The 55,990-nt window shown below is 35.4% G+C and overlaps 1 protein-coding gene across 6 annotated transcripts; it reads left to right on the top strand.

Annotated features, from left to right (window-relative positions):
* The first annotated feature begins 4,815 nt into the window (after positions 1 to 4,815).
* On the top strand, positions 4,816 to 48,160 carry LOC133179175 (teneurin-m-like). Of its 6 annotated transcripts, none has more exons than XM_061313963.1 (27): positions 4,816 to 5,029; positions 15,057 to 15,336; positions 18,882 to 19,208; positions 21,870 to 22,244; positions 22,480 to 22,633; positions 25,569 to 25,771; positions 27,428 to 27,490; positions 27,701 to 27,963; positions 28,310 to 28,436; positions 28,528 to 28,635; positions 29,932 to 30,126; positions 30,833 to 31,048; positions 32,721 to 32,906; positions 33,836 to 33,985; positions 34,289 to 34,496; positions 35,933 to 36,052; positions 36,446 to 36,725; positions 36,996 to 37,404; positions 37,570 to 37,822; positions 39,237 to 39,466; positions 39,708 to 39,865; positions 40,053 to 41,127; positions 41,302 to 41,316; positions 42,022 to 42,272; positions 43,285 to 43,590; positions 43,858 to 45,469; positions 45,701 to 48,160. In XM_061313963.1, exons 2-27 carry the CDS (start codon positions 15,123 to 15,125, stop codon positions 46,546 to 46,548), a joined length of 8,346 nt encoding a protein of 2,781 aa, XP_061169947.1. In that variant the 5' UTR covers positions 4,816 to 5,029; positions 15,057 to 15,122; the 3' UTR covers positions 46,549 to 48,160. The 6 variants fall into 6 exon arrangements, with proteins under 6 accessions (XP_061169947.1, XP_061169945.1, XP_061169950.1 ...); XM_061313961.1 differs by having other exon boundaries at positions 42,022 to 42,350; XM_061313966.1 differs by lacking the exon at positions 18,882 to 19,208 and having other exon boundaries at positions 42,022 to 42,350.
* Positions 48,161 to 55,990: the final 7,830 nt, after the last annotated feature.

Here is a 55,990-nt window from a genome sequence, read left to right as displayed (position 1 = left end):
ACCAGGAAAGAGTGGCAAAAAGAGAATATCGGTTTATTTCAGTCTATAAGTCGAATCAAAATATCTTTTCCTCAAGAGTCTTCTTTCTTTGAGTTCTTCCCAGTGATCGTGTGATTTATTTCATTTAATTTACGTTCTGTACTGGACTTGGAAAATGAGGACATCTTTAGGTTCCTGAGCTGGCCTTGAAGCCCGCAGAACAGATTTTCTGCTTTATGATAAATTCAAGTGATATGTAATACGGTATTAATTTTGTGTTGATTTTATTAATGTTAATTTCATCAAGAAATATGAAAAATTAATGTTTTAACTATACATAGTGAGGCATTTTTTGTGTGGAACGATTATTTTGGGGTTTTCACGATTTTTTCATATGGTACACATGATGTGTAAGTGCAATAAATATAATCTGTGGGGTCTGTCCACAAGTACCTGTTGTCAAGCCCGTAGAAAACAATTACAGTTTTTTTGGGAAGGGGGGGGGGGGCAAATAGAAATTTCCACAGGTACTTGTACTCGATTTTTTCCTATGGTACACATGATGAATAAGTGTAATAAATATAATTTGTGGAAAAAAATGTCCAACAAACATTGGGGTTGAATTTGGGGGGGGGGGGGGGATCCTGTCCACAAGTACCTGTGGAAATTTCTTGATACATAAACAGAATTTAAAAGCATGTATTAGACATCTTTTGAAGGGGAGAGGGCACGGCCGTAATTAAAAGTTATATAGAGACTAGGAAGGAATGAACTGTCATTAAATTTTGGTTAAGAACTATTACCTAAACTCTTCACTTTCACATTTTCAATTACAGATTCTTGTTTTTAAAAAGCTATACATGTACATTTAAATGTATCTATTAGATGCATAAATTATGTTATTAATCATTTTATCTTAAAGGAAAAGTAAAAATCTCAATCAAACTTGTTCCGCATATTATGCTCTCTGATTCATTACTCAACAGATGCTTCATATACATGTAAGAAGGGAAGACTGCAGACTGCAGGTGTGATAAATTCACAGCATGCAGCCCCAGCCTTAATTCCAACTTTGTTCCAAAATATTATTATTCAACGCGAAAAATTAGAATTAGCCGATAGAATATTTTGAATCACTTCGGAAATGCTGCCGTAACACCAGACTGAGTTCACAATATCGAGTGATTTTGATTGACAGGTGTAGCGCCGTTGTGCATGGATTTCGTGTAACTATACATGTACTGCAGATTGTGGTTGAAAATAATAAACAAACAGATCTAAAGAAAAGATATTGTATACTATACATATATTTGTTAAGAACCAGTTCATTCATGAAACGAATTTAGTCGTATTATGTGGGCCCATGTTAGATTTGACAGGTTGATTTACTAGTAGAAATTCAATGGACCACCGTCATTTAGGGTATTCCGAATCACCCCGCACATCGCGACTCTCGGTAATTTACCTTACCGCTGTACCTCGCACGACACATGCACAGGTGTGACAACCAAACAGTCATTATTAGTAAGGTCTATACTTATTGCATACAACAAATAAAGAGGTAAACATAATGCGTTAACTAAAAGAATCAATTATTTTAATTCATTAACTTCCTATCCTTTTCGAAGAAAATGCCCGTGTAGAAACGTATTTCTCATCGATGTCGTGGCGTTGTTGGTGGATGAAACATGGCATATAAGGTATCGATAGAACGGCAATTTTATAAGCTTTTGTTTTTTATAACACCTCAAAAATATACTAGTTATGGCCGCATTTGTAGCCCCCTACAGTTTCGAACCACGTGTGTACATGCCCCTAGCCAAATAAATTGCACACGCTACATGTATACTTGTTATATGTCAGATTATTATTTTTTTTATAACATTGTTTTTCTTAAATGCAAGGGGTATGAAAGTAATGATTTGACAAAGCAAGAGCTATAATAAGACTATCCCGGGTCCCGGTATACACTTGATCAGTGTTGATCAATGTTCATATGTACGAGTACACGTATGCAAATAATTCGATAGCTTTTGAAGATTTCAACATACATTTTTGTAACACGCATATTTGTAATAACCACTTTATATACAAAACAAAATTTCATTCTCTTATATGGTAATATGGACGTCGTAATAGATCTGACTGAATGCTTGACATGCCTGTTTCAAAAACGTTTCCTAAGTTATCTTAAGATATGCCTAAGTTATAACTTTAGAAGTTCCTAAGATTTATCACAGCTGTATCACGAAACAATCTTATCTAAAAAAAAATTTATAAGTCATTTCTTAAGTTGTGCCTTTAAGGACTAATAAAATAACATTCCCGCTCTATATACAACTCTCAGTATGGTATATATTTTTAGATTCAAAAAGAAAGGGTGCGAGGATTAGGGATTGCCCCCACTTTTAAAGGATTTGGACACAAGTATGCTTAACTTTGCGAAGTGTTTTGCTAGATCTAAGCATTCACAGACACACCCTTTCAAGCCATCTTCCCTTCCGAGCACACGATATTTGTATTTTAATTTTTAAACATTGTTCTAGGCGTTATACATTTACTTTATTTTGTTCTTATAAGGTATCTACATGTAAATAAAATTTTAAAATGAATGCTTCGTAGCGAACACATGCGAGTTTATATTTTTCAAACAATCTTTGCCAATTACTACACTGCATGTACATGCTAGTTGTTTGTGTGGTGTAGAGCAACAATGTATTTCAACATCGAGGTGCCCGCGGCTCTCTGTGGCCACGTGTATGTAAACGAGGACTGGACTACAACACTTAAAGACACAAAGCGGCAGAGACGGATGAAACTGTTTGCTATATTACAAAGACTTGAATTATAGTACATGTATATTTGAAGGAATTTTTATTTATGTTAATGTTTATTTAATTCTATAAATAATAAATGGACATTCACAAGAGTGGTGGTAAAAATAATATGTGCGTAGCATGCGTAGTAATTACAATTATTTACCGAAGCCCCCATTCAATTACAATTGCAGATGAATTAAAATACAACAACACGGGATAGAGCAATACTTTTTTTAAATGTATTGTTGCGTGAACAGACAAAAACAGCGATTAAAATTCAAAATGATTTTTATGCACCAGTGTTTGGAATTAAGATTATAAAAGATCGGTAAAGTAATCTTACTGATTCGATATAATTAAAAACATAACTTTCCATTAATTAATAGCTCTTTGTACAAAATTGACATTATACGCGATCACAAATACTAGCTTTGTTTATGGTCACAGGTGGCTAGTACACTGGTGACCTCGATCAACAGCGTGGGATTCGCGCGTTGGGTTACATAACTAAACATCGAGCTGAACATGGAGACCGTAATATGCATACAGCTAATGATCGTGAATTATTCAATGCATACAGTTTAAAATCACTTACAAAGTTTGTTGTAATAATAAACGTAGAAAGATAGATTTAATATTCTCCGCTTTTGAACACTATTAACCTAATTTAAAAAAGAAGAAAAGAAAGACTAGTTGTAATAAATAATTTAATAGTGAACCATAAACCACGTTTTAAACCTTATTAAAAAGAAAATTAACATTAAATACCGCAGGGTATATTATTGATAGCAAGTCTGTTTAAGTTATACACATGAAGAGGTCTAATTTCCTTGCCGAATGAAAAACGTTACCTGTTTACCTGGCCTGCTTTCTAATACGTATTACGCAATACCCATGGTATACTCGAACAAAACAACATTTTCATTAGATCAAAAAGGTGTAAAAGAACAATTTTGTTCCCAAGATCCAGATCGAAATATTTACCGTTTTTGAGTTATAAAGCAAAAACTTTTAAGGGCCCAAGATCCCTAATCATAGGGGCCAGCCCCTTTTAAATAGTATAATATGAAAGCCCTTGCAATTATGCGCAACTTTTGTTCTACATGTCTTAACAAAATATTTCTAGTATTCAAGATATAAAGGAAAATATGTCAAATTTTTTGCTGTTTTCCGCGTTCTAACTTTTGACCCCTCTCTAGCGCCATTTTTAATGCAAAAATCAAAAAACAAAAACCGATGTGCACAACTTCAATGCTTCCTCTTTTCAATTTCAAAGGGTTTTGTGCTCCAATTATAACCATTTCTGAGCCTTTGTCTGGAAATGGGAGGCATGCAAAATTCAATCAAAGGGGAATAACTCGTGAACAGAAGGTAATTTCCGAATTGTATTACGGTATTCTGACAGTGTTTTGTAAAGTCTAAAAGCTCTGAAAATTTGAACAAAATCTGTTTAAAAATGAGGAAGATATGAAGCGTCAAAGTTGGCGTCTAGGAAAAAAAAAAAAAAAGAATAATCTTAATCATCACAATCAGTAGAAGGTCTTCCGTTGGAAACGGAAGACCTTAATAAGAGTGTGGTATAATTAATGTCTGGTTTGTCTTTGGGAGATTGTTCTTTATGGAGAAACTCAAATGAGGCACAAGAATAAAAGTGTCACCAAGTCCACTATTCCAAATAAGGAGGACATGAAAATGATGCAAGATCCTTTGATAAAGATTGAGACTTTAAAAATCTGGTAATTATGGCAATCAAAATTTAAAATCAGTGAAATTCAAGTTTTAAATACATGTTTTCTATAGAAAGGAAATGATTTAGACAATGATAGCATGTAGCTAAGCTTTGATGTGATATCAATGTTATGTTATCCATTGCTAAATCATTCTACAAGATAAATGCTCCCCATGTGGTACTCCTTTAAGACACACTCCCTCTGCAGGGGTCAAGGGTCATAAAAGTGTTGCCTTGATGTGATTGGTTGTTTTTGTTTATCACATCTTGAGGGACCTGCAGCTGAGAAATAATTGTTAATGGAGAAACATTCAGATAGTTGGTAACAGTGCTATAAGAGTATTATATAATTTGCACTGGGGAGAGTTTGTATTGATAGTGCATGGTTTGTTAAACATTGTACTTTCAACTAGAAAGAGTTTGCGAAAACATGAACTTGGAGTATGAATGAACAAGCTGATGTGTTGGAATAAATGTTTTGTGTATTGGGAAATATTGCAGGGTGAGTTCTTTAACCTGCATGTTTAATGGTTCTTGCTTTTAAATTTATCATGTCAGCAATACTGGGAAAATAAATTTAAAAACTATTTATTCTATCTTAAAATTAATTTTAGACTGCTGATGGGAAATATGATATTAAAGTTACTAATCTGGTTTTTTTTTTTTTTTTTTTTAAAAAGTTATTCAGTTGACACAATCATTTTGGCCCAAGACTTCATAAGCTTTATGAAAAGAAGTTTTGTTACTTGTGAATGTTTTTCAACATCATGTCGTCTGCATGTCAGCCAGGTTATCTGTTTTATGAAGTTCGGGAGGTTTAAAGTTAATCTGTAGAAGGCAAGAAAATCCAATTATTAAATCCAATAAAGTTCTCATGGTGTAACAATACAATATAGAGAGCCCTCTCTGCCAGAAAGGTCATCAACAGTCCGCCTTTATTTCCATGCATAGTAACTCTATTATTCCATGTCTTTCAGAGACAGTTTAAAAGATAATTGAATTCCTTTTCATGAAATGTCATATTTATTGCTCAGTCAATTGAGGAAAAACATTAACTTTGATGACTGTTGTAAGCCTGACCTGCTGCTTGGGAAAACATGGGGTCTCTCTTCCAGGATCTTTTTATTGGTACCCTGTTGGGTTGTAAAACTGGTACCCCATGAAGTGGTCAGTCAGTTAATCAGTCTGATCCCTGCTTTATGGTTCTGTGGAGGATTGTTCAGAAGAAGCTAATTGAATTCCAGGATTAAAATGCATATCAGAAAGGAGAACAGGTGGCCCAGTCATGGGGGAAGTGTCCAGACATAAAAATGTCATAAAGTAGATTGTCCAGAACCCTAAATCACTAAATTGGTCAGATACTGACCAAGCCAGAGTCTGCTGGAACCACTAAATCACTCCGATACTGACCAGACCAAGGTCTGCTAGAACCACTAAATCAATCTTAGTCTGGCTTTTATCATGGAACTTTAAACAGAATTTGCTCTGATAGGAGACTATTAAATAGTCATGAAATGAGTTAATGGCAACAGTTGATTTTGGGCTCTGGTAAAAAGTTCAGTGATGCAGATTCATATCCATCTCCAATTAATACCAATCACCAGTCAAAAAGAAAAAGTAATCTCTTTACACAAATTGGTGAATTTAGACAAATTAACCTGCATTGACACAGATGTGGATAAATGTGTTAACTTGCAGCATCAAAGAATACCAACCAAACACTCTCTTTTGATTGAAGGTGAGGTATGTCACACCTCTTGTTTGTAATAGTCAAAATACCCTAGAACCAACCTGTTATGTAAATAATCATCTAATTAAATACAGCCTCCCAATTACCTATGTCTGGGCAATATTTTTAGTATTGTTTTAACATATTGGATCAAGACTGAAGCATGTTCTTAGATAATGATTGGTCAATTCAGGAAAGAAAATTCATGAGTATTTTGAATGTTGAGGAAAGAGTGAAAGTGTGATAAAGACATCATAATGTAGGAATTTCCATGACTGGATAGTGATCACATTGTGATATTAATATTAAGCAGACAGTATTATAGTTGTGAACGTCAGAGAAAAGTACTAGGGTATTATTTTTTTTAATGAGGTTGATGAGTTGTAGTTATAGGTGTAGTGAATGCCATCAGCAGGGATGATAAATTGCTGATCTAACAAGCTCTATTTTATCTTTTCTCCCATCAATTCATGATAAAAATTCACTTAAAATGAAATAAAAAATCTTGCTCAGCACGTGCATACAATCTAGGAATGTATGTGTATCGCTTCTTATTTATACTTACATAATTAATCACTCTTACTGTTTATAGTTTGGTGCCAAAAAAAACGCATAGCAACTGTTTGTATATAAATTTTGTTTATTTTATTGGAACCAGAAATTCAGACAGAAGAAATTAAGAATGATCACTAGGATTGAGAAAGAATTCAAACTGACGCGGAATTTGAGAATCGTAAATTTTAGACAGGTGTGAAAATCTCCCTCTCTGATGCTCAATGCAGAGGCGAAGTTGCCAAGAATTTACATCCCTATGAACTTCTCTTTTAATAATTTGCATGGAAATTAATATCATATGCACTTCAAAATTTTTAGATTTATGAACTAGTTTATAATAGACCTCTTTAGCTTTATCAGTTCATCAACAAATTGCTCCACATGTGAAGAGATGTCTGTTGAACTTTGGTTTGTATCAAGACATCACCTGAAGAAATCAGAACAACTTGTTTTCTCTAGCTGTGGCATTTTGTGCCAGTTAGAATTTTTAGAGTTTGTAGGAGTTAAAGAATTGTGTGTAATAATCCAACTGCAAACTAAAAAATGCCAAGGAAACTTAAAAAGCCCAGACAAAACAATATACACATTGTGTGGTTGGAGAGAGAGAGCTCAAAAAAAAAGATTAGAGTTTTTGATCTTAGTTAATTTTATATAATTTTTATTTTTCCATGTATGACTTCTGTTACTAATTGAAATACAAAACGGAGATTAAATAGAACATTAAAAGGGTGTTCTCATTTAGTTACGTCTGCTTTGTATTCTTCCCACACAAAGCTCTGGTGGTCAATTTTCTTTGATGGAAATGAAACATATTGCTCTAACAGGATCATATTTTACAACTTCTATCAAACATTTTTCCAGATAAAATTACTCTCTTGGTAGGTGTATAGATGTATTAACTTTCCTTTTGATAAAATTTCTAAAATTTGAACTAAATGGAGATTTGATTTCAAAGAAAGAAATTGATGAAATACTAGATTAATGTTATGGAAGTAATTAGAAATTAGAATACAAGTGCTAAATCATTCAAATTGTGGAGAAACAGTATTTGATTTGTCAAGGATTTGTTGTTTTACTGCCTGACAACTAACTGCCTGACTAACCAAGAAATAACTGCTGACTAACCAAGAAATAACTGCCTATAAACTAACCATGTGTTCTATTGAGGGATAGATGAGGGTGTTTAATTATAGAGGTAGTATCCCAGTGGACATGGCTGTAGATATTGACAGATCAGAATCAATAACCAATGGTCAAACTTCACAAAATATCAGCCATAGCTCTAACCTTGATAACTTGTGGATTCTATGGACCAAAGGTCAGTCTCTGTCTGGGCTCTTAGGTGCTGCAGAAATGTAGACTTGTTGTCCATAGAAGTGTGGTCAAATGGAATGATACATACCATTTAGTTTCTGATCTAACACCCAATTTTTTTTACCGATAATTTCTATTTATTGATGTGTTTGATGAGTTGGCACCTTTTTTAAAGGGAGGGGGATGGGTGGTGGTAGAGGTGGCTATTAGGACTTAGATCTTTTTATGTTATAAAAATTAGCTCAGCATGCATATAAAAAAGTTAATCTTGATGACCTTTACCCTAAGCATCGTATCTTGGTTGTTAGGTATTAACCATTGTGTGTGCCATCATATTCCATTAATTAGTTATTTAAGATGTTAGGACCATGGAGTTTAATGACCTGCAGATGTCAGAGTTTCAAGTTTAAAAGTTTACTGATGAAATTGGATTATGATTTGATGAAAAGTTTGTTTATACCAGCAGTAAATATTTATTGGTGTGTGAAGATGATGAATTTGATGGGAAACATTTCGGTGACATTTGTGTAAACACAGTGCAAAATTGATCGTTAAATCTGTAGAATCTAGACCTTGAGTACCAATGGAAAATGATATTTAATGAAGAATTTATTGGTAAAAGAATCAAGTGACCAATATTTGATCCTATCTGAATCTCTGTGATGGTCCTATAAAGTGTGGATTCTTAATGGGAGCCAGACTCTCTCTGAGTAGAACTGGCTCCAGGATCTAGGACTGTGAGGCACCGTTCTCTAAAAGTGGACAGGGGACTGATGTGGTATGAAATCTTTATGGATATGGTATTTCTGGATGTGGTTTCTACAGTCTCCATTTATATTGTTTATGTGAGTTCAGCATGCTTTCTCCCCATGTCATCTGGCCAGCATCCAATTTGTCAGTAATAAAAAATAACTCATTTTTCTTTAACTCTGAAATGTGTACAACAATCTGGTTTCTGCTGACATATCTTACTCCATAACTCACAACAAATGTTGGTGTATAATTTTGAGTTTCTGTTTAAAGGGTCATAAATTGGAAACTTAAGAACTTTGAAGATTGAAAGGTAGATCTTGTTACATAAACCCCTTGATTAGACAATAGCTTTCTTGTTTAACAAGAGCAACAAGCATCCGACCTGAAAAACTCCTCTTTCAAGTGTTTTGTGAAATGTTTGCGAGAAGGAACTTAATATTTTTTCATACATCAGTACATGGTGTTGTTTTTCTAATTCTTGATGAAGAGTGGAACAAATTAAAGTATAACTTGGATCTTAAGTGATTCTATTTTGGAAACTTTTCTAAAGCAATGTGAATTTTAATCCCAAGGATTCCGGCAAGAAGAAGGTAATTTGTGTGAATTATAGTAATATCAGCTGTTTTCCCACACTCACATCTCAGGCTTGAGGTGCTTTTCTTTGTACATGTATTAATAAATAAATTTATTCTTTAATTCTTTTTTAAGTTCCAAATTTATCACATGAAGTTGGACAAAAAAACTTTGAAATTTTTCAAGTTTATAAATCTTATTCACTGTGTAGTATACATGTACCGGTACTAATTTAGATTGGTGATGAGAAAAATGAACTCTTCCCTGCAGGATGATATTAGTAGTATTTAAGCATTCTGAATCCACATTGATTTTATGGCATTATAGTAATCTTTGTGCATTGTGCTGCAAGTCAGAGGAAATTCTTACAATAGATCTACTTTTATCTGCCTGAATGTTCTACTCAGTGTACCTTGATACGGTATTAGATAGCTTAATTTAAAACTTGTGTGCTAATTTTCATGTGTCAATCTTTGACTTCCAGAGAAATGTTATCTTCCTTTAAATGCACAGTAGAGGTCTTGCATGAAAAGCTTTATCTAATGGTGAGAATATACAGTGATTTATCTAGTTGTCTAAAAAAAACTTTGATTGGAGATTCTTAAATCCATTCTCAAGTATTCCTATACAAGATCAAGTGAGAGTTTCCTTTGAGTGTTTCTCAGGAACTGGAAAGGAAATTTTAGCAGCTAGGAACCAGGAAATGATACACAATATCAGTGATTAGTGGAGTTAGATCAGCAGGGCTCCAGAGAAAATTGTAGATCTCCTCTATTTTAAACAGCTGGACCTCATGTCATCCTAGCTAAGATTGTCTGAAATCAGGCTAACTAATGACTAAATCACATGGTAAGTATATAGGCCAGGCCAAGTCTTTATTCACATGTAACAAGGCTCTGTTCACATATAACACTTCGGGCAGAGTGACTTTCAGTTTCTGGTTTTGTGGTGGGACAAATATTTCTTCCACATGATGCAGGGGAAATAATGGAAGAAGAGAACAAATAAATTTCCAGGATTTCCTGCAGCTTTATGTGTGTAATATTGACCTAAGATGTATTGATAACAGTTAATAGGCAAAAACATGGAAGAATTTCTAGACTATAAATCCTCAGAAATTGTCAGATCTAACAGGCTTAGGGTTTCTGATTAGAACAATGCTATGAAATATTGTTAGCTGTTCTAGCATGAAATCAGGTCTGATATATGAGACAGGGATTTTACAGGAAAAATTTTACTTTGCCAAAGTTCTGGAGGCATTTGACTTTTAGGCTTATACCTCTGTCATCAGTTGTAATATCCCTGCATTAGGAACTTGAAAATGCAGACCTGGAGGGGTTTGTTCGTGATGATGGAGGAATCACTTCCCATTATCACCCAAAGTCTCCAGAGTATGTTCACTTCAGAGCATGTCTGCTTCCTTACCAAGTATTCAAATGTACTTTAAATTTGCAGCAGAGACTTGAGTTCTTTACCAAATTAATGTCACCTATAAACAACATAAATACACAGCATTAATCTAATTTGCTGCTGGGTTTATTATCTTTTATTAAATATCCCTGGTAAATGCATTATTTCTGCATCACTTCCCCCCAGAAAAGCATTATAGTGAATTTACTTATCACTTTTCAAATATACATTAGTGTTCTCTTTGTAGTGAATTTACTGCTCATTTGCCGTATAGACTTAAAATGTCTTGAATGCAAAGTTCCCGTAAAGCTGAATAAAAGTTCCAAGGCTTATGGGAAATGCTGGTAAATGGAGCTTCTTCTATAACAAATGATTGCTCAATTTTCCAGCAGCTATAGTGTGGCACATTGATTTTAGAGCTCATTAAGCTGGGATATAGGTACTATATAGTAGCTTTATTGATAGGTGGTCTCCAAGCAGAAGGGAGAGAAAATCTCCATTCTGACGGCATTTGTAGACGCTTATACTCCAGAGGTCTGGAATCCATGGTCTTTTATGTTCTTTTTGTTGCAAGATGTGGTATCTTTAAGTTGTTAAAAATGCTTCATTATCTACGCAATACTTTGTGAAATTCTTTTATGATATTGACTTCAAGATTGCTATTGCAGTGTAGAATTTTCACATAGATGCAAGTTAAACTGTGTTTTAACTGACATTGTATAGTCAGACTCAATTATCTAGATGTTCATAAAGTTTAGGATTGATTATGAAATCCTTTCTTCTCCTTTGGAAAATAAAAAAAATGAAATTGTTGTAGCTATTCCTTTTCTCAGATAGGTAAAGTGATAATCATGGATAATGAGAAATTCAGGTTTCACATCAGTACTCGTTAACCATGAGCAGTTCATTAAAGTGAAGGCTATCTTTGATGGATATTTCTTAATTTTGCTTCTCTGTAAACATTTATCATAGATCCTGAGTGTGTGTTTAATACAAACCCCCCACATCTGTAACCAGTCACTGGTGTCCTTGTTCATGTCATATAAAATCTCTGTCACCTCAGAGGTCTGTCATGTTGTGATGACTATCGGGGAACAGACAGGGGGGATAACTCCTCCAGACAAGGCCCTTGTGTGTGTCGGGACAGATCTTTGTGATAATTCTGGCCATTGCACTGCTTTCTGCAGAAGGAGGGTTTGTATAACATGTGTTATATGTTTATTCAATCTCCCTGAGAAAAGTTCCCTCAATGGAAAAGGATACCCCAGAGAAAAACAGAAAATGTCCAGTGGGGTTAGATATGTAAAATATAATAAACAGATTTGTGGTCAGTTTAAGTTCAAGATCCACCTGATATTAATGTATCATTGAAAAATCTTTTTTCTAATAAACATAAAAATACAACTGTTCAACTGAAATAAAAAAAAATTCTATTATTTAGACGCTATTAACTTTGAAGACTGTAGAGATCTCTCTATATATACACAGATTACCTCAGTTTTGTAGAAGCTCATAGACGACATCAAACTTCTCTAGGAAAAAAAAAAAGTGCCAAATAATTATTTGTAGAACAATCCAAACCTTCCTTCAACTGGAAAGTCATTTTTCTAGGATAAAAGTCTTGCATTGACATGTTCTGAGAAGAGTTTGCTTCATTCACTGGAATTGAAATAAAGTGGAATACAGAAAGATAAGTAAATGGATTGCTCTCTCATTGATTTTTTTTCCTTTCCTTGGAGCAGTGAGATTACTTCTGAAGAAATGATGTACTTCATGATAGAAATGAGACAGAACTCTGACAAGCATAGCAGACAAAAACAGACAAAGTGATGGAGCAACAGAAAATGTAAATAATGTTTCTCTGTTACAGCCCCCAAACAGCATTTGCACATTTATCTGGCAAACCTCTAAGCCCAGTGATGGACAGTGATGAAAATGAAAGTTGATTGAATCCCAGAATTTTGCAGGGTATTGTTCTGGCATCTCTAAAATTATTATCCTCCAGAGGTAATTGGAACAGAACAGGAAAATGATTGACTGGTCCATGTCAAACACAAGGTCCTAGGGGACATCTGATGTTACCAAACCTGAATTCATTGTACACCATACAACGTCCACTTCCAATTGATGAGATGTCTCAGGGGTTTTGATTGGTCAATAATTTGTCACTTTGAGTTAGCAAGTAGCTTGTAAACCATGTAGCATAAATGAATCATAAACTACTGAAAAAAAAGTTTTCCCTTGCTCTAGTTGTAACTGAAACAGCAAATTTCTTATGTTTGAGAAAGTTATGACACATTGGGAGATAAATGGCTACAGAGCCTGTGTATTTATAAACATTTTCTTGTATGTTTTCATCATTAGATTATGTCTAGCCATTTATCACTCGGTTGTTGTCATAACATTTATAATTCTAATATTTCTCCAGTTTAACAGACTTTTAGCATCATTCATTGCCTCAGTTGGACAAATGACTCCAGGGCGATTTGATTTCGCCTGCTCATCCAAACAAACACAGTGTTTAAAGTCAGGTTCACTTAATGACCCAAGATAGAACCCATATGGAACCAGTGAAGATCATAGACTACTGAAACCATTGATGGATGAAGCTTCAGCTAAATTTATAAACAAGAAAGTATTTTCCTGTAAATACTAGGTATAATGCAGACCTGCATTAATTATAGACTGGCAGTTGGTCAGTGTAAGCATTGTGGGGTAAGACAGTACCACACACACACAGCATGGGCTGAAGTCGTTTGATGAGGGGAGTATGTCAGTATAATTAATTACAAGGTTGACATTAATTCAGGCCAGAGGTACAGTCCAATACTTTGTTAAAGATCATTCAGGATGTGAGCATGGTCTCTGACTGCAATCAAGGAAATTAGCAGTTTCTTTGTTTAATAGTAATGTCATATTGCTAGTCCAGGTTGGTTTATCTTTTCTTTTTTCCAGCTTAACTTTGAATTATCTGAAAATAATTGGATTTTTTTTTCTTCAAGATTTTGTATTTAATTAATTGTCAAACAAAAATCAAGTGTATACACTGTATAGATGAAGCATCTTCATGAAATACCGTGAAGAGAGAGATGACGAGGGCCTTGCTGCTCTTAAGTAGGTTAGGGTTGTAAACATGGTGAAATAAGAAATATTAGTTATAGAACATTGAAAAACAAAATTATTAGCATAATGCCAATTGGTCCAATTTAAATGTTTTTATTAACTGCATGATAAGAGTAAAATGAATTGGGGGAAAGGGGGGGGGGCTTTGTAGAAAAAAACAATATCATAGCTTAATCCAACTGCAGTATTTCTCTTTGTATCTTACTTTATGGAGTAACTGCTGACAAGAAGTCATATTTAATTTGATGGACTTGCATGGTCTTATATGTAGAAAACCTAAGTTTGCAGTTTGCAGAAGGCCACAGGGAATTTAGTAATTTTATCCTGAAAGGCAAAAGTGATTGTATTTCATGTAATCTTTGTAGATATTGATTTGGTCAGTCGTCGAGCTATGTAAATTGGTCTCCTTTTTTCAGTGAGTATTTTTTCTCTGATACAAAGATTCCAATGGAACATAGATGTCTAACCAGTGCTTGTTGTAATTGAATCGTACGTGGACAAAACTTGTGTGTAAGGCCCAATCTGCCTTTCTGTATTGTTGAACTTATTGACTAAAGACTGGTTAAACCAGTAGCTGATGGAAAAGCATTGATCAATTATAGTAATGAATTTGTACTTCAACTCAAAATCAAGGATCTGGTGAATCGGTCAGAGAAATAACGCTTGACTTGGCTTGATGTTTGCTGAGGATATAGGGCATTAGTTATCTGTTAATTCATTGCTGTTTGATTGGTATTTTAGTAACCTATGTTTTGTTAGATCACCATGCTTCAATCTTTATCAGAATACAGCTATCTGAAAATCTGCACTTTTCACCTTAGAAGTGTAATGTTTCTTATTAAATGTAAACCTGCAGTTAGTGGTGTTTTTGTTGGTGGTGTGTGGGCTCCCATCATCTGTATGTGAGCTGTAAACAACAGAAAACAATACTGTCATACTGACTGGCCATCATATCACAAAAATATTACTGCACATGCAGTTTAATTATTTTTTATTTTGTTTTATGAGGTTAAAAATCACATACAATAAATCATAAGACTCTTTGATTTTCATCATCTTTATCTACTTACAGATGGAGTAACACCCAGAATGACTTGATTGACTTGTGAGAGTTGAAGGAATACACAGCTCCTTATAAATGCAGGCACAAACAGGCCCTGTGATGGACAGTAATTATAATTATAGACCAAAAGGTCAAGGTCAGTCACAGAGAAAAAGATGTCTGAAGGACAATCGCATGAATAGTAGTCCAGGCAGTTGTTCATCAGATGAAGAATTCCATTCTGATGACAATTTACGTCCTTACGAGGAGGTGAAGGTCGCACACCAGGACAAAAAGCTCAATGGGTTAGGTAAGTGTTTCACAAGGAAGTCATTGTGTGTAGACATAACAAACATCTTAGACATGTGCCTATACAAAGTTAGGGTCACCTCTGTACATTTAGGTCATGCCGATCTGAATAGTAAGAACTTTAAGTGAGCATATTTCGTCATTGTCAAATTGCAGAGAAAGAAGGAAGTGTTTTAATGGATAGAGTCTGTGCTCTGTCGTGCCTGCCTTTCAATGATGTTTGACTTTTATGATTTCCAAGAGCTGCAGTTTCTATGATTGCTGGACCAGTAAAATCAGAAAAGCTTGTCTGTCAGCTGACCTGAGAGTGGCTGTTTAATGGTTGGAGTGTGTAAGTTAGTGAGAGATTCTGACAATTCAGAAGGTCTTTTGATGGTCAGTACTAGCTTTTTATTGACCATAGTCAATTTTCTGCCATCATAAAACTGGTTTGATTATGGAAGTTCAGGGATGCAGGAAATGTCATTTTCATGTCTTGAAAATGTTGCAATGAGTTCTGGCATCCACTTGTGTCAGTTTGGACAACTATAGCTGTAATTTCTGGCTCTTCTGTGGTGTTAAACCCCCTTTTATAATTGACTGTGGTACTTTACTTTTAGGTTGTTAATCTATTTCAAATAAGTTGATTATAACTTAGATACACATCATTCTGTGATGCTTTAAGTTCTTCACCTTGATTTAAAACCTGTGTTATTGATTGCTGGAGTAATTGGGCTCACAGAACCAGAACAAATGTGATTTTGAGATTATTGCCAGCAATCAAATGTCCCTATTTCTGATGAAATAGAAATGTCTTATGATTGAGATTTGAATTGGGAAATTTTAGATGTGTCAGCCATTCTAATGGTCTTACAGGCCCATAAACTACGGTGAAGCCTAATTTGATTGTGCTGCTATATTCTGGAATTGTTGTTCAATTGAATTAAAAATTTCTTTTATAATCTGTAAGTGAAACTTGCTATATTTATTATTCATGCCCATAGAAAAAAAACAACATGCCATTTTATTGGTATTTTATAAACACAAATAATATGAAATGAATTTGAAAATGAATCCATAGATTAGTATAAAGGTTAACTTCTTGTCTTCAGTGGATGGCATTTAGAGGTCTCCTGCAGTAACGTGAATTAACTTTTGTAGAAGTATGACTGGAATTTGCTTTGGTCAGTGTTTATGTTGCGCCCGCCAACCTCCCCCCTCCCTGTTTGTGGAGGGACATGATCAGGGGAAGATTAATGGCTGGAGGCTGCCAATATAACTACACCAAGATACCTGGCTTGTTTATACACCTGACCTGTATATCTTCTGTATACATGAAGCAGGGATTAGATGATAGGTTTTTTATGGCCCGTATCAGGTGTGCTCATAATCAGGGGATCCAGAAAATTTAGGGGTTATGGACACATCATCTTCGACATATACAACCATCATAGTCGATTCAGTAGATATTGGCAGGTACACCATCAAGTCTTCATATGAACTGTAAATCTACATTGACCTTATGCTTCCAGGTGGATTTCACCTTTTATTCATTACTTTAAAATATTGTACAAGATCTAAAATGATGAGTTATTGGAAGATAAGTAATTTTTATTTCTTTTACCGGTATTGGAAATCTTAAAAAAAATTCTTATGGAGTTAAACCTTTATGATAACTATGTATCCAATTTTGTGACATTTTTGTAAGCCATTCACCTTTTGACCTTGTGTCACTGAGTTTGAACTTTGTACCGGTATTAAAGAACTCCACAATAAAAGTTCTTTTTTTTTATCTTTTCTCTGCAGCGATAATTTACAACATTTCAGAATTTGATCAAGTTGTTTTTAGTGACACAGCCCTATTAGGATGATAACAGTTAAAGATCTTCCCTTCTTTTCCAAAGGATGCTCCAAGCAATTATCATGGGTGTTACAAAGATGAACTGAGGTGATAGCAAAGTTTGAAATTCTGATATGGCTATCACCATTTTCACGTAATTAGGACCGTTTTCTTTCTGAGTGATAAGCTCTATTGTTGGGAGCTGGTGAGCTTTGGTTAATGTCTGCAGACTTGTGTTATCAGTAATGACATTGGTATATCATTTATAAAGATTTACGCTCCAATGATGGTCACAATTAAAAACAATAAACCTTTCTGTATAAAATGGTAAACACGCACATTAAGAATTCATTGGGGCTGTATTGATTCTGCCTCTGATGTTGGAGTTGAGAGGAGAAAGCATTTAAGATGAATTTAGAAAGGAACATTTAGGAGTATACTGATAAAGCAGTAATAGACCGTGTTTTCAGGAACAACAAGCTGCTGGCAATTTCACTCTAATCTTTGTATCTATTGAAGCAATGTGACATTGATTTTGCATCAAGAAAACATATTTCGGGAAAGCCATGAAGAAAATTGGTTAATATTCATTCTAGGTTTTGGCATAAACTCACACAAATTATTTATAAAATGAGTAGATAATATCATACAATTTTTGTTTAGAGGGTTTATTAGTTAGTAGTGTAAGACATTTTATCTTCAACAGCTGATGAAACAAATTCAGTAGCGAGTCACTGAGTATAATACAGTTATAGCCTGTAGATACTGGGTAAAAGAAATTGTTTTTCAACCAATAAATATAATATTTTGAGATGATATTTCAACCAATAGATGTTTTTGCGATTTACATTGAAAACTTTCAAGGATTTTTGTTAAGTAGATTTTAATGGACTAGAGGATTCTGATAACATATGATGGATGTCCTGGGATACAATACAGAGGTGCATTGTGGGTATTGTCCTAGAGCAGATTTTTGAATGCCAGCAACATCAGATACTGTTGGCGACATCATCGGTGCTGAGATTGGATTGTCCAGAGAGATGGAATGATAACGTATTCCATATTCCCCACTCAGATAGCCATTGTTAGTTCTATTGTCTCTCTGTGTTGACACAGTCTGTGGGGAATGCTGCAATCTGAGAGAACTCTTCCAATCTCATTTCAGGGTCTCTATTTTCAATGGCAGCATAAGTCCATGTAATTAATTACTAGTAGCATAGCTCTAACTACTTAGTCACTAGTGTTTAATTACAAATTAGTAAATTATCTGCTGCAGCTTTGAGTACAAAGAATTGAGAATGGAAAACATGTTGTACAATTATGTCCCTGTTTTATTATAGCATTAGGTCATGATATTTAAGTTTTTAGAAGAAAAAAAAATAATGCTAAATGAATAAGTTTCTGCAATACAATCTCTCAAGACACGCAGAGAGATTTTGCTAAGACCAAAGAAAGACAACTCTATTTGTTTAACCTTTGTTTTGCTTGCATGTTTTTTTTTATGTGATCCATTTGTTCATTTTCAATCTTTTTTTTAACATCATCATTGTCATTTTCATCCTGCTCTTTTGACATTCAAAGATTAAAAGTAGAGACATCTTTTCATTTTATAATTGTTCATCTCTTTATCCCAACAGAACTAATACAGTTTGATGATAATGATGATGAATTTTTATTTTTGTTTTGTTTCCTTGCTGTTTTTTAGTTTGCTTTCTCTGTTTATAAAGGTCTAACCCCTGAAGAGCATGTTGAGCTAACAGCCATGGACCAAAAGGTTCACATGATGTGTTCCAAAAATAACAACAAAACCCCTCGCTTCTACACATACCGAGAGGGTTCCGAGGGGGAAGAATCGGAACAGAATCTCTCCGTGTCCACAAAACACGCCTCCCTTAGTGTCAATCATCAGGGGTCACAGTGCTCAATTTCATCCAATGAAATGGACAATATGCATTCTATGCGAAATGAAGTTGTATCCAGATCAGACTCTGACCCCGACAACCAAAATCACCATGTTCACTCACCGCATGGCCAAAATAAATTCCATCATGCAGGTAACAGATTTTTGGACAGCATGTAATCAGTGATTGGGAAGGCCATGAAGGTCAATGGGACTATGGCTTAAATGTCAAAATTTTTTAATGGGCCATTTTGAAAATGAATGTGCCACCAGAGCCATTTATAAGAAATAACAAAATGACAAACAAATATGGAGTACGAAAGAAAACGTTTTTTATTAACCAAATCTCATATGCAGTGCAGCACATTTAAAGGAACACGCACACAATATAATTTACCCGTATTTTTGGATCAATAACGCATTGAGGCTTCATATAATAGGAAGCAGATTTTAATGGGTTTTAACCAATGAGATTTGTTGTATTAAAATGACACATGACTGCATTTAAAACGAAAGTAAAACAAGTAAGAAAGTTATACGCAAAATATTTCAAACTAACATCGCTAAAAATTGAATGCCCACTTTGGTGCCGCCAATGGTTGATTTAATGTGCCAATTTTCACTTTGATGTGACTATGGCACATGGTGCAAGCCCTTCCCAATCACTGTGTAATATATAGACTAATGACATATGCTCTAAACTAAAAGGTTGATAAAACTTGATGAAATGCACGAAGTAAAACAAATATTATTTGTCACATGTTAAGGGAGAAGTTAACAAGTATCCTCTATTGTCAATATTTTAGGAATTGTTTTAATATTGCTATGAAATATGATCCTAACAGTCTTACTTTAGTATGGGTTTGATAGAGTTAGTGTCTGATAGACTCACTGCCGGCAAAGACTTTCCTTGAGAGCTCCCAAAAGGCTAGTCCAGAGTGGTAGAAAATTTGCATGACATTCCCTCATCATCAAGCCTTGTGCCTGTTTTAAAAACATGGAAAGGGAAATAGTAGTCCAAGCCACGCTCCCCAGTTATTAGTTTGAGTTGCCCATTTAGAGAAAACCCAACACTGACAGAATGACTTAAAACATGCAAACATTGCTACAAGGAGGTTAAAGAAAATGTAGTAGTCCCAGAAATAATGTACTACTCAGCCAGGAAAATATTGGTGCCAGGCTTATCCCAATTGTAGAAGTTCATACACCTCTGACATAATTAGGGTAATTTTGTTATGGTCCCAACCACTGTATAATTTCATTGATATATATCTGTTGATATGAAACCTTATTACAAGTATTGACAACTGGGTTGATTGATGAGGTGTGAAACTGATGATAAAGACCAGCAGCGAGACCCTAGTCGTCAAGCAAAGACCAGCAGCGAGACCCTAGTCGTCAAGCCTGGCAGAACAGGCTTGATGGATCTGTCTTATCAGAAGTGGCTGTCAAAACTTGGACAGTCCAGACTGTCTGACCAATCATAAACCAGGATTTGTTGTCTCCAATTTTGACAGCCAATCAGACAAAAGTATTGCTTTGTATCACATATGACAGCCGATCTTTGATAGGTATATGTATTCTGTTTAATATTACTCTTGATAGATGTATTACAATATCACAAATGTGACATTTCATCAGTCTAAAGTGAGATGCTGTTTTTGAACTTGGCATTAAGAAAGCAATAGAAGATACTTTAACAGTCATTTATTAAACCTTTGTTGAAGATTTTACTTTTTATATTTTAACTAATTTTACTGTCTAAACCAATTACTATAGTGTAAAATAAAGGGGAAAACAAAGAAATAAATTTTGATAGCAGTGAAGTTACTGACCTCTACCCACACACAGGGTCTTGGAAATTGGTGAAAGTGTGAGTAGGTTTTATTGATTTGGGAAACAGACATGTTGATTTCCATAAATAAGAAGAAAATGTCAGCTTTCCTTGAACAGCAGCCATTTCTAACAACTCATCTCTTTGTTTGCACTACAAGGCAAATTGGAAAAGTTATTTTTGTGTCCCTTAGGACTAAGTATGGTGGAGTATCCATCAAATATTGCAAATAAGGGAGTCATCTCCCTGGTCAAAAAGAAATATTTTATTGGCTGCAGTCAGTTGATGGAGCAGGGACTATACACTTGGTGTTGGCCAGACTGATCCATTGTATGACTGGTCAAGATTCACAGAAATTTACAAAAAGTATTCAAACAGTGTCTTGACTGGCTCATTTAAAGATGTGTGTCTATCAAGTCCGGTCCTTGCTTTAGTTAATTTTCTATCCTGGTTGGCTCCAGTGGCAAAAGCTTTTATATAGAGGTCCAGTGAAGAGTTGGTATTGAAAGATGTCAAGCAGTGGGATGATGGGATAGATTGTGTAGGGGACTTTTGATTGGTTATCGGGATTTACATGTTGATGGATTGATCTGGGATAGCTGAACTTGGGACCGTTTCTGTGATTGGTATTAGTTCTGGTTACAGAGTAAATATCATCAGATCCCAAAAAATGTTTTCTTCCACACACTTGCTGAACAGTGACAGTTTGGACAATTTGGACATGCTGTCCACAAAGTTCCTTGGTCAGTGGTTCCTGTTATTAGATTCGAAGACTCTGAACACCTTTGTTAATATTGCGCATATCAATGTTTTGTGAAATTAATATTTCATTGTTACTTTGATATTTTTTTTTTTCTTTGCTGGAAAATCTATATTTTATTTTTTTATGAGACAATGTTAATTTAATTATAAATATCAAGAGTCTCATAATATTTTTTTGTTATGCCAAATGGCTTTAAAACAACATTTGAATCTTTTCAGCTACAGCACCAGGGGGTCTACCACCCTGTTTCAACCCCCCTCCACCACCACCACCCATAGAAGACATTCCACATCAAACAACAGTGCCACAGAGGCTCAACAGATGTATGGGGCCGTCATATCGAGGAACCTACTCGGACGCTGACATGTGTCAATGTCGCGGACATTTTGTGGACTCAAACACTGCATTATTGCACAATCATCACAATGTAAGGGGACATTACTCAGACACTGAGAACCCCTATCATAGAGGACACTCGTGCTCAGATAGTGAACATTATCATCAGGTGCGACCTTGTGTTTATTCTGGGGAGGAGAGTGATTTTGAACCCCATTATTTGGAGCAGACTGCCTCAGGCAATGTCTTCATTCCAGGTATGTATACTAAGTATTGAATGAATAACAGGTAAAATTAAATTGCAGTACCAAACTATTATCCGCATTCTTGAATATAATTTACTTAAAAGAAAACTATTCAGTCAAAAGTGATTCTAAACAATAAATTTATTGGATATTCATATACAAAAAAGTGAAATGGTTCATACACACATATGTAGCTGATAATTTATTTTAAATGTTATAGATTCATTCTATGATTTGTTTATTGCAGATGGACAACCTCGGTTTCCACGCACAGTGCCAAGGTCAGGGTCAGTGCCAATGTCAAGGTCAGGAGAGCTAGTCAGTCCACAACCCATCAGACCACAGTGTTCCAACACAGTCCCCAGTCACTTCCTTAATGGGGAGCATCACAATTCAGAGAGGTAGGAATCCCCTCTATTACCCCCCCCCCCCCAGCACCCCCCCCCCTTACTTATGTACCGTATTGTTAAGAATTTTAGTTATATGTCTGAATTTGGTAGAATTTGTAGGGTTGGTTTAAATTTACAACATGTAAATTATTTTTTATTCAGATCAGTGAATGACACTTGCAAAATTGAAATTGCACTAACAGAAATGATCAAATTTTTAAAAAAATTTTTGAATTACCAACTGTACAACCAACATTTTTTACATTTTCAATTGGTTAGTTTACAAGTTTTCTTTATATTCATTTAATGTAAACTACAGTCTGCTATAACATTGGTACCGTTTTATAAGTGCTATAAGTGACAAACATCAGGATAGTTAATATGTACCGGTAGTGGCTGGAGAATGCATTTCTTACAGAGATGTTGTGTGACCCACTCACATTCTGTGATCGTTATCCTTATAAAGTATTCTCCTTTTCTGTAATGTTACAGAGTGAATCATAACGCAAATAAAAGGAGATTTTGAACTCTGATAAGAACCATTAGAGGTTACGGAGACAAGGAAGAGAGACATTATATGTGACAGCAGGCAGAACTTTGTTGTTACACAGACAAGATAATTCAATCTTCTAAGTGTTTTGTTTGATATTTTCATATTTATTAAGTTCTCCACTGTAAGATTTCGTGACCATACTGTATGTATTACAGGGGATGCTGGGAGATAATCGGATTATACCCTGACGCCTATAAAAATAATTTACTATTATGTGTCGAATGTCAGTTCACTGCCATCAGAGGAGACAAGATTCTACCCTAAAATAGATGTGCCTTAAATTTAGAGCATTTAGATGCCTCCATGTAAGGTTAAACCTGACAGCTTATATTGCCTACACAGAAGCTAGTCTCTGGTGCAGAATCTGTCATTTGCAAATAAGAGGTAGAGTTTCAGTAAATAGGAATTAATAAAATGTAGGCTAGAGTGATGTCCCTTTTAATTATTTAATTTTATTTGGTACAGAGTGTTTCTTTAGAGTAGGAGTATAGTGTTACCATAAAATGTTTACTAGAGTGATGTCCCCTTCAATTAGTTTGTTATACCGGGATTGGTTTGCCCTTTGGGATGTAGGAGCAGTATATGGTTTCTGGGTATAGAGCGGCAATAGCACTTGCCTGCAGGCTTTAGTCATTGGATGAGGAAAGTGCATCAGTCAATTACACAGCTCTTATGTATTCAGAGTGGAGCATTTGCTTCCCTATTAATCCGCCCTTATTTCCTTTCTTCTCTTATCATTCAGCAGTTATCATTTAAAATTTGATTCCAATCTCCCAGGGGTACTCAAATTCTGCAGTTTGTAAAACCTGTGAGAAGATATTCTATCCAATGAACTCTCAGATAATCCTCAGGCTTTTTATGAATTCATTTAACGGGGCCAAAATGTACAGGAGACCAGAGTTTGCTGATTTCATTGCATTTTGTGGTTGTTTCACAAAGATTGGACACTTTGATTGGTGCCACAATATTGCAGACTTTTTGTCTTCGTAATTGTAGAATCTGACAGTTCATTTTTCTTGTATTTAATTTCAGACCTAGATTTATTCATGGCTTTTTGGTCTCTGGTTGGAAGTATGAACAAAGAGTGTCCAATTAGACGGAATTAATGGTATCGTTTCTGTTATGTAAATAAGGGACAGAAAATCACCATCAGAAATCTCAGAGATTCCTTTTAATCCTAAACACATTCAATTCATTCTCTCCCCGATACATTTATTTTTTTGTTGGTATTTCTCTGTTGTAATGTTCTGTTGTTATTGATGTGGCACCAGAAATGGCTTTCACTGAGTGCTGTAAATGGTCAGATGTTCTCATTATTGTGATGCTGGTGCAGTTAAAACCTTACTGTTGTCAGGCTTTTATTGAAGTTTCATTGAAATGTTCAGGAAATCAATTAACATTGTTACATTAATGTCTCTGTATTTGCATGTTGTATCAAGACTCAATTTCTCTCTTTAGCATTGTAACAAAGATTCCGCAGTATTTTGTCATGATACACAGGCCGAGTTCCGTTACAGCGGAGCTGTTTTGCCCGTATATCGATAGTTTTGTCAATAAAATGCTTGTCTATGTAACTCTCAATTGATTAGTACTGCTGGAAATACACAAATTACAATTAAGTTCTGTTACTTTTGTTTTGTTTTGGTGGAATTTTGAAATTGATTACATCTCACTTAAACAGAGACAAAACTCCTCACATAGACAAAAGGTGGCAGCATTGTTTAGAGAAGACTACTTCCAGCAAATGGACAGCAAACTGTAATCACTTACTGAACAATTAACAATAGTGAAACTATTAAGTCAGACAATGCATACCTCAAATAGGATGCTTTAATGGGGGAATATAACTATGGACATTAGTTTTTCTGTTAAAGCGCAATCAAGCTTCTTCAGTAATTACTGCTTTCAAATGCTTTTTCACAGTCGAAACAATTGATGATGATGTCACTAATGCAGATGTCTGTAGAGCATGCACACGAACAAAATCCAATATTGCCAATTCTGACCACAAAACGAGAGCTGTGAAACGGCATTTTTATACTAATAACTCTGCTTTTAATAGCTCCTGAGGACATCATATTTTTTGTTTAGACGAAAAGGTGTTTTACTAATTTGCATAGAAAATGTTTTGATCCAAATTGTTCCCAAAACATTTGATGGAGGATTAAAAAGATGTGAAATTTCCAGTAGCGTATTAGACTTTGAGTGACAAGTTTTTTACCGTGGAGAATCAAAGGCTGATCAGCTGTCACAGTTTGGTCACCTCCGAGATTGAACAGTTTATTTCTGATGGTTGACACTTGACAGTAGAGTCTAGAGACTCTGATACAATACTCTCTGACTTGATTAATTGAGGACTGCGTGATTAAACTTTTCTGGACTTGTCCTTTACAGGCAGGCCTTTCTCCCGCATGGTCAGTGTGGATACCCCGCCAATATGACATCACCACCCCGTTCTCATGACTGCGGCTACACAAAGTTTGGCAATACTCCCCACTACATGAAAAAGAAGTTAAAGAGGTGGAGCTGGAAATGGGCTGCCTTAATTCTAGTCATTATTTGTGTGGGACTTCTGGCTGCCACGACATATTTTGCAGGTATGTTCAATTCAAAATACCGGGTAATTACTTTTTTATGTGGCCCTGGTAGAAATAGATAAGGAAAATTTTGCATTCCTTGAAACCACAGGGTACTATGTGCTTGAATTTATAATCACATATATTGTCCTTTTGTGTGTTTTGAAATTTTGAAACAAAAAAAAATAGTTATAATTTTATGTATTATTTTGCATTGAAACTCATTTCATTTAAAGCAAAAACAAACTTACTGTGTCAATTCAGAGAAGACTTGTACAAAATGTATTTGATAAATATGTAAAGTATGTAAAAAAGAAAAAATTATTCGAGTTCTCTATCAGTTTGAATGGTCTGCTGTTAAATATTATAAAGACTATATAAAAACGAACTAGCTTTTTGTAACATCTTTTTGGTTATTGTCACCAACTAGTTATTATGTAGAGATGTATCTTTAAAATAGGCATTAATGCAATATATTAACCAAGCCCCTATATGAAGTTTTATTTCACATCCATTTAGATGACATGCCACTGTAATATTGGCAAATTTACTTACTTTAAAATCTAGCAAAATTTAAAATTTCTCACATCTTGAGGATTTTAGTCTGCTCCTGGCAGATACTTTGTTCTCAAGTCATTAATGATATATCACTTTTGAATAAGTATGATCTTATGAAGTTACAAGTTCCTGAGTAAGAGGTCAGGTAAAACAGTTTAAAAAATGCAGGCAAATTAAACAGCAAAAATATCAATGAGAAGACATTTTAAAGATAAAAAGAAAGATCTTTTTTTGGCAGTATTAAGACCCATTTACTACATAAACTTTTCTTTCAAAAACATTTTGGTCAGATCAGAGTACATGTATTAAGATAGGTTTTACTTGACTAAAAACAACATGGGGCCTTTAATTCCACCATTGATTGAAGCTTTACTGTTCCTTCATCAACAAGTGTTTTTCAACTTCTTCCAATTATTTCTTCTCTTGGGAAGAAGCAACAAGATGATTTCCTCAGCTCGGTCCCGATGGTGCCGTTTGCCATCGGTGACCGATGAACACTGTCAGACAAGCCGAGAGAATCTATTGTTTACCAGGAATTGTGCCGCAATTGTCAGGAATCGTCAGTAGACGTAGGATCAGAGTGTCACATGACCCATCAAACAACATTCTCCACGGACCAATATTTATTGTACTACTGAATTATTTTGATTGAAAATGTAATTTGAATTGAAAATTTACGAGATAAATGGGAGTAAGACAGACCATAAATTGTAGAATGATATATTTAAAAGCATATTAATACAGGGCTTCTTGTTGGCTCTGTCCAAGGGTAACAAAATATTAAATTATCACGAGGTCTCGACAAACAGAAAATCGATCAATACATTAACTTAAAGTCTTGCATTTTTCTCTGAGCTTTGCTATGAGGATGCAGTGTTCTACATCAATATCCATGCAGTCTGTTTTTTACAAAGTAGCAATTCAATAAATTTGATGCACTCCCTGTTCAAACAGAGTGCAGAATTGTTGAAAGTGTGAATCTTGCATGACAGATATTAATAAGTCCTCTCTCGATTCCATGTCATAAAATCTTGTCATCTAGCAGTCTTGTCATAATTATTAATTTATAAAGACAAGCCTTCTACCTTTGCTATAGTTATGATTTTGATTTACTTCCAGCTCATTTGACATTTGAGAAAAAGGAGAAAAAAGAGGAAGTACCTGGTGCCTTAAACCACACAGGTATGTATATAGTTAATTAAAGTACTAAAAGTACTCAAAGGTAGAAAGCTATCAAAAGCATTTAATGATTCTCATAAAATTTTGTCACAAAAAACAAAGTTTTACAGCAATAACTTTGAAACATAGATTACTGTAATCCAGTTTTATGTAAACCTTTATATAACTAGAGACATTATGGCCTAATCTGTATTTTCCCACCTGTTCTTACAGTTTTAAAGTTCACCCAGACCCCCTTCTATCTAGACGGTAGTAGACCCACCTATACAACAATTCCTCCTTTAACCCTGTGGCAGACATACTTCAATCAAAAAGATTCCAAGTTTGTCAAGTTTGATTTCACCATTCCAAGCAGTGCTCGCCTGGCGATCTACGGCAGACGGAACTTCCCTCCGACCATTGCTCAGTTTGATTTTTACCAGGTGTATGATGGGAGTACCATTAAAGACCCTTCAGCTCAAACAATGAGAAACAGGGTGAGTATTTGAAGCCTATAAATTTTTTTAGTTGGAAAGTTAACTGCGATTAAATGTGCATTTAAAAATGATAAACTGTAGTTTTACAGCAGAGCCTTGTTAATCCGAATTCCAATAAATCAGATGCTTCACCATACGGATGAAATTTATCGGGAACAATTTATATTTATACATACCAAGTATGTTTCAGTTATCCAGATGCTTAATTAATCTGGACAATTTGCCCTGGAACACGAGCGTCCATATTTATGAGGCTGGACTGTATAAATACAGGGCTGTCAAAATTGTCTTCATGGCTGAAAATATGATAGTCACAAACTGAGTTTTGTACATGTAATTTTTCCAGTATAAACGATCATTACCTGACAAGCAGACAGCACTAGTACAGTTGATGGAGAAGGGCAAGTGGTACATTACAATATACAATGATCGGGATCAACCGCAGGAAATAGGTGTCTCTAGGACGACCATTGGTAAGACAAATTAGGATCTATCAAAATTGGGTTAAATCTACAAAAAAAAATACCCACATTGAGTATAAAAAGATATATTTTAATTTGACAGACTCTATGGGATCTAGTTGTGAGAGTGACTGTTTTGGACATGGACTCTGTGATAATCAGGGGAGGTGTCAATGTTTTAATGGATATCGAGGACCATACTGCTCAGAACGTAAGATGTCAAAATTTAAAATATTGAACTGACATTATTTTTTATAAGTATATTTATTTGAAATTTAATTCCCCAGATAACTTAAGTTCTCCAATAAGTTTTGTATTTTATACTTCATTGAACATATTCTGTAGCTATGCATGACAGAAAACATAGTTGTAAGAGCAAATGTTTTTGCGAAAACAAACCTGATTTTGAATAAAGAATATCTATATTAACATGTATATTGTATGTAGATTTACTATAGATAGTTTAATGAATTCAGTACTGCCAAATTTCAACCCCAGACAGGCCCAAAAATTCAGTAACATGCAGTCATTCAAACACCTTTTATTTTGAAAGGTAAAAAAACCAAAACTGGAATTTATCGATAAATTTTGCTAACATATAATGTAACACACTTGCTAAAATGAATTTTATGGTCGCATTTACCGAGCATTTCCACTTAATTTTGAACCCTGAATTTTAGCATGAATTAAGTCTGCACATAGCTGTGGAAGAAAATGCAACCAGAATTGATCACAGCATAGAAAATATTTTTTCAAAGAGAGAGAGAGAATTCCCTGATCCAATAATATGTATCACTTATCAATGTGCCAGATCACATGACCATCCTCGAGGGTCCTTCTCATCTCTGCATTTTCCCTTTTTTAGCCTCACAGTAATGATACTTGTTGAAGAAGATCAAAGATGTTCTACTCCATGTAGAGGGATACATAATGTGCAAATCAAGTTAATCTAATACCCTGTGATTCATAGGTGTTATAATGAATTACTGGGGTATTGGAGTATTATTGGGTTGTGATTGATGTGAATCATGCATGAGGGGTATCCCCAGAGAATTCTAAAATTAGCAGTGCTATGCCTGAAAATGAAATTAAAATATAATTTCATGTTAGGCTCTATATGGCATCTGTTGTTGAGGCAATTTCTGAAGCTGTCCCACGTACGATCTGCAATTCACAGATGATGTAATATTGAATATTTTGTAAAGAGAAAAACTATTTATATATGCACAGATGTCTTACATCGTATCTTTTTATGGGAGTACTGTAAAAATTTAAAAGTTACAACAAATTAATAAACCCTTCAGAAGTTAGACCAAATAAACTCATCGTATTGTGGTAAATAGAATTTTTATGGTTTGTAAATGCAGTTTTTTCCATTTCTTTTTATCTTTCAGTGTTTAAATTGAAAAAGTTGCCATAAAATCATTAGCATGTTCTTGTATAATTTCAAATATTATGCACATGTATGTAAGTTGACCAGGATGACATAAAACATTTGACTTTTCAGGTGAGTGTCCTCGTCTGTGTAATGGACAGGGAGAGTACAGACAGGGAGTATGTGTATGTCACGAAGGGTGGAAAGGTCCGGAGTGTGACACCCCAGCCAACAAATGTGAGAACCCCACATGTAACAACAGGGGGCGCTGTGTGGACGGTCAGTGTCAGTGTGACAAGGGATTCACTGGACCCCACTGTGGTATAGGTAGGTCTAGATTTTAAACCACGCCTAAACACATCCAACTAACACACGGAGAGAGTAGGGACTGGCACGCAAAAAAATTATGCTTCTAAGACCATTTTGGAAATCATACACTTGTATTATTTTGCACATACTAGACATCTTGTTGTATGCTTTTTTATGTAGATATATATGTTTTATTTTTAAATATTAGTCAAATTTTTATTGTTTTGCCATCATCTTGTGATTTTTTTTTCTTTGCTGTGTAGTATGGGATCATTATGCACTTTCATTTCACAGCCTTACTTTTTATTCTATATAATTCTCATTTAAGTTATATTTTTTGCTTTCACTAATTTTAAACTCTCATGAGATACTCTTGCACTGAATTCTGAAATAGTTCTGTAAGACCTGTCCCTGCATGCAAAGCTGAAGTTTTCTTTAGTTTGCAAATTTTAGAATCATTGCATGGAATTTTCATAATCAACATTAAGAAATAGTCTGAAAATGACTGAAGATACAAAAATTAAAATTGTTTACATTTTTCGCAAAATAAAAATCCATTCTAGATTTCATAAAAAATAATGTTAACAAGCTTTTAAAAAAATCTGCATTGCTTAGAAACAATAAGCTGTGCATGGTGACAATGTCTTACGTTGAACTTTTTATGAAATGACTGCGAGATTATCTCCCCTGTCTGGGTTATTAACACGTCTCTTTGTCACCACAGTGACCTGTATTGATCCTAGTTGCTCTGGTAATGGGCTTTGTCACCTGGGTAAATGTGTCTGCTATAAGGGGTTCAAGGGAGACAACTGTCAATTACCCGACAAACTTAACCTGACCCACCTCTGTGCCCGGGACTGCTCGGGGCATGGGCAGTTTGACTGGGACATGGGCCAGTGCATCTGTCATCGATTCTTCACGGGCCAGGACTGTGAGCAAGGTAAAGCCTCCTGCCTATTACTCAGGACTGACCCAGCGTTTTTGTTGCCTTGACAACTTTTGACCAGTTTGGACGCTGTAGATATCCACACATAACTCTAGAATTGACTTTCCTTACATGCACGGATTGCATTTTTGATATCGAGACCACAAATAAAATGACTAAATCTGAGAGCATGGTGGAATTTGAGGAAGATAACTCCAGATGCATGGTTTTGACTAGAATGGTTCAATTTGTTCTTACATTAGCATGGTGTCCCTTTTCCACTGAATCCCAATTTTAAAAAAAAATACATATTTGTTACTAAAATATAGCTAACACATAACAGCTTACCTTGTACAACAATATCCTTACAGTGTATACTAATCTTGCATCATACCAGTATGGCTTACAGAAATTTAACCATCATATAATTTTTATGTGAGGGGGGATTAATGAAGCTATTATTTTTATGACCTGTGATGATGAAATGTTGACTTGGAGGAAATAAGGTGTCAGAAATTTCACCATCATATGACAATGACTACAGAACATAACAGCCCTGTCTGAACAACTCATCAGCCATTATCTGATCGTATTTCAAATCGGCCTGACACCCTCATTTGGTCTATAGCATGAACGATCCCAGTATCATTGCTGGTTCTATGTTTTATCACCCATTTGCTTTCTATGTTTTAATTAAAATTCCACACTTGATAGGACTTCAGAAAAATCCAATTATGAAACTGAAATCAACTTGTCAGTTTTTTGGTACTTCATAAATATCGGTATGACTATTAATAAGCAAAAAGTAATTAAATGGTGTGAGTTTTCTCAAAAGCAACCAGCATGATGTTTATGCACTGCATGCATGCATAGAATTTTAATTTGTGAATTCCTTTTTTCTACATATTATTTTACTAGCTGTTACAGATGAGTTCTATAGAAAATTCTTCATAACAAACAAAAGATGGATAAAAAGTCACCACTTATATTGTTTAATTACAATACAATTTAATCAATAAATGATAAAAATTTATCCTTTTTGGTGAACATAAAAAAAAATCTCAAGAAATTTAGCCACAATTCTGTCCCTTATTGGCTGTACTTGATAAACAAGTTCATTCATTACAGGTCAGCCATCTTTCCATATTAGGAAGCACGCAGGTACTAACTTTATCTGCATGCCCCCTGTTTACATTTCTAAAAATAACCTGCATTTTGTTGTCATCTGTTTATTATTGTTTATTGATATTTTTTTATTTAATACATCTTTTTAAATAATGTCATCAATTTGAAGATTTCGACCCGACTTTCGTGTTGTTTTTCTACCTTACAATAACAAGAGTTTTCTAACTTAATAGCACAGAAGCATGTGAAGATACTGTGTTGTATATACATGTATATATATACTACAAGCTTTGTCAGATATAGATATGAAATACATCTCTATAAATTTTCTTTCTAATGTAAAGATTTCTTATTTTCTTTCTTTATTTTTTTTTGCTACGAAATGTTAACATACCATTATATACCAGACGAGTACTATTTCTTCACTTGGTATTTCCTTTTAAAACTTGGTCCATTGCTGTCTTAATATTACTGTACTCTGGATATTGACAATATTTCTTTCATTTTATTTTGCTTTTTAATCATGGTGAAGCTTGATATTTGGTGACCGGGTAAATTTTAGAAATGTGTCGACTACGATGTATAAATGGACGCTGCCACAATCAGAGGTGTGTGTGTGACAAGGGATGGGGAGGAGTTTTGTGTGACACACGTAACTGTGACCCACGCTGTGACGGTGTGAAAGGCCAGTGTGACAAAGGGACTTGTATCTGTCGAACAGGCTGGAACGGAAAACACTGCACCATAGGTAACATCCCCCCCACCCAGCCCCTGGGTCTATATATATATATATGCTTATAGACAAGGCACGTAAATGGCCATCTCGTATTTTACAACACTTTGAGCAAAGGTAATCTTTGTAATGTACATTATTGATGGACTTGTAGTGCATCTCTTTATTATTCTAGAGGTTTGAAAAATTTGCTGTGGGGAAAATCACTGTTAAAAAAATATTTATTTACTAAGGAGTGCATTCTTGTGGATCCTTTTTCTGGTTTTATAAATTATAACATAAGTGTAGAGGTGTTGATTTTTCTTTTTACTTTTTCTTACATTTTCTGCTAATCATTGAGAGCACTCATTAATGATTGCTTATAATTACTATCAGAAATAGAGGGACTCCTAGGAAGCTTTTTGACTTTCTCTATTGCACTATAAAGATTTATATAGATGGAAGACTTATGTGCTACATTGAACAAGATTATATTAAGTGACAAATTGCCATGTTTTGTAGACAAATAATCTATGTATATGTTGATTAACACTCAATGTTTGATCAGGAAAAGTATTTTATGACTTGAGCTTGATGGCAATTTATTAAAGCCCAATTTGTGTTGTAGAATAAAACAAATTTTTCTTGATTAAAATATTAATCTATCACAGATAGAAAAATCTTATCCTATTTATACTATGTATGTATTTAGCTTAAAACACAAGTTTTTTCCTGATATTAGTTACCGTATATACTTGCCTGTAAGTCGGTCCACCTATAAGTCGGTTGTATTTTTAAAGCTTACATTTAAGGGATTTAAGGGATTATTATACCAATATTTTCATAACTCGCCTATAAGTCGGACAGGGGTTTTTGGACCAAAGCTTAACTCCCAAAAAACTGACTTATAGGCGAGTATATACGGTATCAAGTTTGCTTTTATATGTACATCTTATTTGTTTTAGATGGGTGTCCAAATGGTTGCAGTAACCATGGAAACTGTCGTCGCTATGGTAACAGTGGATATAAATGTGACTGTCATGCTGGTTGGAAGGGGAGTGGATGTAACATAGCCATGGAGATGATGTGTTCCAACAATAAAGATGATGACAATGGTACTTAAGATTGAATTTTGTCCATTTTTCAATGCTGAGTGAGTGGGTGAAGGGGGGTTAGGAGGGTGCTAATTTTTTAGGTCATGAAGTTTAAATCTCCCATCAATGAAAGATTCATTGCTTGAGTAATTCTTGGTTGCATTTGAAGCTCATCAGTAGCTTTATTTTTTGAATTTTGAACAGCCTGTTGTTAATCAAAAATTAACATTCTGAAGTATGCTAACATAGCCCACTTCCAAAATTTTATGTTAAACACAACTATAGCAGACTTTTGTGGTTAGTAACACTTCTGTGTTGTTGTAGATGGTCTGAGTGATTGTCTTGACCCCGACTGCTGCTCCAGTGCGGCCTGTACGAGGAGTCCGTTCTGTCAGACTGTACAGGACCCTGCTGAGATTCTGCTTCAGAAACCCAAACCAAGCTCCACTGCCTCCTTCTTCAAGAAGATGAAATTTCTGATTGACAACAACAGTATACAGAAGGAGACATCAAAGAATGCATTTAATGAAAGGTATGTTTTCTCCTCTCTTCCTGTATAAACAATATCAAAGTCTCAAGTCAGTTAATCATCTTTTTTCTTCAATTCTTATCCATTTGCAATGGACCAACAAGTGAGATTTAATATTGAGACTAAATGTTGGACTGCAGGGGTGTAGCAAGTCTATCAGTTTGGAATATTAAGTTTTAAGCTGTGACAGCAGATCATTCTCTCAGTTTATTTCAGAAATTACGCTCTTGCATTTCAAAAAGCTCTTGCAATATAATACACTGAAAAAAAGATGTAATCTACCACAAAAGGTTCCCATGGACCATTGTCAATCTGATAAAAAAAATTCATTATTTTTTTTAACAAAAATTTTATTTTTTATTTTATTGAAAAGAAAACCACAACGAATCCCCAGAAAAGTGAGTCACTTTATTATTAAGCAACATTACATGACCCTATTGCTTTATAATTTAGCAGTGCTGAATAATTAGACACCTGTCGTGCATTGTTTTTCATTGTTGCAAGACTTCAACTTTCTGCATAATGCATAACACTGTCATAAATAGGACGAGAAATCTGTGTTTGATACCTAAAACATATAGATTACATCTAAACGTCTCGGAAAAAATTCTGTTTAATCTCAGTAAAAATTGCAATGATGAATATGCAGTTTAATTTGATAACAGAGTCATGCTGGTGAAGAGAGCCTTATTATTTATTGATGTTTGGGAGAAGAGTAGATTTAGTTTCTCTAGAAATACTAATTCAATTGAAAAACAATATCCAGAACCAAGCTGTAACACAACTTGTGTTATATTGATTGTATACAAATAGGGCTCAGGGAGGCCATTAAAGCCAGCTATGTTAAACTTGGTCGACTCCAGTGTCTTATTTCAGAGAGAATGGACGATTTAGCACATCAGTAAATGTCTCAGTATATGATTTTAATCAGTGGTCAGTAATTTAGAGATCAGATTTACACACATTTAGGATTCACAGTTCCTGCTTTGATTTATTAATGCAAGCACTTCAAAAGACAACTCAGCTTTTGACATAAGTAAAACAAAAATTGGAGATTTAATGAATTTTACTGGTAAAGAAAATCTGCAGACTTAATGCACTGATAAGTAAAGCCTTTGGCTCTGTTTTTAATGACAGTGTCACCAGTAGGATACTGTATTTCAATACAGTCCTTTGTTTTCCTGGCAAAATAAAATCACAAAGTAACTCTCCAGTGATATTAACACTTTTTACATACATGTATGATTTATAAAAAAGACTAGAAATTGTGAACTCAAAATGGGTAATGTTTAGGAAAGAAAAACAAGCCATGAAAGAAATTATTGAATCCAGTTATATCAAATTATCTGGATTTCAAAGATGTGTTTACGTCAGGCTAGAAATATTGGCTACAGAAAAGATTTCATATTATCTGAAATCAAATGATTCTTTGTTTACAGCCAGGTGTCAGTAATACGTGGGCACGTAGAGACAAGGGACGGTACTCCATTAGTGGGGGTTAGAGTCAACGTCAGGATTCAGCCTCTGTACGGCCACACTCTTACCAGGAACGATGGAATGTAAGTATATTTATAACTTAAATTATTGAAGAGAGGGAAAATAACTGGCTTGAAATAACTTTGCTTCTTTCACTTTCTCAGTGATGCACTGAATTCAAGAAATGGAAAACTTTCTACATTGGCATTGGAGACATACTTTAAGTTAATATTTGCATAATTTCAAACACTCACAGTGTTAAAGGAAAAATAAGTGAAATTATACACTCACAATTTAAATCCCTACACAGTATCAAGAAGAAGATCATATTGAGAAAGATTGCATGCAAATTTTACAAAAATCAATCATTTTCATGGTTGATGTGGAGTAAATATATCCATTTGTTAAGTTATTATTTCTTTGATAAATTTACTGGTACAAACATTCATTCATTACTATTTCCAAAAATTCTGCAGGTTTGACATTCTTGTGAATGGAGGAGGATCTGTCACCTTGGAATTTACACGGCAACCATTTCAGTCTCACACCATTAGTGTGTCGGTACCATGGAAACAGATTATAACCATGGAGACCGTCATCATGGATCTTCAGTCCGGTGACTTCTCAGAGCCTGACCCCTCTTTGTGTGGAGTGGGGCATGACCACCATAGCATGAAACCTATTGTCTTGTCCACATGGCAACACACTCAACTAGGGGCATGTCCAGAAAAAAGCACTCTCATTCCAGAGTCTCAGGTACAAAACAGTCATGTACCAATGAATGGTCATATGTTATCAACACTGGAGAAAAATGCCTCTAAAATTTTTAATTAAAAAAAAATATTTTGAAGACTTTGACAGAAGTTTTATTACTTTTATTCAAATCCATGGAGCAAATTTGTAGTAAACATGTATTGTTAAGGGTTATTCGATGGAGTTGTGGTAGATTTGTTGTTACATTGATTAAGATATTGTCGAGGTTATAGTTTCTTATTCCAGTGATGTAACCTTTTGTTTATTTTTCAGGTGTTACAGGAGAGTGTAGAAGTGCCAGGTACCAATGTTCATCTTGTCTACCACAGCAGCGAGACGGAAGGATACAAGTCAGTTATCCTCATCCAGATGACCCCAGATACTATCCCAACAAACCTAGCCTTGGTTCATCTCAAAGTCTACGTCCAAGGTGTAGAAACTGTCAAGGTATTTGAGGCAGATCCAGGCCTTAAGTATACATTCTCCTGGGACAGGATTAATGCGTACAGACAGAAGGTTTATGGGATTGTACCAGTGAAGGTCCACGTGGGATATGAGTATAAGGGCTGTACCTATGTGTTTTGGGAGGTCAGGAGTACTACCATGACTGGCTTTGATCTGACATCATCTGAGATAGGAGGCTGGAATCTGGACATCCATCACACCTACAACTTCCAGGAAGGTAGAATCCAGAAAATTGAAATATCACAACTCAAGTAAAACATTCTAAAGTAACAATATACTCAGCATGCATGTTGTAAGGATTGTAAAAAGTGAGAAAGTTGATGATGTCAGTGTTGGAAGTACTAAGGACATATAATGTTTGTTTTCTTTATCATGATTACAGGTATCCTTCACAAGGGAGATGGGAGTAACATTTACCTGAAGGAGAAACCCCAGGAACTGGTCTGTATCCTTGGTAACGGTATACAACGGAAGCTAGACTGTGCCCTATGTAACGGTGATGCCTCTAACAATCAGGTGCGTGCTCCTGTAGCCCTGGCCAGTGGCAGTGATGGAAGTTTGTATATCTGGGACGACAACTTCATCAGGAAACTCTCTCCCGGCCGTACCGAGATTGTCAGTATCCTTAAAACAGAGTAAGTGGTCTCAGACTGATGTGAAAAATCGGAACTTTTTGAAAGTATTTCCTCATCATGTATATATTATTAGCTCACCTGAGCCGAAGGCTCAAGTGAGCTTTTCTGATCAAAATTTGTCCGTTGTCTGTCGTCGGCGTCGTCGGCGTCGTTGTCGTAAACTTTTCACATTTTCATCTTCTTCTCCAGAACTACTGGGCCAATTTCAATCAAACTTGGCACAAAGTATCCTTGGGTGAAGGGGTTTCAAGTTTGTTCAAATGAAGGGCCACGCCCTCCTCCAAGGGGAGATAATTACGAAATAGCAAAAAATTAATGGCATTATTGAAAAATCTTCTTCTCAAGAACCAGTGGGCCAGGAAAGATGAAACTCAAGTGGAATTATTGTCAGGTAGTGTAGATTCAAATTTGTTCAAATCATGACCCCCGGGGATAGGGTGGGGCCACAATGGACGATCAAAGTTTTACATAGGAATATATAGGAAAAATCTTCAAAAATCTTCTTCTCAAGAACAGCAAAGCTATGATTGGTCATATTTATATGGAAGCATCCTCAGGTGGTGTAGATTCAAGTTTGTTCAAATCATGACCCCCGGGGGTAAGGTGGGGCCACAATGGACGATCAATGTTTAACATAGGTGTACATAGGAAAAATCTTCAAAAATCTTCTTCTCAAGAACAGCAAAGCTATGATTGGTCATATTTATTTGGAAGCATCCTCATATAGTGTAGATTCAAGTTTGTACAAATCTTGACCCCCGGGGATAGGGTGGGGCCACAATGGACGATCAAAGTTTTACATAGGAATATATAGGAAAAGTCTTCAAAAATCTTCTTCTCAAGAACAGCAAAGCTATGATTGGTCATATTTATATGGAAGCATCCTCAGGTGGTGTAGATTCAAGTTTGTTGAAATCATGACCCCCGGGGGTAGGGCGGGGCCACAATGAACGATCAAAGTTTTACATAGGAATATATAGGAAAAATCTTTAAAAATCTCAAGAACAGCAGAGCCACGGTTTGTCATATTTATACGGAAGCATCCTCATATAGTGTAGATTCAAGTTTGTTCAAATCATGACCCCCCCCCCCCCCCTCCCCTACTCCCTTTTTAGGGGTAGGTTGGGACCACTTATGCATTTAAGCTTTTCAATACTAAACTGATTTTTCCTTTTTTCCTAGCCACAGTGCTCAGGTGAGCGATGTGGCCCTTGGGCCTCTTGTTGAATTATGGACTCTGCTGCTCACAAAATGCATTTTTAAAACACATTATATATTGTAGTAAAGATTATTTTATCCTACTTGTACTTCAGTTTGGGCATGCAATTTTAATTCAGCTACATGTCTATATTTTAATCATATAGCCTTTCAACGATTCCAGTATTTAATTGTACGTCTCTCTGTTACTTTTTAGCTCTGTATTTCACAAGACATACATGACAGTGAGCCCGGTGAATGGGAAATTATACATCTCTGACTACATGAATCACCGAGTCATCCAAATTGCCACAATGGGGCCTGTCCAGAATCTAGAACAAAACTTCAAGGTCATTGCTGGCAATGGGGAGGAGTGCTCCACAGGACTGCTAGATGAGTGTGGGGATGGCGGACTGGCCATTCAGGCCAGACTGCTCGGACCCAAAGGTCAGCATTTAAACCTCATATTTATCAATTTTGGTATTGAAGGGGTCAAGAACTTTATATTCATTCTCTTCAGATCAAAGGTCAGGGGCAGGTGGTCAGAACAATTCTATTTTGTACAGTTCCAAGTTTAAATTTTTGTTAAGTTTGATTTCAAATTTATTACAGCTATGAATTAAGGAACAAGGTCTAGCATGGAAAATGAACCTAAGAAAAATCACATATTTACTGATTATCTTGGCAGGTATTGCTATTAACAAGGAGGGAGTGATTTACATAGCAGACAACCTCAACATCAGGCAGATTTCTGCCACAGGTATTATCACAACTCTGATTGGCTCACACAACCAACTCAGGACACAAGAGCCTATGTCATGTGACCATAGCAGACCAGCAAGTCAGGTATGTACAGTGTCTTCATACAGAGATGGTGAGGTAAAATTGTTGACATTTTTCAGAAAATAAGGAAAAGTCATAGAACAACATAGAAAGAATATTCTTTACAGATTCTGATGGCATTGTAAAATTTTGCCCCCAAAATAATTTTATCATTGAAAAATGTAGAAATCAATATTGTTATGATTTGTAGGTTCAGTTACATTGGCCAACAGCTCTAGCCATTGACCCACTGGATGATTCTCTCCACATTCTGGATAAAAATGTCATCCTGAAGCTGACCAAAGACAATTACATAGTGACCATTGCTGGACGACCCAGTAACTGTCCAATCAGGAGTGTAAACTCCCTGCTGTCTGGAATACTTTCAGATGAGGAAGAGGCTTCAGGTATAGCTGCTGAAGTCAGACTTGTGGATGCTCAAAGCATCACATTCGGTCCTCACGGAGAAATCCACGTGGTGGAGAGTGACCAACATAGGATAAACCGAGTGCGTGTAATCACTTCTGATGGAAGGATTCATCACTTTGCTGGCTCTAAATCCAAGTGCGACTGCAAATCCAAGACCTGTCTATGTTATGATGCAAAGGAGACTTTAGCAGCCCAGGCACTATTTAATTCCCTTACTTCTATCACTGTGACACCAGATGGCATTGTTCACATTGCAGACAATGGAAACTTACGTGTGTTCTCTATTATGTCCAAGCTTCCTCAACCAGATGCTAATAGAAAGTATAAAGTCTACTCTCCAGACACCAAAGAGATGTACATATTCAACGACCATGGTCAACATCAACAAACAGTGGACATCATGACTGGGCAGTACATGTATAACTTCACATACAATGTCAACTCCTTCTTTAGTAAGCTTGTGTCTGTCACTGATGATATCAAAAACATGATAGAGCTGACACGTGACAGCAATCTCCAGGTCACACAGGTCATCTCCCCTGGCAACCAACGATCCAAAGTGGAAATGAACAACCTACACCGACTTCAGAGGTTTACATCCCCAAATAACAATTCTATTTCATTTACGTATAAAGGAACCTCGGGCTTACTGGAGTCTAAGTACCTCAGTAATGGTCAAAGTTATTACTATAACTACAATGACAAGGGGAGACTGATGGAGACCCGGCAACCTACAGGAGAGATAACCTCCCTAGTTACTGACATCAACACAACAGGGTCAATTGTCAGGGTCAACACAGACAGTAGTGATGTCATCTCTATGGCAACCTATGGCAGTGTGCAGTCAGTCATGCATGGCAAGTGTTTCATCCATTTGTAATGTTAAGAAATCTTTTAACAGAACTTTAACAAATTTTCAACAACAAAAAATGTTTGTATGTTTGCTCATGTTTTAAGAATTTAGAAAAGTTTGAGAAGCTTTCTGTATGCATGGATCCTCTTTTAATGTGATTTTTTTCTGAATTTTACAGTGAAAATCTCTCAGGGTAATTTGCTTTTTCTTGACTAGCTTGATTCCGCAGGATACAGTTTCTAGCTGGCCGCTTTCTTGTCTTTTTGTCTTGCTCTATCTTCAGAAACTTATAAAATGCCAGGAATAATTCTGCAGTGCTTATTTAAAAGCTTTTGGTGGCTACAATTAGTCTTCTCATCATCATAACAAGATCACAAGTATATATACATGTATATATTCCTTACAGCATAGTTCTGACCTTTTATATCAATTTGTTAACAACTGACATGAATGTGTATTACATATGTATATTGGACATCAAATTTGACTCATTCAGCAGCATGTATCGTCAGCTAGAGTCACAAGAGGTTAGATTTAGCCAGTACACCATGACGTCATATTTCTCGTGTGCGTGATCGTAGTAGACAGTAGCTAGACATAAATGTTTGTTTTGTGGTCGTTATCTCTCGCTAGTAGGATCTATTTCTACCCCACAAAAAAGACTTTTTTTTCTCTCTGAACATGAAATATTGTATGAATTTTACCTTTTCTTCATTAGATTTCAGTAATAGAATTTCAGAGCCTTTGAATCTGAGATATATTTTTTGTAAGATCTCCTAACTTAGCTTATTCAGAGTAATATCAAACATGCATGTTATTCCATTATTACAACTTTTATTTTCAAACGACATGTAGTTACTATGGATTTGAATTTAATTTGATCTTTGGTAACTTCCAGGTGCAGCAGAGACCCAGGTGACTTATCTACCAGATGGAGGGGTGGTCGTCATGTATCCCACCAATATGTCCATAACCATTGAATCTGGTGGACACCCTGTCTTGTCCAACCAACATAGAATGCACTTCAAACGGAAGATAATTGGTCCAAACAAGCTTGTACACAAACTGGAGTGGAGATTCTATGCCCGTCGTCGGTATAGTCCTTCCTGTGGGCGTAAGACCCTACAGAGACTAGGCAGTAAAATGAGGGTAGGGGAGTCCCGCCCGCATGTTAGCATGTCTGACTCGCCTGACATGTCCTCCAGAGGCGAGGCCAAAGCCCTCAGGGTATGTCAATATGTTCCTTCTCTGTTGCACCTCTCAGCAGTGCTAGGAAGGGGATCTTTTAATTTCTGGGGAGGGAGCAATGGGTTAGGCCAAAATAATGAGGAAAAATTTCAGTAAATTAATTTTACTATGTGAATATGTAGTGATAATCTAATATACTTTTAATTTCTAAAGGCCATTGGATGGAGAATTTACTCCATAAGTTAAATTGTAGAAAATTTCTAGAAAAAATTGTAGGATATCATTGCATTGAATTATTAGCACTGCTTTGAAGGTGATTAACTCCGTCTTGTATAATAGACATTGGATGACAGTTAGCATGAAATTTTAGCAGTACATTATGTACAACTTCAATTCAGTTTTGTCATTCCTTTTTATTTTCATTATTTTTCATTTAGCATGTCCCTCTTTTTTATTTTTCTACTACTGAATATAACTTGTTGAACAAAAATAATGGCATTTTTTTTGTCAGGCCAATAAAAGCATGTCAAAAGCTATTTCAGATGTATCAAATAAAGGACATATATAATGTGATATTATTGGGAAAGGAAAGTCCCTTGGCTTAATATATAGTCAGGCTGTCTGTATACGTCTTGCATAAAAATTGTAATGGGGAAAAAAATCTCAGAGAAAACATGATAGGTATAAAATTGACACCGAGAAGTTTCAAGTAACTCAGGCCTGTTAAAAATACAATATGAAAATTAGACAATATTGAGCTTTCTTAGAAATATCATTACACATAAGAAGTTATATTGTATGGACCTATTAAATTATGTAATAATTAACTATGAATATATTTATTTTAACTATAGAATTTCAATCAATTGATTCAGCTTATATCAATGAAAATAACCACAAAGATTTTATTACCTGTAATTTAAAGCTAGAAGAATCGTCAATGATTTTTACCAGCATTACTCATTGTTTACAGATAAATGGAGTGAATCTTTTGTCTGTGGAGTATGACCGTCTAAACCATACAGAGAGCATCCTTAACAAAGATTCTCAAAACATCTTGTGGATTATGTATGATGACAGCGGCCTACCCGTCCAGTTCCTGCCATGTAGTGAGCATCATGCAATGAACATCACTTATAACCAGCGGGGACAGATCACGCACTGGCAGTACGGAGAAATGTGGGAGGATCTGAACTATAACAGGGATGGACTACTGCTGGAGCGATCAAGATCAGGGACTGTCCAGTACCGTTTTAACTACAGATATGGAAAGTCATCGGTAAATATCCTGTTTTGTCACTGAAAGGGAAAAAGAAAACACAAAATATTAATGTGAAGTCTGTGTATTGCTTTTAGGTATTCAGTAATTCATAATGAAATGTATGAAAAATCTTGACAAATCGGTGCCTATTATGGGTCTGATATACCAGTTTAAATATTATAAAAATAAAACAATCATGAATTGAAAGGAAACAAAAGGAATGTCTGACAAACTTACATACATTTAAACAGACATGTATAACAATTCTGTAATATCTGTTTTCAGCCAACAGACATTGTAATGCCTAGCGGTAAACAGTACTACTTGGAGTACAACAGTCTTGGAGAACTAGAGAAGATTCGAACCCCTGACCTTGGTTACCACCATTTTAATCACATCATCTCTATTGGGAAGCAACGCTACCTTTACCATATACCAGGTCTGTCATATCCTTACTCCGAGGAATATGATGGTAATGGAAAACTCCTAATGGTAGTTTATCCCAGTGAACAGAGGCGTGTAGCATACCGTTATAACAGCTACTCACAACCCACAACTGTCTTGTTTGATGAGACACAGGTGGAACTGGAATACAAAGAGCAGATCTTAAAACTGTCCCAATCCACCATCTCTAGTGGACCTTACAGCTGTGTGGAGACGTACGGTTACTCGGGATCACTAGTGTCCAGCTATGACATGACATTCCCAAAAGACGATAAATTAATTACCGGATCATTTTCCTACGACTATGATGATAACTTCAGGATTACAAAGATTGACGCAGCTTTTGGAGTGCGCATTAATGGAACTAGCACAAGTTATACGTATGATACTAACACAGGCAAACTTAAGACACTAGGACCATTGAACTTAACATTCAGAACAATGTATGATTCTGAGACAATATCAGATAAGTATGTAACAGTAACTCGCAGTTATGATAAATATGGACGGGTTGAAAACACAAAGTATCGATTTGATAGAGACAGTGTGCTGACCTTAAAAGTCGGTTACGATGTTTATAACAGAATCCACAGATGGCAGAGGAATGTTAATGGTGAAGAAATTAAATACATGTACATGTATGATAAAGACAGTAATATAATAGAAGTCTTCATCAATGGGCAGTCTGCCTGGAGATTTAGCTATAGTAACAATGGAAACATAAACCGTGTGACGGAAGACGGAATTCCAAAGGACCTGGAATACGACACGGGAGACCGCATCATCAAGTCAGGCAACAAACAGTACAAGTTTGACGAGGATGGATTCATGGCTAAGAGACATGATCAAGATCTTAAGTTTAATTCCAATGGACAGCTGATGTATGTTGCTAAGACTGGAAAATACCGCTACTTTTACTTCTATGATTCCTTTGGAAAGTTAGTTCTAATGGAATCTAATGGAGGAGAAACAATGCAGTACTTCTACAGTGATGTTTCAAATCCAGATCGCATTACCCACACGTACAACAGAACCTCCTCAGTGGTCACTGAGTACATTTACGAGCCCAGCGGCAACCTGATAGCCATGAAACGAGGCGGAGCGGTGTACTACATTGCTTGTGACCCCATGGGCTCACCAATAGCAGTAATGAACAAGCAAGGCCATATCATTAAGTCTATTGTCTATGATCCTCTTGGTAGGATGGAAAACGACACCAATCCTAATTTTGAGTTCAGTTTTGGATTCCAGGGAGGGTTATACAACCCTGTCACAGAGCTAGTCATCTTTAGGAGCCGTGTCTATGACACTGACAATGGCCGCTGGCTCTCTCCCAGCTACAGGACCATCATCCACAACATTCAGAAAATTCTAGAAGCACCGGCACTACTCAACAACTACAGATTCCAGTATCTGGTGAACACACACACAAAGAATTCCTACCCTGTTCTCTGTAAGTATGAAGTTTTAAAGTGGTGTGTACTAAGTTGAAATAATTAGTCCTCTTATTCATGAAGAAAGATTTTCAAATCTAATTGAATAGAGTTATAAATTTCAGAAAGATTTTTTTAGGGGTCTGTACTTTCTTTTTAAGAAAATCTTGCTTTAATATTTGTACTGAATATTGTACGTTCAAAATGTACAGAGGATAAAGTTTAATGACACAATTTTTCTTTTTGTCTAGCTGTGACTGAGTGGATGTCCATGCTGGGCTATGACATTAGGAGCCTGGCTCCCGATGTGTCCTACACTGGAGAAATTCGTCCAAAAAAGAAGGACACTGATCTCTCTCTACTGCCGACGTCTTCTGCCTTTGAGTGTACATTCCTTCAGGATATGGACAGCTTGCTGACTATGTCCATTGTTCCCAAATCCAAACTCTCTCCCCTGCAGACCAGAAGAGATGTGCGATTTGCTGCTCTAGCAAGTATCCTTGGTGATGGAGTAACTCTGTCTTATCGTAACGGTCGTGTAGAGGTTGGGGTCATGGAAAAGACTCCTGATTGGTCCAAACAACTAGCCCTGGTGCTGGTGAATGGCTCCGAGATTCTCGACTTGCAGTATATCATCAATGGCAAGGATGTACATTACTTTGTGAAACCAGAAAGTTCAAAGGCTGGGGAGGATTTGAAAACTTTAGGGATTTATAATGATGAAATCCGCTATGAGAATGGGCTCAATGTGACAGTAAAGAGGCCTGCTCACAGAAAAACAGAGACCGACATCAAGCTTCATGGTAAGCATTCCATAATCAATATTAGATATGGCACAACCTTAGAACTCGAAAGGCAGCGAGTTCTTAGCCACGCCAAAACGCGGGCAGTGAATCATGCCTGGAGGCGAGAAAAATGGATTCTTCAAAACTCTCTCACATCGCAATATCAATGGACTTCATATGAAGTGAATGAAATTCTGACCCATGGGTCCGCAAGGGGATACGAGGGTTGGTACAGACAATCTCAAACCCCAACTCAGTATCCAGAATTATCTGATGACTGTAACAGCATCAAACTTCAGAAAAGCAACAGGTGATACACATAGACTCTATCCTTGTTATCAATTGTGAGTTATTCCCAGTGAGGGTGCCAAACAATCAGCTGGAAAGATTCATAGAAAGAAGAACATTTCCAAATTTTTATTGAAGCTGAAATTTGTAATGATATTCCTAGCATCTCATAATGTGTTGTGATTTCTTACACAAACAGACACAAATCAAATTGTGCCATGGAAAAATAAAATGACATGAATGTGCTTGAGCAAGAATGGAGGATTTCTTGTGGTGCTATTGTGAGACAGGATGAGAGTGTTATTATTGATATACATGTGTGATGTCATAAAATATTTATTTATTATCCAATCAAAAGTATGGATACATGATCATTATCCAGTATCTAAGACATGTATTCATGAAGTTGTGAAATATTCCTGTTGGCGTACTTGAGGAGGTGGTTTATCCAGGGGTACTTTATGTTCCCACTGAACCCCTGTTTCCTTGGGTATTGACTCAATTAGACAGTGCTATTTGTGTATCAGTATTGTGGACTATGATACAAATGTTATTTGTCATATCAAAACTGCTGACATTTTCATAATAACATATACTAGTCACTTTCTATCATCACTATTTTAAACTTGTATATGCTGGTCACTATATCAAGCTGATGATCATGTGACTTAAAAGATGTGTTTTCCCATCCAAATTTGCATGTATAAACGTTTTTCTTTTTAAGTATCATATTTTGTAATTTTTTAACTGTCCACTTTTAAAACGCTTATATGAAGTGATGTAATATTTTATGGTATTTTAACTAGATAGAATTTTCTGATCAGGGTCCAGGATGACTGTTACACTGTTTTCCGCTACAGCTGTGCAATATTTAAGGAAATCAAACTTTCCTTCTTCCATTTGATGATGTTTTTTAAGTTTATATGCTATGTTCTTCTCTGCAATCCTGAATGTTTGTGCATTTTTACATGTTCCTATCAAAAACATTATGTTCATTTGCATGTGTCGATACAAGGACACAATCATGGTTGAGTTCTTCCTCTACAATTAAATCGTGTGAGATATATTATGTACATTTTGACTAAGACGGCAAGGGATGCCCACTGTTAGTAAAACAAATCTGTTCTTTTGTTTTTTAACTGTGATATATTTTTGTTGCAGCAAACAAACTCAATCTCTTCACCCGTAATAAAACCTGAGCTCTCTATCTATGTGGGATAGAAGTTTTCATTTTTCTTTGTGTAACTTGTGCCAAACTTTATTTTTTAAGCTCTCTCAATAAAAACCTGTAAACTAGTCCCATTAACTAATGATCACCTTGACCATTGCAGAATAACCACAAACCATTAAATGATCTTAATTATTCTGCAATGGGTTTATCATTGTCACAAATATATGTAATAATAAATGTTACAAGACATAACAGTATGTCTTATGATGTCATAAAGCAGTTCTGTCATGTCTCATGATGTCATAAAGCAGTTCCATCATTATGTCTAATGATGTCATAAAGCAGTTCTGTCATTATATGCTTTCTGTACAGACTCATCAACACATATATATTATACAGTTAAGATACTCTTTATTGCTGTCAATAGGCTCTCCGTTTACAAATAAAAAACAAATGAACTAATGAAACTTTTAGTTATTAATGATATTTTGGTGAGCACAGGGAAATTTCTTGGACATAAAAGGACTAGAAGAAGTGGAATAATTAACAATTAGTTTGCAACCAGTGTTTTCAGGTTCAATTTTTTGAAATTCTTGACGTGCTTCATGAATACTTGTGGAACAGGTACTCCGTAAATACAATAGCCAATCTGCAGGCATGTTCACGAAACTTTCCTAAGATACGTCCTAAGATTGTTCCTAAGATATGACTTAGGAAGACAGTTAAGAACATCCAAGATCAACTTAGGACTTATCATAAGTTGTAGCTCGACGGTATCTTAGGAACATCTTAAGTTAGGATATCCTAACATACGATGAACACTATTGTTTCTAGATACATATACAATTTGGGAGACATTTGCAGCCAAGAAACTTCTAACTTATGTAAGAAAAAATGTATCCATTTACATGATGACTTCAGTATAATTTCAATGTTTACATCTTTAAAATTATAAGAGAAACATTTAATACCCCATGTAAGTCGCAACGAAACAAGCGATTTTTTCCTATCAAAGTGAAAGATTTTTATTTCATTTTTATTTTGAAAACGGTGTTTCAGCAATAATATCTACAACATGTTGGGTAACTCAAAAGATAAAAAACAGTAATCTTGAATTCAGTAATTTACCACAATGAAGATTATGATATGACGTATTATAAAAGTCTGAATTATTTTTTGAAAAATAAACTAATAAAAAATATGAAATGAATTTTGCAGGACTCGAAACCATGTACTTTAGTATCCAAACAGGGAAATGTTTCATTATTTGAAATATGAAAATAACGGAATAATTTTCACTTTTTTATGTATCAGACATTATTATTGAGGGGCACAAGCAAATAGTAGCTATGCTCTTTATAATATTCTATATATCGGCAAAATTATTTGGGGGCACAGCCCCCGCCCCCACCCGGCCGGTTCCTACGGCCATGTCAGCTAATACACAGACTGTTGAAGAACGCAAAATTGTCGCTTATACTTGCGATGCGCAGAAAAATAAGCATCACCACAAACTTAGGATGATCTAAGGATATGATTTATGTTGCCCTAAAGTTAGGACGAACTTATGACGAGGTCCTAGATTTAGGAAAGCTTCGAGAAACTGACTCAAGACTAAGATATTTCCTAAGACGTTCTTAGGACACATCACAGTCCTAAGATAGCTTCGTGAACATGCCTGCAGATTGGTAGTCTACATAAAGAGAGGGTAAACGCGTGTTCGATCGATACACCTGTTGTGACAACTGCAATAGACATGACAAATACATGTACATGTATGTATATATATATTCATTGCAATGCGTGAGTTTTACAGAAGCGGAGAGTCTCTTACACTCTCTTCAAACTTCATGATATCCCCATTCAGCATAACTCGCGTTGCTAGTCACAGAGAGTGGGGTGTCTAATAATGTTGCGCATAATTTTAAGTGGTAAAATTTTCCGTTTGAACTTTTTTAAAATGTTGGTTGTTACATTATACATGTAAAACTCCAATTTCTTCAGAAAGGAAAAAGCGGTCACATGCTTCATTGTAATACCTTATAGAACGGGTACATATAAATGCAATAGCCAATTAAATTGGCAGTCTACTTCAATATGTAAATAAAAAACGTTGGTATACCTTTAAAAATTTTCGTTCCTATATAAATCTAAACTAAAAAAAAGTCTAACATTCCTAATGTTTCACTGAGCGGTCATAAAAAAAAAAATCGACGTTTGACCTCAGAGTGAGATATTGGACCTGTGGACGAGATATTGGACCGCTTACGTCACACTGTGGGCGGGATCAGCAAAATCTTATTTGCATTCAGTCGTTGATATGGAGGCCAGCGGCAAAAGATAAATGAATAACAAACTAAATCGATAAATATATAAATAAATAGTTGCATAAAATGGTGTGTCTTAAAACATTGCAACGAATATTGCTTTCTCGTTTCTGAAGAAATGGATGTGTCATTATGTAACAATATTGACGTTCGATAAGAAAGACTCAGACGTTCCATTCAGACGAAAAATTTTGCCACTTTATGTGCATCATTGTACCTGTTCTACAGGTATTTGGATGAAGCACTAGAGCGACAACCTAGGGTCGCTCACCTACTGATTAACTGACGTTCGGAAAGGTACGATCCAGTCATATATTTAATAATTTTGTAATTTCAAAAGAAAAAAAAAAACATCAAATTATTTTAATTCTAACATTTAAATTCAACATCTAACCTATATATATTATAGCTACCTTCTGTAAACCTACAGAGTTTAGAACGGACATTTTATTATTGGCTTACACTACAGATAAAAATGGTAGGTGAGAAGCATTGAGGAGTGCCCTTGCAGAAAAATCAAAGTACTAAAAGATGAAGTACAATCATCACACAATTGTTGGATCTGTTGACAAAGACGAAGGTGATATTTTCCATTATTAATCTCAATCATCTAACAGTTTTGGAGGGAAACCCAAGGAAAATATCTTGTGAAAGACTAATCTATTCTAGATATTGGAAGTTTACTCAAATTGTAAACTTCTTAAGGCCACGACCTTTGTGTCGGTGTGGGGTTAAGTTGGTCATAACAGGGACGTAGCATCGTTTTTGAAATTGAGGGGGTCAACCAGAGAAAAAAAAAATTCAACTATCCTGAAAAAAAATTGACAAGCAAAAAAAAAAAAAAAAAAGGATAAATGAAAATTGTCCAAACTCGAAAATCCTATTTCGGGGGGGGGGGGGGGGGGGGGGGGACTTCTTTCAGTACCAAATTTATTCATACACTACTACAAAACCCTTATTTGACTATTCTACAACAAAAAGTGGTGGGGGGGGGGGGCGGCCTTTCAATTAAGATTTCAAATAGAAAAAAGAGTCTTTGGAAAAAAGTGGGGTGCCAGCCCCCTGCCCCCCCTCCCCCCGTTGCTATGTACCTGCATAAATTGTACTTACAGTACAAAAATCTTTACTCGTGGCCATCTAGCAGGCAACCTGTTCGTATGATTATATAATGAGTACCAGGTACTTCATCCTTTACCAAAATTTATATTTCCTGGGTCCAGTGTGTAGGCTAAGTTGGTCATATACTGAGGATATATTTTTGAAAATCTAACTAATTGTAAAATTCATGTTAGGTCCCAGGTCATGTATTGAAATTACTTAGCCCCAAAAATCCTCCTTACCCATGGATATCTCCCTGATTATAATGCACAATTTGCTCCAGTGTACCAAAATATCCCATGGCCCTTACCTCAGTTCCAGGTGGGTTCAAAGTGGCTATAGCCTGAGAAACTCATGATACTCATGTGACCGTCAATTAAGACTCGGTGACCTTTTTTTAATAATAAAAAAAAAAACTAGAACCCTTTCTAGTATATTTTATATGAAAAGGTACATACACAAATGTAAATTATCAAAGTTTATCATATGCTTGTTGAAGTATTTCTTCTCCGACATAAGTTCGTGCTAGAAAAATTGATGGCATATATATATATATATATATAACAGACGACATATTCATACTTTTAAAAACTTTGTCAAATCACAAAGCTGTCAGTATCGTGTTCATTACATCATGTTCTTCATTTTTAAATTCTTTTGTACACAAATATTCTTTGTTTATTCTTCCAGCTCTGACTAAAAGCTCGTCTAATCGTGTTTTCAGGAATGGGAACGAAACATTGGAAGTGTACCTCGGCGATCGTTGAAGGTTTGGAGATACCGTTCAGTTGTATCTGGATGTTGGCGAAAGTTATTTCTCCCATCACATGTCTTTGTATGGGAATTTTGTAGGTCGATTCGCAGTCCCAAATCAGAATTATAATCCTTCAAAGAATTCTTCTTTTTACCATCAACGAGACAACTTTTATCCACTTTTTCATGAAATGTATAGGACTCATCTTTCCCCAGAAGGCGAGTTACTGCAGTATCTGCGTTAGCAATATTGTTGTTCGTAGGATTTTTGTAGAAATCGCTAGCAGCATTTAAAGCTTCAAATTGAAATTCAGATTCCATTTCAAATATGCAGCTCATATATCCAATACTTTAGAATTTAACTACTTATGTCGCACTATTAATATGTGTGCTTCAGTGTATGGAGGACTTTGATGGCCACTGCCATATACATTATAGCAAGACGAGTTAATATTAGACTTCAGCTGGAAAGTGAAAAAAAATAACTTTAAAATATTTTTCCGCTTAGATGTACATTTATGTAAAATTTTACTCTTGACTTTAAATAAACAGCTGATATTGAGGGATTGATTAATTGTTAATATTGGATTCTTTGACGATAACAGTTACACTATGTCCTCGCTTTTGTACATACCGGTATATTCCCCTGCTAATTTTCAAGGGATATGTGTGTGTATGTGTTTGTGAATCCGTGTTCTTGAACAATGAATATGTTGAATAAGGGAAAGGTATTAAAACATATATCCGGCTTGTTTGTTACATCTTTATTTTTATCCCTAGCAGGAAGATTATAGACTCGATCGTTTACAGGAGGCGTGTGTGGGAGGAGGGGGGGGGGTAAATGAATCAATACATATGCTACTCTAAGACTATATCTGAACGGTATTAAAATATATTACGAAGGGACTGAGGAAATAGACAGTTTGTTAACCCCGACAAGCAGGCCCGTAGAACGCAGGCCACTTCTGAGTATAGATTTTGTTATAGTTAATTTCCCTCTAGATGCTGGTCCCCACCCCCTCCACTTTTTGATGTTGTAAGGTCAAGGACAGGCAAATTCCAGGATTTGAACAGTAAATTGGAAATTGGAAAATTGGCCCCCCACTTTTGGGGACAGTTTTAGTTTTCTTTTTTTTTTTTTTTTTTTTTTTGCTTGTCAGATTTGTTTGGGAGGTCCCCCCCCCCCCGCTTTTGAAACCGTTGCTACGGGCCTGATAAGGGCAGACTCCGACTCCTTAAACATCACGACCCTCAATTACGTCGTCCAACTCCGGGGAACTTTTCAACAGTATACAGTTTGTTTTGTGACAAATTGCCTCTCATACTTTAAAAGCCAACCCATATAAGGAGAGAGGTGATTCTGAGTTCTTAGAAACGTTATAGTTCTAAATATTCAATTCAATTCAATTCAATTTATTGATTCACCAAACATGTTGGCATACAACCATGTTACAAACAAAATGAAAAATACAGTGTGTTTTCAGATTACTAAAACATATACTAAAGTACATACATACATGCAAGTGTACAAATCAGTGAAGTCAACTACTTTTACAACTTGAAGTTATACATAATCATTATGCAAATAGTATAAACAGTATAATATGGACAGAGATAAACTAATTAATGCATTAAATATATATTTTTGTGCTCTATTTTTAGAACGCAATTCAAAACATTCATGTAAAAATTCGCATAGCCTTCTAGAATGAACTGCATTGTCAGGATTACAAAGTACTTTACAATGATTTTCCTTCAACATGTTATCATTTAAATTATAGATGTTCAAAGGGTAATACTTGAGATTTTTTTCTCAATAAAAAGGATCAAACTATCTTAAAAATAGAAACGCCCCGTTATTCTTGCAGGCTCACCATGCAGGAAACCGGAAATCTCTATACATTCACTAATAGACACTCAAGCACTTGCTCTCCATCTTTATTGGTAAATAAAATATTACTGATATACATGTATAACGCTTTGTACATAAAGTTTATGTATATTATTCACCAACATACATTGTTAACCCAAGAGAAATACTTGAATTAGAGCGAATCAAGTAAATCCTATGAAAGATATAGAATTTCAAATGGACGAGTATTCTGCATGATTCAATGAATTAATGTTACGTGCTAACTATCGTCATAATTTAGTGCACATTTGTGTATACTTTTCTTTCTTTTCACTCTTTTTGGGGGTCTTTCACGTACTTGCGTCACAGTACGTATTAGAAAAGATGTTTTCTAAATTTTACGAGGTTATACCATCATAATGAGATTGCATAACGTAAGCTCGGAGCGGCTATTTTTCTCACCCAGCGGGTCCTTAAGGTATAGCATTATTTGATAAAATATGCAAGTGCATTGGGAAAAGAAACTGAGCCACTCTGAATAAGATTTACCACTCGATACAGTTAGATGGAAAAACAGAAAACATACAATATATAAATTTCAAGGACACTTAATTTTTGGGTAGATAGCTTGAAAAGAAAAAAAATATATATTCTTTACTCCAGGGCATCTAAGAGACAAAATGATAGCAGGATTTCTGACCTTTACCTTGCACTTATTGCATTGACAAAAGGATCCATTAATTCACCTCATAAAAAATTTTGTGTGTATGTCATAAGGTTGGAATAAGTTAAAACCTTGTCGCTGAATAATAAAATATGTCAGATAAAGCATCCATATTTGCTCTCAGATCTCATCTGATGATCTATGAACATAATGTCAAATCTGGTATCCTATCCACTGAAACGTCATGACAAATAATACAGTTATACTGTATTAAAACTCATTTATAAGGGACACAGATAAAGCGATTTTTTTATACTCCACAGAATTCTTAACAATTCCACGTTATAACGAACTCGGGTTTATAGCGAACTTTGTGTCCTGTAGAGGTTTAAAAATAACGAAAATTACATCTTTGATTATGAATTTTTTAAAAAAGCTGACATTATTTTTTCTGAAGTATTTACAGGCACTAGTATCGTTTTTGAAAAAAGGGGGAGGGGCAGCCAGAGAGAGAAAAAATATTACTTTGAAAAAACTTTGACCAAAAAAAAAAAAGAGCTATAATGGAACAAAAATTGTTGGGTGGGGTGGGCAACGAGCCTTTCCATGAACATTTTCAATAGTAAAAAGTAATACATACACATGTATTGGAAAAATGTGGGGGAACAGCCCCCCCCCCCATACTACGTTCTTGATTTATATTTAAAATTCAATTTTTCGTCAACTTTAGTAATCCTATGTAAGTTTTGTATTTAAATTTTCAATTTCAATGAACATATTTAGTAGTCAGGAAAACCTGTACATTTCGAATTTGCAACATATTCGTTACAGGGATTACAAATTACGGATATGGGAAGGTAAATCCACAGGTCTCCAGGACTTCGGTATAACCAAGTTTTACTTTAATGACACTACAACTTTTTTGAATTTTAATAATTTCTTCTTTTTTTGAAGGGGGCGGGGGTAGGAGGAAGGACAAAACAACCTGAACTAGCTAAAGTATTTTGTAAGTATTTAATAACATAATCATTGATGCTATTTAAAAACTGTTAAACTTACAACAAAGTTAAAAGAAACACCCAATGAAAAACCAGGAGTATCAATCAATATCATGGAATTTTCAGCACTCAATACTATATGGCACTTTTAAAAATGTAAACAAATGGTTGTCAATAAATGTATATCCAAATAATCAAACATTACTCTGGACAGTGGACAAAGTATAGTTGGTGTTGCCTATTATCATCTGTATGTATTAATAATTAATATTTATAGAAAGGGTGCACTTAGTATGCTTAATAATATATTAAATAACCAACAAATACGTTATAGTTGCAATGCTGGATCATTGTCGAACTACTAATATAAATATTTCAGGTAAGGTGGCAGAGGATAGTTTTTTTTAATGCCAAACATGTGCCGAGGGGGTACACATATACATGCAATCCATAAAAACATATACATGGGGACAGTTTTCCAGGGGCTAATTAATTACACTTCATATGCCCATGGCTCACAAATTATGTCAACAAATTCCATGTAATCTGCCTATTAGAGTGCACATGTACCAAAATTGCACCTGGGAACTCCCCAAATTTTGGCT

The sequence above is a fragment of the Saccostrea echinata genome, unplaced genomic scaffold, assembly GCF_033153115.1.
Source record: "Saccostrea echinata isolate AGI-Se365-2 ecotype Australia unplaced genomic scaffold, CSIRO_AGI_Sech_v1 ptg000004l, whole genome shotgun sequence".
In the NCBI taxonomy this organism is placed as follows: Eukaryota; Metazoa; Mollusca; class Bivalvia; order Ostreida; family Ostreidae; genus Saccostrea; species Saccostrea echinata.
The sequence above is the reverse complement of the archived record's forward strand: the minus strand, read 5'-3'. Positions and strand labels throughout refer to the sequence as shown.

Coding starts and splice junctions, on each gene's coding strand:
- LOC133179175 (XM_061313961.1), top strand. CDS start 15,123: ATGCAGGCACAAACAGGCCCTGTGATGGACAGTAATTATAATTATAGA. Junction 33,986..34,288: donor CAATAAAGATGATGACAATG/GTACTTAAGATT, acceptor GTGTTGTTGTAG/ATGGTCTGAGTGATTGTCTT. Junction 37,405..37,569: donor CACCTACAACTTCCAGGAAG/GTAGAATCCAGA, acceptor TCATGATTACAG/GTATCCTTCACAAGGGAGAT.